General features: G+C 40.9%; 4 protein-coding genes and 1 long non-coding RNA gene across 7 annotated transcripts; 3 read left to right on the top strand and 2 right to left on the bottom strand.

Moving 5' to 3' along the window:
• Window positions 1-2,477: 2,477 nt before the first annotated feature.
• LOC146713368 (alpha-tectorin-like) lies at window positions 2,478-6,968 on the top strand. Its single transcript, XM_085437932.1, has 13 exons — window positions 2,478-2,576; window positions 3,617-3,701; window positions 3,807-3,936; window positions 4,097-4,340; window positions 4,660-4,816; window positions 4,941-5,028; window positions 5,135-5,197; window positions 5,365-5,564; window positions 5,685-5,816; window positions 5,910-6,097; window positions 6,258-6,409; window positions 6,492-6,736; window positions 6,824-6,968. Exons 1-13 carry the CDS (start codon window positions 2,478-2,480, stop codon window positions 6,844-6,846), a joined length of 1,806 nt encoding a protein of 601 aa, XP_085294058.1. The 3' UTR covers window positions 6,847-6,968.
• A 1,992-nt stretch (window positions 6,969-8,960) lies between these two features.
• Window positions 8,961-10,407, bottom strand: LOC146713367 (uncharacterized). Of its 2 annotated transcripts, XR_014919273.1 has the most exons (3): window positions 9,941-10,407; window positions 9,548-9,665; window positions 8,961-9,460 (listed from the first exon to the last, which is right to left on the bottom strand). It is a non-coding gene; the product is annotated as an uncharacterized LOC146713367 (long non-coding RNA). The 2 variants fall into 2 exon arrangements; XR_014919272.1 differs by having other exon boundaries at window positions 8,961-9,665.
• A 3,148-nt stretch (window positions 10,408-13,555) lies between these two features.
• On the top strand, window positions 13,556-31,590 carry LOC146713366 (alpha-tectorin-like). 2 transcript variants are annotated; one of them, XM_085447367.1, is made up of 19 exons: window positions 13,556-13,638; window positions 14,179-14,254; window positions 18,434-18,525; window positions 18,814-19,038; window positions 19,707-19,781; window positions 19,930-20,035; window positions 20,162-20,291; window positions 20,425-20,674; window positions 20,896-21,046; window positions 21,174-21,261; window positions 21,368-21,430; window positions 21,618-21,817; window positions 22,868-22,999; window positions 23,093-23,280; window positions 23,441-23,589; window positions 24,973-25,218; window positions 25,332-25,494; window positions 29,989-30,081; window positions 31,432-31,590. In XM_085447367.1, exons 2-18 carry the CDS (start codon window positions 14,209-14,211, stop codon window positions 30,079-30,081), a joined length of 2,397 nt encoding a protein of 798 aa, XP_085303493.1. In that variant the 5' UTR covers window positions 13,556-13,638; window positions 14,179-14,208; the 3' UTR covers window positions 31,432-31,590. The 2 variants fall into 2 exon arrangements, with proteins under 2 accessions (XP_085303493.1, XP_085303501.1); XM_085447375.1 differs by lacking the exon at window positions 22,868-22,999.
• Window positions 31,591-35,150: 3,560 nt separating this feature from the next.
• Window positions 35,151-44,239, bottom strand: LOC146713365 (PRELI domain-containing protein 1, mitochondrial-like). The gene is made up of 5 exons (XM_085447312.1): window positions 44,122-44,239; window positions 42,799-43,024; window positions 38,103-38,216; window positions 35,950-36,028; window positions 35,151-35,262 (listed from the first exon to the last, which is right to left on the bottom strand). Exons 1-5 carry the CDS (start codon window positions 44,211-44,213, stop codon window positions 35,171-35,173), a joined length of 603 nt encoding a protein of 200 aa, XP_085303438.1. The 5' UTR covers window positions 44,214-44,239; the 3' UTR covers window positions 35,151-35,170.
• A 3,583-nt stretch (window positions 44,240-47,822) lies between these two features.
• LOC146713364 (uncharacterized) lies at window positions 47,823-58,049 on the top strand. Its single transcript, XM_085437920.1, has 5 exons — window positions 47,823-47,952; window positions 48,102-48,353; window positions 48,906-48,995; window positions 49,167-49,420; window positions 57,930-58,049. Exons 1-5 carry the CDS (start codon window positions 47,823-47,825, stop codon window positions 58,047-58,049), a joined length of 846 nt encoding a protein of 281 aa, XP_085294046.1.
• Window positions 58,050-60,948: the final 2,899 nt, after the last annotated feature.

Here is a 60,948-nt window from a genome sequence, read left to right as displayed (position 1 = left end):
CAGGACGTCACCCTTCTCCCAGTCAATGTGCGGGTTATGGAGCACAAGCCAGGGGTGACCGAGAACCAGCGGAGTGAGTGGAGCCGTGAATGCAAAAAAACAAATCCTCTCCGTGTGATTGCCCGAGAGAGACAACGAAAGGAATTCCGAGACATGAGTGATATCGGGCAGGCGGTGACCAGAGAGCGCGTGCACGCGGAGAGGGCGTGACAAGGGCTCCAAAGCGATGTTCAGCTTGGCGGCGAGCGAGGTGTCAATAAAGTTCTGCTCAGCCCCAGAGTCAATGAGTACTGAAAGCGAGTGAAAAACAGATTGTACTTGAAGTTTGGCCGGTAAGAGAAGTCTGGGGAGAGGGTTTTTACTAGACAGATCGCCCACCAGCACCCTCTCAATCACTGGCGAGCGCGCCCTTTTGCCAGCGTCGGGCACGAGGAGACAGAGTGACCCTTACGGCCACAATAGACGCACTCACCGGCGGCCAGACGGCGCTGGCGCTCTGCAGGCATTAGCCGCGAGTGTCCAAGCTGCATGGGCTCCTCCTCATCACCGGCGTCAGAGTCGCGCGGCCCGCGGCCGGCTGGAGAGGCCCCGTGATAATCCAGTGATTCCTGTCCCGTCCGTGTGTGCGCGCTCCGGTGTGCACGTACTCTGTCATCCAGCCGAACGCACAGGGTCATAAGCGCGTCTAGGGAAGAAGGCAGTTCACGAAGCATCAGTTCTTTCTTTATGTCTTCGTTAACATTAGAAAGCAAAGTACTCTTTAAAGCCTCCTCCCCCCACTCTGTCTGTTCAGCTAAGGTGAAGAAGTCAATAGAGAAATCAGCCAAACTCCGCTTGCCTTGTTTGAGCGCGAGCAGGCGCTGGCCGGCTGTGAGCGTGGTGGATTTTCTATCGAAGACGCCTTTGAACTTATCCAAAAAGTCAGAATACGTTATGTCAGGGTTGGCGTGAAGCACAGCTTGAGCCCAAATCAGAGCCCGATCCTGGAGTAGTTGAACTATATATGCAATCTTAGCACCATCGTTAGCAAAAGCTTGCGGTTGCTGACGAAACTGAAGGGCACATTGAGTGAGGAAGCCAGCACATTTATCAATTTCTCCGGAGAAAGCTTTCGGTGTGGGTAGAAATCTGTTAGCTTGGGAAAGTGAAGAAGCAGGAGGTGTGGCACTTACTGCTGAGGCCGAGGCTTCCTGGAGAGGAGCGGCGGCAGGTGGAATTGCCGGCAGGGGTGTTCGTTGGGCCACAGCCTGCGTGAGAGCAGCGAGCTCGCCACGGAGATGAACAAACATCTGTTCGTGTCGCTCCAGCATTGCGGCCAGGGTGGCGAGAGTGGGAGTGGAGGCCGCCGAGTCTGCTGAGTCCATTTCCTGGCGGGATGATTCTGTCACGAGCTGAAAGCAGGGACTCAAGCGCAGAGCAGGTTGATGTCTCAGAACACGATTTATTTACACACCCGTGCAATAATATATACAGTGACGGGAAATTCAGGGTTCCAGGGGATTAGGGGAAGGCTCTCTCTCTCTCACGCTCGCTCACGTCCTCACACACGTTCGTACCGCGGGGAGGTCACAGGTCCGGGAAGATAAGCTGGAACAGGGAAAGGGAGACATCACTCACAAATCACGAAGGCATAAAGGTGTAAGACCACGGGAGCTGGAAAGGTAGACTAACGTCAGTAGCGCAATCATCCCGCGATGAGAGGATCTGTGACCCAGCCTCAAATAGAAGACGGATAATCAGCTGATCGCCAACAGCTGTGAGAGCCAAGGGCGGGAGCCAGCTGTGAGCTCCGCCCAGGCAGAGAGATAGGGGGAGAAAGAGAAAAAAAACACAAGTGTAGCCTTGTGAGGCCGGCTGGGCAGGCACGGGGACCATGACATTCTGATTCTGAAACTCGCTAAATATAGCGACAAAGTTGCTAAGTTGGCAACACTGGCAGCAACACAGATGACACGACTAACGTACTGCCACCTTCTGGCATAATGAGACAGCAAGAAAAAATCTGGAAACTAAACTTCATCTTCACCCTTGACTATCGTATGTCACACACACATCAATGAAAACAAAACACATTTTGCTATAAATTCAGTTAATTTTAGTTAGTTTTGTGAACACTCATTACAGTTTTAGTTAGTTTTCCTTTTTTGTTTTTATTTTTATTTCCGTTAACGAAAATGTTTTTTCACTTCTAGTTTTCGTTATTTCGTTAGTTTTTGTTAACGATAATAACCTTGGTCTGGACTGTCAATGGTGACTTTAATGCTGACTGTTCCGACAATCCATTTTATAACATTTCCTGGTCAGATTAGCCAATCTCTGTACACTGGAATAAACATAATCAACATGGTCAATATTTTTCCTGCGTGTTATTTCACCATCTTATCAATTCCAATGCTCCATCCTTATGTGGTTTGCGACATTATGTTTATCCACTCTGTCTCTAAATGTTTGAAGAATTTTTCAAGTAAGTGAAAGTTATGGTGTTATCACCCCCTTCGGGGCTTACCTTTCCCAGTTTTGATGATATTCCTCCCTATTCTTTGCAAGTACCCCCTGTTGGTGACGAGAAACTGTTGGTGTGGTCAAGTGGGTGCTGTAAAAACAAAAGCTCAGGACAGATCAGTCACCAGTCATGTACTCACACACAAAATTAGCATATATCGAATTTCATATTGATCCTCTGAGTGTAACGGTACATTTTAATTTTAATTTCTCAAAGCTAAACACAATATTTTTCTTTATTTTGCTCTTGTTCTTGTGCAGCACCACCCCTCAGCACATGCCCCTGTCGGTTATATCTGTACTTTTCTGAATTATTGACTATTTCAATGAAAGGACCTAAAAGACGGGGACCAGTGTTTATTATTACATATCTCCATTTTGAGTGTGACAAGTCTATCATTCCCCTGTTATTCACAGACCTCAATAGAGGGTTTTTTGGCTTTTTTTTTTTCCTCTATAAAAGTTAATTGACTCTTTACAGTGGCCTGCTATGGTTAATAATAACACGTTCAGTCATGAGTGAAATCAAACCTTTTCTTCACTTTAGCATTTAACATTCCCAACAATATAATGTGATACATTAATCGAAACACAGCTACAAAAACACAATTTTCTTAATGCAAACATCAGTAACTCAAAATTAGCAACCAAAGGGTTAAGTCTGCATTTCACACTCATGTGAAGCTACAGCCTCCCCCTTTAGTCTCTGTCATCCTTCTGTTCCTGCAAAAACAAAACGAAGCAAGACAAAACATCCACCCTTCTTTTACAGGCTGGGTGAATTGTTTGTGGACATTTACTAATCCTAAAGTCAGTACCGTTTTTGTCTCAGTATCAAGTCAGTTAAAACTTTTAGTCGTCAGTCCATCACAGTCCAGTCACATGCATACATCCACACACATTCATACCAGATATTGTTGATAATCGAGTCATTGTTAATCTTCAAAACTGACTAGGTTACTTTTAAACATATAACACTGTCAAAGTGTTAATTTAACACTCAACAGTGTTGTATTTAACACTCAGAGGTGTGCACCCATATAGACACTCTCCAGTGTTAATTTAACACTGGAGATTTTGCTGTGTAACATGAGTTTTGTGTGGTTCTGCTTAGGACTTGGAAGTTTACATCAGTGGTATCAAAGTGACTACAGTGTACAAGAATACAATACAAGATATCAGTGGATGCAGACACTTAGGTTGGTGAATCTCAGGCTCATTACTTTGACGTTGGGATGTTGCTGTGCCTTTCTGCTTGCTCTTGTTGGTTTTTAAACTAAAGTAAACCGTCCATCACTTCTCAGGTATTGCATATGAACCTGACACTGTGGTGAGCGCTGATCCAGAAACCTGCTCCAAACTCACCTGCTCTGAAACTGCAGTCCTTGAAACCATTGGCTGTGGTCCACTGGAGCGTTGTCAAGGAAACAACACGTGAATATAACCCCATTTATATTTAAAAGAAAGATCTGATGCGTTAAGGGATTTTTTAAATGTAATTTAATTAATTATTTTTATTTTGTGTATTTGGTCTCTTCCTCATCAGCGGCTTATGAGGTTAGTGGTTGATTGTTTTCTTCTTTGCTTCCATCAGCTGTGTAGTGGACACCACCTGTAATGTGACTGGCCCAACTGTCATCAAAGTCCACGGCCAACTCAACTTCATCAAGGATCGGTGTGCTTACTCTCTGGTTTCTATTCCGTCAATCCCAAACCTGTACCTCGTGGCAAATTTCAGAGACGGCCGTCGTGAAGATGTGAGCTTTTTGGAACGCGTGATACTGCGTCTAGATGGGCCAGGTGTTCATATTCACCTGGAACAAGGCGGGAGAGTTTGGGTAAGCTGCCTCAGGCAAGCTAAGGGTACATCTTTAACCATATTGCCATGTACATTGTTGCAGCCATTCCCCGATTCTCAATGGTGCTCATGGCAATTAATTAATGGTCATAACAATTCGGTCGATTGTTGGTCAGTGGTGCAAGTTTAGGTTATGCAAAGAAACTGCTGTGTCTCCTCGCATCGTTCTTCTCAGGGCTGTTAGAAGCAGTTCTTTCAGAGCTGCTGAACTCAGTGGTTGTTGCTGTGAAATCAGCCTGTTTGTGTGTTTGACATGTTTCACTCAGTGTTTCCTCCACTTTGTCTCTGCTGTGATGCAGCTGGACGACTCCATGTTGACCCTTGAAAGTTTGCCTCAGCTGGTTCATGGTGTGCAGCTCTCTAAGGACCAAACTGGAGTCACTGCCAACCTGTTGCTCTCCAACCTCAACATTTCTGTCTTCTTTGACGGCTACACCGCACAGATCCTCTTAGAAGGTACAGAAGTTAAAGTTTAATTCATGTAATGTAAACTGTAAACTGTGCTGTTATTTATTCTTCTGTGTTCGTCCAGTTTGAATATTGATGCTGATCTGACTCATTCTGTCCTGATCCTGTGCAGGACCTGCTGGTTCATCTGTGGAGGGTCTGTGTGGAAACTCCAGCAGCTCTCTGAGTGACCTGAGGCTCTCTGAGTACAGCTCCACCAGGTAAGACCTCATCACAAGCTCAGAGTCCCTCTGACTGCTGCTGCTGATGTTGCAGATATTCTGTTTGTATGAATGAGCCTGAACTTTGTTGTTTGTCGCCCCCTAGCTGTGAGATGCAGTACAGTGAGACTGCTGACAGCACGATCAACTGCAACAGTGTGACTGAACGGTGAGCAGACTGATCCACACAGCAGGAAACATCTGTGTTGTACCTTGATCTCTGTTCTAAATTATATGGTACATCACATGTGACTGCAGCATAGATGGAAGATAAACACATCTGATTACAGATTATTATTTTATTGTCTTCAACTTCTTCTTCTGTCTGTGGTACAGCTGTAATCTCCTGAAGGAGGCGCCCTTCTCCTCCTGTAACACTGACATTGACCCAGAGCCCTACATAACCGCCTGCACCGACACTTTGTGTAAATATCCTGCAGTGGACGGACTCAACTGTCAGTTCCTGAAGGCCTACGCCAGAGCCTGCAGTCTACACAACCACGCTCAGGATGGCTGGACATCAAATACCGGCTGCTGTAAGAACTTAATAAGACCTTAATAAGACATTAATAAGCTCTCCTTTGTTAAAGACCTGAACTGTGGCTTTTTAGAGCTCCCATGTTTTCAGGATAATAGATCAGTGTGTTCCTCTGTAGCCTCTGAGGCCTTCTGTCAGGACAGGACCTGCAGCGATCACGAGTTCTGTGGTGAGAAGACGGTCGGTGGTGACACTCGCTGCTTCTGTCGGGACATTTTTGCCTCCAAGTACCAAGCAAACAACTCTTTGGGTACAACAGCTGTGACGTCACCATGACAACAGGGCTGAATAATGGAGGAAAACTTCTAACTGTCATTTTTCTGACTGATATTGTGACGTTCAGGTGATCCAATGGTCTGCAAGGAGAACTCTGCTTCACTCAGTCTGGTCGGTTGTCTCCTGGAGGACAAAGACATCAATTACTCTGCCTTACACCTCAACGACCCGACCTGCATGGGTCAGGTGGACAAGCTCACCCACATGGTGACCTTCAGCTTCAACAGCAGCAACAGCTGTGGGACGGTGGTCACGGTGGGTTTCATCTCCTGCTGTTTAAGCTTTGATCTCTGTGAATTCTAAAATTTTTGGTCATCTGAAGTTTATACCAGTCAGTCAACATCTTAAAGAGTATCAGATGTTAAAGATGAAACAATGAAGAACTTGCCCAGTATCTGATTATGTGACCCTGCAGACCAACAACAGCTACGTCATCTATAAGAACACCATCAGGAGCCAGAATTACTCTTTTGACGTCATCACTCGCAACGACCAAGTCCAGATCGACTTCTCCTGTGTTCACAGTCAGCCAAGCATCCACACTGCAACCTTCAGAATCAGAGACTGGTTTGTAGTGGCTGCTAGGTATTGTTTGAATATTTGTTAAAATGTGGGCATTGTTAACAGTGCAAATGTGTGCATTCTGCAGCTCCGTTGCACAGAAGATCTCATGTGGAGCTTGGAATTACACTCTGATTATCAAGGCCTACACCGACGCTGGGCGGACACAAGTTGTGCAGCTGAACAGTGATTTGAGACTGAACCAGAGGATCTGGGTAGAGCTGGAGACTAATGGGCTGGATGGAAGCATGGTCACTGTGGTGAGCGACTCCTGCTGGGCAACCAACCAGGCATCACCTACCAGCAGTCCAAGACATGATCTGATCATTAACGGTGAGAGATACTCAGAGTCACTCATAAGTTCACTTTGATCACCTTTATCAGCTCCTCAATAATGTGTATTTTCGTGGTTATGAAAAGCTGTGCGAACCCCGCTGACCTGACAGTGGCAGTGGAGGAAAACGGACTGGGAACCTCCACCTTGTTTTCGTTCAACATCTTCCGGTTCACTGGGGGTTCTGGTGAAGTCTACCTGCACTGCAAACTCCACCTGTGTCCCAAAGAGGAGACCAGCTGCATACCGGTAGGCCTCGCTGTCAAACACTCATAGCAAGCTTTACCTATTCATCCCACCTGTTACAGGAGGGCTTGATTTGTTATGCACAAACCTAACCATCTATTCATTGTTCCAAAGCACACCATTAACATATATGGTCATATATAATCATTTTGGTGCTTTAAGTAAAGCAGGTGCATGTGTTACGTTCTAACTAAACACCTGGTTTATTACTAGATTATATTGTTCTGTACATTTTTATCCTCACTTAACTACACTCACAGCACAACACTGAAAACATGAAGTGAATTCAGTTGTATTTTGTTTGAACATCCAGAATTGTAATGCAGCAGCTCGCAGAGGCAGATCAGTTGGATCCAAATACAAAGGTGAAGCCTCAATCGGCATGTCCTGGACTCATTAGGTAACTTCAGGTGACAAATCTAATGAGTGGTGTAAGAAGTAAGATTGGCTGCAAACAGAATCACGAGAGGGCAAGAGTGGTTTCCATGCTGACTACGACTGAATGACCAGTTGCCGACCAAATGCTGAACATTGTTTTTGAGGACAGTGTTCAGCAGACACACAGAGCAACACTACTTCCATCTTCTTTATTCAATATTATTTATATAGTGCCAATTCACACCAAAAGTTGCTTTGAGGCACTATATATTGTAGAGGCCCTACAATTATCTTTATTGTTGTACTTTCTGCCAAAAAAAAATAAAGAATGTGGCAACAACCAGCCTGAGTTTGATCCTTGTTTTCTGGCTCAAACACCATTCAGGTAGAAATCCAGTAATTATCCAGCTGACGATTTCTCCTTTTACGCCACCTAATGGATTCAAAAGCATACAGTGTATCACGGTCCTGGGTGATTTGACCAAGTGTTTTTAAGATTTTGGACTTTCGTTTTATTTATGTAAATATTCTATTTGACTCTTGGTTTACTTGTTTATGTGGTTTCCTGCATTTTCCTTGTGCCTTGATTTTAGCTACCCTTTCATTGGCTCACCCTTCAATTTAGTTTACCTGTGTCTCGTTATCCCCGGCTTTCTCCACTCCCCCTTCTCCGTGTACATATAGTGCTGTATTGGACTTTGAAGTCTGCTCATCTCATCTCTGTGTTTCTGCAAGCTTTACGTTTCAGTTGTTTATAGCTTCCCCCCTTGAGCACACAGTTTTTGATGAAAACAGAGGTGTGACCATAGCAAACAGGAAACTAATGTTGTAGGAGATGAGGCAAGCACTGAACTATTTTAAATCTTGTTAGGCAGAATTTAGAAGTTGACCACACATGTACACAATACTATGCACCCCAGATTATTTCAGAGCATTAAAAACAAATCAAAAACTAAGTTTTATGCAAAAGACTACAAGAATTTCAGAATTTTTTGGGATGAGTTTTTGGGTTCACTTTCTCACAAGAAGAACGCCGGTGAGATTTGATCCAGGAGTTTAAATCTGTACCATGACCGCTTTCGTGCATTTTTCAGGATGTCAGTGGGGCAGTTTGAGGTTTGGTTAGCAGAGTTGGGAAGACATCTGTGGAGGCAGAGAAGTAATTTTAGGGAACTGACTGACAGGGAACAGGAGCAGCTTCTAGCTGTGTATCTGAGGTAAAATAAAGGCCTTAATACTTGCAGATGATTTTGAGCTTCTAGAAATAAATTGAACACATCATTTTTGAAGTGAGAAATGTATTTGGTGACTCAAAGTCCTCCTAGAAGCAAGTCCTTCCACTCAGTTTCTTAAAAGCCTCCTGACACTTTAAACATTAGAAAAATTTATTTCAGTTGGCTGTTTAATGTTTTTGCCAAGTACTCTTTAAAATACCAGAATAGAGAGGATGGAGGATTTAAGTTTATTAGATTGATCAGTATTGCTGAACTATGAAATATTTTGAGTGCAGTGTGTTTTTTGCATACAGGCATAACAGAATAGCTTTAGTGTTTTGTTTTTTAAACTTGAGAATGAACTTATACAAAATGCAGCAAGATATTCAAAAAACATTTTTAATGATTAAAAAATACACTATATCGGATTCATATCGGTATCGGACATATAAAGTGGTATCGTGCCATCTCTAGTATATACAGAATGTGGCAACTGAAGTATACACAGAGGGAAATTCAGGGAAGTGCAGACAGCCATGTAGAACGAGACCCAGCTGAACTAAATTATCAACAATGGCACAAGGAAAGCACAAGCACGCCAACTCAAAATAAACCAAAAATGTCATAATTATATGTCAAGTTTATTTCTAAAGTACATTTAAAAACTACAGCTGATGATTAAAGTTATGTACATCTAAAAGAAAATTCAAGTAACATAAAACAGAGGACACAATCAAAGTTTAGGTTCAACAGTTTTTCCAAACAGTTAGAGTTGAAGCATTCGCAGAGACAACCCTGTGTTTCATCCCTGACAACCAAATACAGCACCGAGCTCCTGTCAGAGCTTCACACTGCAGCGATAAAGCTGTGCTGCACGGTGGGGACCTAAACATAATCATCAAATTAATGACAATGATAACACGATCACATGCTTAACTTGTTACAGACAAATATACACAATACACCTTTTACCTGACATCCTGTCAGAAAACACTGGAATTCACCCTACACCTAAAAATTTCCATGTATGGTGGATCCTAGATGCACTCCAGCTGTCGATGGTGTACTGCCCACAACTCAACAATGGCCTCTGGGAACAGACATAAATAAAAAGTTGTGTAATGTTCAATCTCACATCCTGTCCAACCTTTTGGAATGAGGTCTGTCACACTAGGTGTTTTGGCAAGATGCACTCCAGAAAACATGCCTGTCACCTTTTCATTGACATTTACATTAATTTTAATGTAAATCAAATTAATTTGATTTGCATTAATTAACATTAATTATGTGTAACCACATAATTTCCTCAGGGATTAATAAAGTATTCTGAATGTGTCATTTAGTTCACTAATTAGTAGCATTTACCTTCACGACAGTGGTGATGTCTTTCAATTTGTAGCACAGCAAGTTTTTTGTGTTTATGATTCTGTGAGAATCGCTCCACATGGTTTACCCAAAGTATGTTGATTTCCTCAAAATCAAATGTGAAATGCGCCCTTATATCTGCTCCTCCCAAGCCTTGACATTCTAGATGTCTCATCTCAAAATACCTAAAAATTGTCTTTGTGTCCTTGCATGATGATACTGTAACTAGTTTTGTGTTTTTGCAAATATTTTGTTGACTCTTCATAAATAAAGGAGGTTTTCACATAGTTCACTCAAGTAAAATTGTTAAAAGTTAAATTGTCTACATTCCCCACTGGTTCCTGGTCCCTAAAAAGGTACCGTCTGAGCAGAAGCAGATGTAGATTAAAGTTGTTGTAATATGATGGCATTAACTGGACTCTAACAGTGTGAATACACAGTCATCCCAAAGATGAGGTGCAGTGAGGGTGACACGAAAACTTTCAGTGCATGCAAAATGACATCATTGCACTGAAAGATCCTCATTTTACACTCGGCTCCACTAAAATCCCATCTCGATGCAGTCTGGCCAGTTTAAAATACGTGTTCTTGCACAAAAGCACAACCAGAATACCATAGTAAAATGTCATGTGATTGAAAAAGTGAGACTGTGATGAAGATGATGTACATATGACAAAAATTAAATTTTTGCAAGAAATGCATTTTGAAAGTACACATAGTGTACTTTCTGTGGTGCAGTTTGTTCGCCCGAGTACATAAGCATACGCTGACAGATGTTCACCATCAGAGAAGCATGTACAAACTTAACGGTTCTTGATTCAGAGCCCAAATGTCAGAGTAAAGGAAGGCTTTCAGAATGTAAAGTGCGTATTGTTGTTAGCTGTAATAAAATCCCAGTGGGAACAAAATGTACACTAAAGTCCTTATTATCCAAACTGTTCCACATCCTGTATCTGTGTCTACACCGAGTCAAAGCAACATGACGTATAATGGGGTTTTTCAGATGAGTGTGTCAAGGACTGATAACAACTACGTAACACTGACACGATTACCTGTAAACATGCTGTGTACTCAAATGCATCTTTTGATATTTCAGAGGGCTGATAAAGGGACTGTGGGAGCTTTTCTATCTGTTACACCCAATAATTCTGACATGAAGCTGATGCTAATGACACTTACTAGAGAATTTTGTCAAACATCAGAAAACCTGCTCACAAAGGATTGGATCAATGGGTCAGTGAGTCCAAAGACTAAGCACAACGATCCTTCTAACATCTTTAAATGTAATGACCAATATTTTACATCCTGATATGTTCCCTCCATTCATCCGCTAAAATTTAAAATTTGGGTTAAAACTTTTCAAACTTCAACATGGCATGTGTAAACATACTAGTTTTCTTAAGTAAGCCTAAATTATTTCTGTTTCAGAATCTTATTGTCAAGAACAACAAAATTGTAATCAAACCCATCCTGAAAAAAATACTTTTTTATTAAGCCACAGCTGTGCAAATGATCTAGTTTAACTTTAAATCCACAAAACTTGTGAAATAAGTTAAAACTGAGGATTATCTTTCAACTTACACAGACACATTGTGCCAAAACCAAAAGAAATCAGTTTAGACTTGAGAAAAAGACTTGCTGAGGCTCAGAAAGCTGGAGCTAAAAATACAACATTAACAAAAATTTTCCAGGTGTCAAGAAGTGGAGTGAGAAGGATCATCGATACATTCAAAGACAGCCAGACAGTACAGAACAAGCCTGGCAGAGACTGGAAGGAATAGATCTCAAAGACTGGACAGAAAACTAGTGAGAGACGTGTCTAAAGACCCCAGAACAACCAACTCCTAGCGAACCTCGTCCCCACAGTGAAACACGGTGAGGATGCTTCATAGTGGAAGGAAACATGAAGAAAGAAAATGTGACAACCCTGAAGGAAAACATCAAGCAGTCAGCAGCAAAACTGTGCTTGGGTCTTCACTTTGTCTTCCAACATAACCGCAAAACAAAACAGACGTGGCTCCTTCAGGAGGCGATGAAAAACCAGCTCACAATGAGCATTACTGACTGGCCTGCACAAAGTCCTGACCTGAAGCCTGCTGAACATCTGTGGAGGGAACTGAAGACCGAGCTCCATAAAAGATGATCATCAAATCTGGAGGTGCTTGAGAATTTTGCAAAAGAAGAATAGGCTGGGGTTACTCGGTTCAGGCTGTTATCCAACAGAGACCACACACAGCTGACTGTTAGCATCAGTGATGCTAATAATTCTGACCCTGCTAGTTTTGTGTTTTTGCAAAGTAAGAAGTAATGTGAGCATTCAAAATAAAACTAGGATGTTTGAACACGCTGTTTTAAACATTCCTGCTCTGTTTAATGAAATGTTCATTGAGCGACTAATGACCCACAGTGAAGTGATCATATTAGCCAGTGAAAGAGTGACATTATTCCATTTTTACCTATAACAGTTGTGGCCGATCTGTGTTTAATTCTGGGTAACTCACTCTTACTGCTTAATCAGTCTCTCTGTAGCTACTCAGAGTTGTGTTGCTGGCATATGTGACGTGCTTCTGACAAAAATTGATTAGTGTATTAATCTTTTGTTTATCTGTCAGCACAAGGAGTGAACTAAAGGAATTTTTGTTTGATACGATATCTCTGGCCTCAAACGTTCCAGCCTTGGGACTCTCCTCCATCTCTGCCATCTCTGTATCTTGGTGGCCTTGACGACTTTCTTGCCCGTGTGCACTTGTGTTTGCAGCCACGTGGTGATTAGAAAGCGGAGATTACGAACGGGACCGGGACAAGATGTTGGTCACTAGAAAAATCTCAGCAATCAAAATTCATAAGGAATTATTTCTAATTTTATTCCATTTAAGAAGACATAAATGTTATATGCTGAAAGGTTTCAAAAAACACCTGAAGCTCTCGGGGGCTTATTTCAGGTGTCTCTCTGTAAGAGGCTGATTCATCAGTGGGAGGTTCCCATCAGGTAGCTCCTCCAGCCCTCCTCTCTACCCCACTGGTTCCTGGTCCCTAAAAAGGTACCGTCTGAGCAGAAGCAGATGTAGATTAAAGTTGTTGTAATATGATGGCATTAACAGGACTCTAACAGTGTGAATACACAGTCATCCCAAAGATGAGGTGCAGTGAGGGTGACACGAAAACTTTCAGCACAAGGAGTGAACTAAAGGAATTTTTGTTTGATACGATATCTCTGGCCTCAAACGTTCCAGCCTTGGGACTCTCCTCCATCTCTGCCGTCTCTGTATCTTGGTGGCCTTGACGACTTTCTTGCCCGTGTGCACTTGTGTTTGCAGCCACGTGGTGATTAGAAAGCTGAGATTACGAACGGGACCGGGACAAGATGTTGGTCACTAGAAAAATCTCAGCAATCAAAATTCATAAGGAATTATTTCTAATTTTATTCCATTTAAGAAGACATAAATGTTATATGCTGAAAGGTTTCAAAAAACACCTGAAGCTCTCGGGGGCTTATTTCAGGTGTCTCTCTGTAAGAGGCTGATTCATCAGTGGGAGGTTCCCATCAGGTAGCTCCTCCAGCCCTCCTCTCTACCTGGGTGTGGACAGCAGGAAGGATCCAAATAAAGAGAGACGGACGGCTCACAGAGACACCATCACCAGACAGCCTCCTTAGCAGCAGCCTCCACCCTCCTCATCCTCCAACAGAGCTCCAGAAGGTAAGACGAGCTGCACGAGTAGAACAATAAAGAGTCACTGACGGGCATCTCTGTGGCTTTAACAGGATAAATAACAGACAGACGAAGGAGTGGGCAAAACTCGCACACTGACTTTTAGAACTTTTAAATGCCGAGTCCTCCTTTTAAAGGATAAATTCAGGGTTTTCGTTGTTTTTTTTGCTCATGATACGCATTCCTCCAGTCTTTTATTCATATTGTTATGTTTCTCTTCTTTGAAGTTTGGTGTTTAATGAGAAAATAAACTTAGATTCAGAGAGGAAATGTGCCAAGTGTTGGTGCAAGGAGACAAATTTCACTGACAGCTGAAGGAGCATGGAGATGTTTAACTCGCACAGTGATGATTGTTCAGTTAGTCTGTTTCTGTGACATCATCAGAGTCATAATTTCAAACATTCTGCATGCTGGGATTTTCCTAACCTTACAGATGATGTACAGTAATAACTCCAAGTGTTACCATTTGATGTTTGTGCTACTTTCTGTCCAATCACAGACGTCCAACTGTGTTTTTTTTTCTTTCAGGTCTTTGTCAGGCGATTGGTTCCCTCCAACATGCTGTGCCCACTGCTCTTCCTGTCTGCATTCATTGTACTGGCAGGTAAGCATGCACCGCAGCTACTTTAAAAGTATCCTTACTAGGGATGGGTACCGGTGCACCGGTTCTGACATAAACGGTAGTAACCAGACCAAAAAGCAGCGCACATTTCGGTGCTTTATTTCGGTGCTTTTTTTTCCTGAGCTGTGATACACTTTAGATTCTAGCCAATCATTTTACGTTTCCGAGGATAGTAGGCGGGTCCAGGTACGTACGTTCTTTTAGAGCAGAGCTACAGATTAAAAATGTCCAAGGTGAAGCGTTCAAAAGTCTGGCTGTACTTCACAGCAAAATATGCAAACTCAGCAGCAACAAGTGCTTTAAGCTGATACTGTGATACTGTGCAAAGGAGGCAACACCTCGAATCTGATGAAACACCTGGCGACGCATAGCGTTTTTTTAAAAGCCGAGAAATGCGCCGTATTTGATGGCAGCAGCAGCCGAGAGGAGAGTCCTGGCCCCTAGCCCTGCCAGTGTAGCAGAAATGATGAGGATGATGATGCAGCAGCAGCCGTTCTTCTCTGCGTGAGTAGCTTAATGTTGTTCGTGTGTAGTTTACGTTGAGTAGGCTAACCACGTTATTACATTAATGCATGTAAGGTGAACTAGCAAACATCATCATAGCTACATGCGGCTGTCTTCTTGTTTGATGGCAGATACTCCCTTCACCCTGGCCAAAAAGGCTAAAATGACCAAAGAAAAAGTGGGAAACCTCACTCATGTCATTGCCTGGCCCTATTTGGTTCATAACAGACAGAAAGAACATTACCTTAAAAAGGTACAAGAGGTTTTTGGACAAAGTTGGTGTTTTTTCCATTGTTTAAGCACTGCTTCCAGCCAAGAGTGATACCATACATGCCCCATAGCTGCAGAAAAGGTTAACATTGTTGTCTTTTTACAAAAAACAGCTGAACATGAGAGGTTTTTGGACCAATTTTGTGTTCTCCATTCTTTAAGCACCGGTTTGAGCACCGTTTGAGCACCGGCACCGTTTCAAAAGTACCGATTTGGCACCGGTATCGGATAAAACCTAAACGATACCCATCCCTAATCCTTACTAGACTTGAGTATTTGGTGATTAGTATTCAGGAACTGATAATCAGAGACTGAGGAACAAAGACCAAATGACCTGAAGTGAGGAGGGACAGTGAAGGCCATTTGAAGTGCTGATAATCTGACAAACATGGACAGATTTTCCTGGGATCCTTGCTTTCATATCTTTATTTTAGAATAAACAATCATACAAACAAACAAGCATTTTTAAAGAGTTCAAGGGATGTAGATCTCTGTCATCCGCCCATCCATCAATCTGATGGTTCATTAATTACATTCAACACGACTCCCTGAACTCTTTCAAACGCCCTGTCTTGTCTTTTAGTTTCTATGATTTTCTCGTGGAAGGTTTGGCGCGTTTGACAATGCTATGGTCTTTTTTGCATTGAAAACACTGAGCTCTACTAACATTTTGCTCACATTTAACATGTTTGTGTCCTTCAGGGTCCAGACACACTAAATATAGTTTTGGTTCTATGTGGAAGAAATTATTTCCTGTTTTCTGTTCACATTCAATTTAACTCACTCATCTTAAACTTTTCACGTAATAACTGAACATTTCAAGTCCTGTTTTTTGTTAATATTGAGTTATTTTCGTGGCATTTTGAACTAATAAGACTCAGACAAATTATAACCCCTAGTCCTGATCCTAAACTTGAGTTACTAAATTGAAATTTAAAGACAATAAACCAAAAGTGTAACTTGCAGATAACTGACAGCATTTTTTTCAGTGGCAGAAACAAGCTTCCATATTTACTGGATGCAGGAAGATAAAACTGTACCATGGGGAAAATATGGATCGCTACATACAAAAATAGCAGTGTGTGTGTGAAGAGAAAGGCACTGTAGAGAAATATATAGTACTAAAAGTTTAAACTTCAAGCACTTCAGTTGTTAAACATTTTTCAGTTTTACTAAGGTCACCAATACAAATATCTGCTCTCTTTTAGAATAATATATTAATGCTTATAAAACAGAAAAGATGTGTTAAGATATCTGCAGCCAGCCAGGAGAAAATCAGCAAATAAAGTTGAGAATCTTTTTTTTTTCTTAACTGATACTCAGAGAAATACAAAAACATTACTTTGAGTTTGATTCCATAAAAAGTGACAAAAACATTAGCGTCCATCGTGCGTGGGAAGAAAACTTCTTTTTACAGCGAAAAAAACCCCCTAAACTTCCAAGCAAGCACCGAGTAGCTACCACATAATGGGAATCTCACAGAGAAACTCGCGGATTCTTCAACTGACCGCGGCACACCTGCACCAGGGCAAGCATCCGCCTACCCTACTCCTGCTTCACAGGTGAAAATAGAGCAAAAGGACCGCTGAGTCTTTGATTTTATTTATTTTCTGCTGTGTTTTACTTGCATCTATTTGAAAGAGTGAGTGTAAACACAAAATAATATTTTATTTTATGTGCTGGAATGTGCAGAAAATAGGTTTAAATGTTAAACTAATTTATTCAAGTCAGAGAATGTTGCATATAATTTAAGTTTTGCTTGATGCAAAAAGTTAAAAGATTAAAACTAATAAAACAAGCTTTAAAAAGAGACTTTTCCATTTGATTACATTTTGTATGATGGATTATGCAGAAAAAGTAGAATTGGGCTGAAAGATCTATCACTTTATCACCTCTTCAGGTTGTAAATCGTGTTTTTAAAAAGTAACTAAGTAACTAAGTAATTAATTACTTTTGAAAATAAGTAATCAGTAAAGTAACGGCATTATTTTTTGGGGAGGTAATCAGTAGTTACTGATTACTTTTTTCAAGTAACTTGACCAACACTGCTCGCCATACAGAGGTCCGAGGGATCTCCCAGAAATGGCCAAGCTCATTTCTGGAGAATAGGTGACTGATCTCTTACCCAGTGCAGGTTAGGTTTGCAGTATTAGTTACCATCATGATATGCCCCAGTCACACTTTCACAGGACAGGAAACCCAGCGTAAATAAGATTGAATCCACACTTTTAAGCTTAAATTTCAAAACTTACATTTAACTACTGATTTTATCTACTGTTCTGTTTTTATCTGTTTTGATTTTATATACTGTTTTGTTTGTTTGTTTGTTTGTTTGTTTGTTTGTTTGTTTGTTTGTTTGTTTGTTTGTTTTATTAGTTTCAGGTTGGCCATTCTTGTATTTTGCTCGTTTGTGTTGTTGTGTTTGCACATCTCTGTTGCTTGTGGGGCTCGCACACAAGAATTTCACTCGCATGTGCTGTGCCAGTGTGCCTGCACATGTGATGTGACAATAAAAAGTGATTTGATTTGATTTGATTTGTTAATTAGTTAGTTAGTTTATTTGCTTGTTTTAATCAATTTTAAATCATGCTTTTTATTTTTTTTTTGTTTCTAATGTCTCTGTAAAGCACTTTGAATCACCTTGTTGTTGAATTGTGCTATACAAATAAACTTGCCTTGCCTTGCCTTGCCTTGAATCCTGCTTCGTAGTGGACCTCCAGTCTTTGCATTTGGAGTTTTTTCCCTGTCCATATCTGTCTGTTACTGGTTTTTCAGCTTCACCCTGATTATCTGTGAGTCCCTGTCATGTATTTCATACATTTTGTTTTACTTTGTTTTAGCCTCACTGGCACTCTGAATGTTATCAACTCAACATATTCAGATCAAAACAGCTCTCATTCTCTTTTCCAAACACTGCATAGCTGATCTATACGATGCAATATCTGAAGTTACAACATAGTAACCTTTCTGTACTTTAGTGTTTAGGCCTGTCGTGAGAGTACATGTTAATGTACTACCGTAACATAGATAAGACTTCATAAGTCCCCATATATCCATCAACCCTATTTCTTTAGCAAAATAATTTGAATAGTTGTTTTACACCAGCTATGAGACTGATCATGACCTATCCGGCTGTCCATCGCTGCATCGAGTATGCTCTGCTATTACAAATGAGAGTGTAAAGTGAGTAAGTAATAAAAAAGTTAAGTCTACTATACCCATCCATATAAGTTCCCCAAGTTTAACTTGTAATCTACCCTCCTTTTCCAAGATTTTGGCAACTTGTACGAATACTTTGTTTCTACAAACGCGTGAATGTGAACCTTTGTTTGTCCTAACAGCTAACAAGCTGCAGCTCACACCTCTCACGTGTGTCTGTGTCTTCAGGTGCTCAGCAACAGTCAGTCACTCAAGCTTCAGTGGTGGACATCAGCTCATGTCCCATCACATATTATGGACAGAAGTACGAGAAGCTCTATGTGAGTAGGATGAAGCCTGATGTTTTAGCAGAGCTTTATGTGTTGTTGCTGTTTAATCTCCACCTGTAGCAGAGATGATGTTTGCAGACTGAGTGAAGAGTTCAGAGATCAGCGTCTTATTAATGTCCTCTGCAGTGATGCTGAGTATGTAACCATCACCTGATGCAGCTTCCTGAAGAAGAGCGAGAGCTCTGACTGAAACCTGAGCACCAACAGTTCAGCTGTACATGACAGAAAAACCCACAAAATATTTTGCTATTTGATTTGTTGTGTCTCTGATTTTTACAGGTGACCTTCACAAGACGAGACATTGTGATGTGTTTTGACAAGTTTTACGACCCTAGGAATGAAGGCGACTGCATCGTGGGGAGCTCACCTGACAAAAGGAGAGCAGCTTTTAATATAGTTCAAGCAGAGTCTGTTCTTGAACGTTGGGTTAAAAATAAAACACAAACAATTCAGAACAGTTTGAGATGCAGTGTGCAAATAACCATGCAGATCAGCAGTTCAAAGGTGAGTCCTGCTCTGCATCACAAAGCCTGAAGGGTGTGCCTAAAATGAATAGTTTCAATCAACACTGAAAACAAACATAAAATGAAAAATGTTTTTTTTATTTTTTAAAGGGACATTGTAGACTAATTAACATGAGTATGTCAGATGCAGCCGTACAGGCTAGTTTTCACCTGAAGGGTGAAGGAAAACCAAAGATGCAAAGGCATCTAAGCGTAGACAGGAGACAGGACCAACGCATGTGAATGGTAAAAGTAATGCATAATCATAACCAAACAAACTAAACATCAAAAGCAACTATTAAAGATTGAAAACAGAAGCACTTTAAGACAATACAGACCATGAAAACAGAGACTTGCATGGATACCACTTCAGTATATGACAACATGTTGGATTATGATCGTGTTTGTTTAAAAATCACTTTTTCTGCTATTTTTGTTGCTAGCAGAAGGATTGGTCTGATGATTGGTTATATAATCACCTGATTTAAAAACATGTGTGATGACTGTAGTTTTTATAGCATATGGAAACACTCCATTATGAAATTCAAAATGTTTTAGCAATGCAGCTCAACAGGCCCAATGTTAATGTTGTGAACCTGAGCTTTTCTAAACACTTTCAGATGAAACTTCTTCACAGTGACTGAATCTTTCCTGTTAACCTGTTTACAGATTAGCTTACACCTATTCAACTTTGGGACAGAAGCAGCTCTGAGTTTGGAAGCACATGGCACTGGTTTAGTGGCGGTGAGTCTGTGTGTATATGAACAATAACACTTTGACGTAATATGTTAAATACTTTATATTTAATGCCAACATTTGTGTCTGTTTTCAGCTTGATGTCAGTTCTTTCTGTTCTGTGATTATAACATTAGCTGTGTTTGTTTCTGTTTAGTTCTATACTCAGGTCAGTGATGTCGTAATCAACAAAGTAGAGGTTAATAACATTGTTTACAAGTCTCAAAATCATACCATAGATATCAGTGGATGCAGACACTCAGGTTAGTGAATCTTAAACTCCTACCGTGACTTTGGGATTATGTAATTCTGAAAGATTTGATTGTTACTGTTTTATTTGCACTTACAGTTGGAAAACTGTTGAACTAAAGTGAAGCCTCTCTTCCCAGATACTGTGTATAAACCTGGTACTGTGGTCAACTCTGACCCACAAATCTGCTCCAGTGTCACCTGTTCTGAGACTGCAACCCTCCAGACCTCTGGTTGTGGTCCATTGGAGCATTGTCAAGGCAACGGCATGTAAATATTTTCTCTTCATATTTTGTTACTAAAAGGTTCTACAGTGAAATAACTTAAGAAATAGAGGGTCCCCTGGGGTAACCTTCTTTGGCAGCAACTCATGGTGATGTTTGTGGTTGGTTGCCTTTGTTAGCTGTGTGTTGGACACCATGTTAGACTCCACCTGCACTGTGACCGGCCCCACTGTCATCGACGTCCACGGCCATATGAACTCCATCCAGGATCGCTGTGCATACTCTCTGTTCTCGACTCCGTCACTCCCAGACTTCCTTGTTCTGGGGAACTTCAGGGACAGACGTCGTAAAGATGTGAGCTTTTTGGACAGTGTGACGCTGCGTGTGGACGGGCATGACATTCACCTGGAACAAGGTGGGAGAGTTCAGGTAAGCGACCTACAGCCACAGTTCATGTGTCAGAGTGGAGTCTGATCCAAAGTCCTCCCTCATCCTCTGCTGTGTCTCCTCTCATCGTTCTTCTCAGGGCTGTTAGAAGCAGTTCTTTCAGAGCTGCTGAACTCAGTGGTTGTTGCTGTGAAATCAGCCTGTTTGTGTGTTTGACATGTTTCACTCAGTGTTTCCACCACTTTGTCTCTGCTGTGATGCAGCTGGACGACTCCACACTGACCCTCAGCAGCTCACCTCAGTTGGTTCATGGTGTGCAGCTCTCTAAGGACCAAACTGGAGTCACTGCCGAACTCACCAACCTCAACATCTCTGTCTTCTTTGATGGCAACACCGCACAGATCCTCTTAGAAGGTACAGAAAATAAAGTTTAACTCATGTAATGTAAACTGTAAACTGTGCTGTTATTTATTGAGCTGCTGTGTTCCTCCAGTTTGAATATTGATGCTGATCTGACTCATTCTGTCCTGATCCTGTGCAGGACCTGCTGGTTCATCTGTGGAGGGTCTGTGTGGAAACTCCAGCAGCTCTCTGAGTGACCTGAGACTCTCTGAGTACAGCTCCACCAGGTAAGACCTCATCACAAGCTCAGAGTCCCTCTGACTGCTGCTGCTGATGTTGCAGATATTCTGTTTGTATGAATGAGCCTGAACTTTGTTGTTTGTCGCCCCCTAGCTGTGAGATGCAGTACAGTGAGACTGCTGACAGCACGATCGACTGCACCAGTGTGACTGAACGGTGAGCAGACTGATCCACAAGGCAGGATCTGTTTACCCTTTGACGTAATAAAAAACATGTGTGTTGATCTGTCTTGTAAATTACATGGTACATCACATGTGACTGTAGCATAGATGGAAGATAAACACAACTGATTACAGATTATTATTTTATTGTCTTCAATTTTGTTTCTCTATCTGTGGTACAGCTGTAATCTCCTGAAGGAGGCGCCCTTCTCCTCCTGTAACACTGACATCGACCCAGAGCCCTACATAACCGCCTGCACCGACACTTTGTGTAAATATCCTGCAGTGGACGGACTCAACTGTCAGTTCCTGAAGGCCTACGCCAGAGCCTGCAGTCAACACAACCACGCTCTGGATGGCTGGACATCAAAGACCGGCTGCTGTAAGATGTTAATAAGACCTTAATAAGACGTCAGATTGTCACTGATTTCTAGAATCGATTCAATTCTGATTCGATTTGAATTGAATCGGGGAAATTTGGCCTCAGACAGTCAGAAATATTATAATTCAGATCATGCATCGGTACATTTCTATATTTTTATATCTATAAAAAGAAAGCTGACACTTGCGAGACTTTATCAAATATTGAAGATACTTATTATCTAGACGGAGGAATAATCACACGTGGGGCATCGGCTTTTATCGGAACATTCACACCAAAAGGTGACTTTGTTTATTGAACTCTCGCGTATACTCCGCAGCATAACAGGAAGCATCCTTTCAAAATAAAATCACAACAGATGACAATGAGGGCATACCTATTAACTAGCTCAACAAAACTGTTCTTGAAGTAGACTGAGAGAGAGAGAGAGAGAGAGAGAGAGAGAGAGCTGTGCATGAAGTGTGATTGTATCGTGGTGGAAGCAAAACAGCAAAAGTAAGAGGGAATTCACGTCGATGTTTATCAAATGTGAAGCGTAGTTTGCTGCTTCTTTTGCTGCTGGTTCAGTGAATTTTGGTTGGAGAGAGAAACCTGCAGCTTCGGAATCTAGCGCAAAAAAGCGTGGACCCGCCGAAACATCAGAATCAGCGAGCTGTCGGCTTTCAGCCCCAGTCCGTGCCGTCGGGTGAGAAAGGCAACATCTCACTGATCCTGATCCTGATCCGCGGGTCCGCGCTTTGTGTTTACGTCTTTGTGCAGAATCCGTGTACCTGCTCTCATTTACTGTTTTAGCTGTTTGGTGGTTGTTGAAATTTTGTGAGGTTTAACCTGAGATTCTGGCTTTTTGGGCAAAATAAATTTAGATTAAAAAATCGATTCAGGATTTTAATGAATCGATATCACGTTATCCAAGCTAGAATCGATTTTAATCGATAAATCACTAATCAAAACCCACCCCTATTAATAAGCTCTCCTTTGTTAAAGAACTGAACTGTGGATTTTTAGAGCTCCCATGTTTTCAGGATAATAGATGAGTGTGTTCCTCTGTAGCCTCTGAGGCCTTCTGTCAGGACAGGACCTGCAGCGATCACGAGTTCTGTGGTGAGAAGACGGTCAGTGGTGACACTCGCTGCTTTTGTCGGGCCATTTTTGCCTCCAAGTACCAAGCAAACAACTCTTTGGGTACGACAGCTGTGACATCACCATGACAACAGGGCTGAATAATGTAGGAAAGCTTCTAACTGTGATTTTTCTGACTGATATTGTGACGTTCAGGTGATGCAACGGTCTGCAAGGAGAACTCTGCTTCACTAACTCTGGTCGGTTGTCTCCTGGAGGACAAAGACATCAATTACTCTGCTTTACAGCTCAACGACCCGACCTGCAGGGGTCGGGTGGACAAGCTCACCCACATGGTGACCTTCAGCTTCAACAGCAGCAACAGATGTGGGACGGTGGTCACGGTGGGTTTCATCTCCTGCTGTTTAAGCTTTGATCTCTGTGAATTCTAAAATTTTTGGTCATCTGAAGTTTATACCAGTCAGTCAACATCTTAAACAGTATCAGATGTTAAAGATGAAACAATGAAGAACTTGCTTAGTATCTGATTATGTGACCCTGCAGACCAACAACAGCTACATCATCTATAAGAACACCATCAGGAGCCAGAATTACTCTGACGTCATCACTCGCAAAGACCAAGTCCAGATCGACTTCTCCTGTGTTTACAGTCAGCCGAACATCAACACTGCAACCTTCAGAATCAGAGACTGGTTTGTAGTGGCTGCTAGGTATTGTTTGAATATTTGTTAAAATGTGGGCATTGCTAACAGTGCAAGTATTTTAAGATGTTGGGATTAGGGCTGCTCGATTATGGCAAAAATGATAATCACGATTATTTTCACTGAAATTGAGATCTCGATTATTTGACGATATTTATTTAACCCTTACGACCTACTATAGAACCAAGTCCGCCAGAGCTTATATTATTTTTTTACATGTTGTAGTGCCATTTGTGGGAGCATTTCAAGTTGCTATACAACTATTATAGCCCATATTTTAATAATATGTATGCATTAAGTCCATAGTAACTACATTAATTGCAAAAAAGTGCAATAAACTACAAAAAAAAATTGAAAATCATTTTTGTTTTTTTTACATATATTTCTACTTGGAGAAATTTAAGAGGTTTATCCCTCAAAACTTTAAATACAAAAAAGTTGCAAAAAATAGTTTACAACAACAGGAAATTTATTTTGAGTGTCTTCATAGTTTTATTTTGGAGATACACCAATTTTTATATACTGCAGGAAAAACGAAAAAACAATCCTAGCATGTGCATCAAAATAAACTATTTCCAGCAGTGCAATTCGAGTTCTAAGCATCCCAGAAACTATTCAGAAAAGTCAAACATGACCAGTATAGGCTTTTAAGCCCTACAAGTAAAAAACTACATTTTCCGCGAAAATGACGTCATTTCCGGTTTCGGGCAGGAAATGGCGGACATGCGATAGTTCCCGCTGACGTCTGTTTCACTGTGGGAAGTGTTACGAACAGCTGATCGGATCGACAAAGCGTGTTTCTGGAATATTATGTTTTTGTTCCTGCAAAGCTTTATGTGGAAGGAAACCGTGACCGAGGACAAGCTGATGGAATAAGATGTAAGTACAACTCCTCTGGTTTCATATGCAAAAAAAACTTATTGCGCTAGCTTACACGGCTCAGGGTTCTTCAGGGATTTAAAAATAGTTACACAAAACGGAGCGTGCTGCTCTGACCGGATTTAAAGGGTAAACAATGACTTTAAAAAATAATATAAAATAGTGTGCAATACCACTGAAGTTTTTTTTAACCTCTCTTTTCAACCAACGGCAGTCACTCTCCTCTCCAAATAACTTCTGCTTAGCTTTCCGAGCTTCCCTCGGGTCCTCTTAATCAGCGGTCTCCACCCTTTTTTGCGCCACGGACCGGTTTATGCCCGACAATATTTTCACGGACCGGCCTTTAAGGGTAAATGAGGGAGGGGCTAATAATCGGCTCAGTCATTTTTAATGATCGTTGAAAGCCCAGATCGTAATCGTGATTAAAATTCGATTAATTGAGCAGCCCTAGTTGGGATTGTTGTTAACAACAGTGTAAATGTGTGCATTCTGCAGGTCCGTTGCACAGTGCATCACATCTGGAGCTTGGAATTACACTCTGACTATCAAGGCCTACACTGATGCCGGCCGCACACAACTTGTGGAGTGGAACAGTGAATTGCAGTTGAACGAGAAAATCTGGATGGTGTTGAAGACCGATGGCTTGGATGGAAGCATGGTCAGTGTGGTGACCGACTCCTGCTGGGCAACTGACAAGGCATCACCCACCAGCAGTCCAAGACATGATCTGATCATTAACGGGTGAGAGAAACTCAGAGGTGGTGGTTGCTCGCTGCTGCTCAGAGATTAATTCAACTCCTTTTGATCACTCTCATGGACTCCTGAACAAAGTTTATTTTCCTGCTTATGAACAGCTGTGCAAACCCTGCTGACCCGACGGTGCAGGTGGAGGAAAACGGACTGGCAACCTCCACTTACTTCTCCTTCAACATGTTCCGGTTCACTGGGGGCTCTAGTGACATCTTCCTTCACTGCCAACTCCACCTGTGTCCCAAACAGGGGAACAACTGCATCCCGGTACGCAAATGTTCATAGAAAGATATACCAAATCTGGCCATCTTTTCTGATTTCATGAGACATTGCTCTGCACATAGACATTTCTCTTCAGTGTGCAAATGTTCAAGCACTGAAGCGCATTATTTACTGTTCCTTATCCATAGTGTCTTTTGCTATTGATGTCCAAATAGCTTCTAGATGTCCACAGAGAATTGGTTTGCATAAAATGAGCTGTCTTTGAATACATTAAATCTCAAATCTGCTCAACAGAACTGAAGTCTGACCTTTCGCTTCGCCATTTCATCAGGTCCAGAACTTCACATTCTTTTTTCTTGGTCAAATAGTGTCTGCACAGCTTTGACTTATGATTGGGGTCAATGTCTTGTTGGTATATGAACTAGAGCTGGGCGATATGAGATTTTTTCATATCACGATTAGAGATGGACCGATCCGATATTACGTATCGGTATCGGTCCGATACTGACCAAAATTACTGGATCGGATATCGGAGAAAAATAAAAAATGTAATCCGATCCATTAAATATCACGAAAGCACCTCACAAAACTTGCAACACGCCGTAACTCACCTCAGAACGTTAGCACGTCGGAGCAGTATGCATCACGTGATAGAGCGGCTGTGGCATGCGGGACCTGTCGGTGGTCTGGATAGCATTTGGAGCTTCGCTAGCAACCCGGCATTTCATCTCCGACAAAGTTATCCCGAGAGAAGTAAAGCAAGTGTGTAAGTCCATCTCTGAATGTTTGTAAAGCATTCCTGCGTTAAGCTTAACAAACGACTGCCTCTTCTTGCTGCTACTTCAATCATGAAACTGCTTAACGATCAGCTGATCGGCTTTTCTGTCGCGAGTCCGTGTCTCTAGTTTGCTTTTGGCCCACTTTGCACCAGAAAGAGGAAACCAGCGGCTGAACAACAGCGGCACGTTTAAGCTTGATCAGCTGTTGTTAGAATGTATTTAATATTACTTTCTACTCCAGGATCTTTTTCTACGTAGCTGACGGCTGGTAACTGTGCAGGGGCGGATCTAGCAAAGTTTAGCCAGGGGGGCCGATAGGGCATTAACAGGGAAAAGGGGGCACAAAGACATACTTTTCTTTCTTATTCTCATTTAAAATGTCTAGCTTTTAATAAATAATTATCTGACACCCAAAGTTTTAATTTGATGCAAAATGAATAAAGTCCATTATTGTATATAGTAACTATTAAGTCTAATATATATACCCTAGTAAGCTATAGTACTTTTTCCTTTGGGAAGGTACCATCTGTGCAGTCTGCAATTCTGTTGAAGAAAGATGTTGAATCTATTTAATATTTCTTGAAAAATAATTGATTTCTGTGCATTTTTTTTCACACTGCATCAAATTAAGGTTGATTACGTCGATTAAGCATCATGAGGTGGAGCGTGGGGGGTGGTTCCCTATTTTTTATTTATTTATTTTTGTTGTTGCTGGGAGTTGGAACCCTATTAGTTAGGTTGCTTAATATTTATGCTAAGTACTCTTTAAAATACCAGAATAGCGAGGATGGTGTAGGTTTAAGTTTATTAGATTGATCAGTATTGCTGAACTATGAAATATTTTTTTTTGCATACAGGTATAACAGAATAGCTTTAGTGTAGTTGTTGTTTTAAACTTGAGTATGAACTTATACAAAATGCAGCAAGATATTTAAAAACAGTTTTGTTGATTAAAAAACACTATATCGGATTCATATCGGTATCGGCAGATATCCAAATTTATGATATCGGTATCGGACATAAAAAAGTGGTATCGTGCCATCTCTAATCACGATATGTTTTTTTCATTTCAGGCGATAACGATATCTATCACGATATAAGCCAAATAACTATTTGTAAGATTTAAATGTGCCGTTGCTCACAAGTAAAATGTGAAATAATCAGCAGCTTGTTTTTATTTAAATATTTATTTCCCATAATAAGTTCAACAGGGTAGATGTACTTAAGGAACATGAGACTTTTTCAGATAAATAAAGGCAAATATTGCAAACTACACAAAAGGCAGCCGCTAAAGCGTTTAAGTTTCAAAATAGAACAAACAAAACAGACTAAATTGTCAATTCCACTTAGAAACAAAATGTTAATTCTAAAAATAAATCTTAGTTTGTTTTACAGAAGAACAGACAAAACTGACTAACTTTTGTCAATATCAAATAAACTGAGAACTAAAAGGAAATTCTCAATCTCTCCTTGTTGTATAGCTGAGCTTTTCAAACAGTTTTAACAGTTACTTTAGTCTGACAAAAGCCGAATGACGAATTAGCGCTTCCAGTCAGAGACTGAGGCTACATCCACACGTACACGGGTATTTTTGAAAACGGAGATTTTCCGTTTTCGTTTTAAAAAATAATCCCGTCCACACATAAAGGGAGAAATGAAGGAAAACGCTGCTATGAACATGCCAAAGCAGCAGGTGGTGCTAGATTCCTAACCGTGCAGAAATGTTGGCCAATCAGAAGTCTAGAAGCCTCGGTGGGAAAAAGTAAACAAAGCTGGGGCATAGAAGCAGACCCGAGTCGTATGTGTGGACGGACAGTAACTGTGTATATGTAAGCATTTAAACACTGCAGAGTAGAATTAACAGTAACAGTATTGTAGAAATTCATTTCACTGAAACAATAACGTGGCGCACAGTGTGACGCATGCACCAGTTTATTGTATTTCCAGACTTGCTTTCGGCACAATTTACAGTGCACGCTACTCTGTTTTTTGTCAGACTTGAAATAGCCGAAATACCTTCACCCTACGGAACTTCTTTGGCTCTTCCGTTCGACAATCTCTCCGGCATTGGAACCATCATCTGTTTTCTCTTCGGTCACGCTCGGTTGATTTTTCTAGTCGGCACACTCATTTCCTCCATTACGCGCTGGCTCCATTACCCGCTGGCTGCTTCCCAAACAAACACACGTGCGGCTTGGCACTTGTGCTGTACGTAACAAGTCACGCGACGTGACGCTGCGGCTGTGATTGGTTCGGCTCTGCGCTACTTAATTTGGATTGGCTGACCTTTATTTTTTTTTTTTTGTATTTATTTTTTTTTAAGAGGACAAGAGCGGCGAGGTCTATCGCGATAGCTTAATTTCTCTATCGAGTAAAAGTTATATCGCGATACATATCGTTATCGTTCTATCGCCCAGCTCTAATATGAACCCACGACTAATCAGCTCCGGTCCAGAAGAGACTCCATAATGCACTAAAATGTTGTGGTAGACTTTCTTGTCCATGACACCATAGATTTTTTTCCTAATTTGCCCGAGCTGTTAGATATGGGTGCAGTGCATCAAGCATTAACCCTTTAAAGGCGGTCGGAGCAGCAACGCTCCGTTTTGCGTAACTATTCTTAAATCCCTGTAGAACCGGAACCATGTAAGCTAGCACAATAATTTTGTTTCGCATATGAAACCGGAGGGGTTGTACTTACATCTTATGCCATCAGCTTGTGCTAGGTCACGGTTTCCTTCCACATATAGCTTTGCAAAAATTGCATAAAAAGTGCTTGCAGGAACAAAAATGTAATATTCCAGAAACACACTTTGCCAATCCGATCAGCTGTTCGTAACACTTCCTACATTGAAATAGACGTCAGCGCGAACAATCGCATGTCCGCCATTACCTGCCCGAAACCGGAAGTGACGTCATTTTCGCGGAAAATGTAGTTTTTTACTTGTAGGCCTTAAAAGCCTATACTGGTGTTTTTAAAAGTCATGTTTGACTTTATGCTTTTCTGAATAGTTTCTGTGATGCTTAGAACTCAAATTGCGCTGCTTTAAATAGTTTATTTTGATGCACATGCTGTTTTCTTTGCAAATTTGCATTATAGGATTGTTTTTCAATTTTTCTGCAGTATATAAAAATTGGTGTATCTCAAAAATAAAACTATGAAGACACTCAAATTAAATTTCCTGTGGTTGTAAACTATTTTTGCAACTTTTTTGTATTTAAAGTTTTGAGGGATAAACCTCTTAAATTTCTCCAAGTAGAAATATATGTAAAAAAACAAAACAAAAACGATGTTCAATTTTTCTGTAGTTTATTGCACTTTTTTGCAATTTATGTGGTTAATATGGATTTAATGCATAAATATTATTAAAATTTGGGCTATAACAGTTGTATTGATGTATAGCAACTTGAAATGCTCCCAAAAATGGCACTACAGCATGTAAAAATATAAAGTAAGCTTTGGCGGCCTTGGTTCTATGATAGGTCTTAAAGGGTTAAAAGGTTCTTCAGCTTTTGAAAATGCTGTTTCTGATGCTGTTCATTGTTATCACCGGAATTCATCATTTTTAAAAGATGAATCGACCCATATATAATAGATGCTGATCGACTTTCAGAGACTACTATCATCAGATTCAATAAAAATGTTATAATTGGAGGGTTTTGACACAAAAGATGAAATGTTTGCTGTCAGTGGCTTCAGTCCTAAATGAATGGATCACTCTTGGTTTTGTAAAGCCTGGACTTTGTCTTTAACTTCCAGACGTGTAACACACCTGCTCGGGTACGCAGATCTGCCAGTTTGACATATGAACCTGAAGCTCCAGCCTTCATCAGCGTGTCCTGGACTTATTAGGTAAGGTACAATCGGCTTTTGTGATTTACCATCATATATGTTATGTGGTGATTGCTGAAGAGAACAGTGAAGTTTAAGTAAGAAATTCAGAAAGAGGAAAAATGCCTGAGGAAACCTCACTGGTGGAGGTGGAAAGAGACATTACAGATATGTTAGCAATTTTTACTGGAGTTAAGTTTTCTGCCCACCTAAACTGATGGGTTTGTATTTCCAACTTTGCCTGATAAGCTGTTGAGTGAATAAAATGTCCTAGTTTATACAGTGGTTCAAAAAGGTGTTTCCCCCCTTCCTGATTTGCTATTTCCTTTGTAGATTTGTCACACTTAAATGTTTCAGATCATCAAAAGAATTTAAATTTAAAATTTTAAGAGGAAAAAACCTACATGGCCCTGTGTGAAAAAGTGATCGCTCCCTTAAACCTTATAACTGGTCGGGCCAAACTTAGCAACAACAGCTGAAACGAAGCGTTTACCATAAATGGCAGTCTGTCTTGTACAGTGCTGTGAATGAATTTCGGCCCGCTCATTTTTGCAGAATTGTTGTAATTTAGCCACATTGGAGGATTTTCAAGCCTAAACCACCTTTTTGAGGTCATGCTACAGCATCTCAATCAGATTCAGGTCAGGAATTTGACTTTGGCCACTCCAAAGTTTTCATTTTGTTTTTCTTAAGCCATTGAGGTGGACTTGCTGTTGTGCTTTGGATGATTGTCCTCCTGCAGAACCCAAGTGAGAATATACGGCCATCTGTTCGTGATCTCAGCTTGAGGTCAAGAATCGTTCTTTTGTGACCTCCTGGATGAGTTGCTGATGCACTCTTGCAGTAATTTTGGTAGGCTGGCCTGTGAAAGTTCATCACTGTTCGAGGTTTTGTCCATATGTGGATAATGGCTCTCACCGTGGTTCACTGAAGTCCCAAAACCTTACAAATGGCCTTCTAACCCTTTCCAGACTGAGAGATGTCACCTACTTTGTTTATCAGCCGTTTCTTTGGATTGTGGTATGTTGTTTTGCTTTTTGAGATCTCTTAGCTTGCTTCAGTTTGTTAGAAAATTTCTATTTAATTACAAATACTTTTTCATACAGGGCCATGTTATCTTTGTCTAATATTTAAATTTTTTGATGATCTGAAACACTTAAGAGTGACAAATACACAAAAAATAGGAAATTAGGAAGGGGGCAAACACTTTTTCACACCACTGTACGTCACCTGACAGTCCAGCATCAGGGCAGAGGTCATCCTCAAACACAGATGATTCCAACAGAAGAACTGGGATATGATTTGTGAAAAGGAGCCAAGGTCTGTGACAGAAAGAACAGCAGTCACAGTTTACTCTGGTTGTCTTCTCAGGTGGTTTCCACGGTGACTTTGATGGACTGACTGACCAACCGAGTGCTGACCTAATGTGACAGTGTTCGCAGAGACAAGAGACATGCTGCTTTTATCCATCTCCTTTATACTTGTACTATTTCTGCTAAAGGATGGAAAAATAAAGCGTGTGGTAACCAGTCTGTGTTTTTCCAGAATTTCATTACTTCTACTTTTTGGCTCTGAAACTGTTCAGCTTGAACTCCAGTCTTTTCAGCTTTAATGAATATTTCCTGCAATACATTCAGAGGCTTTGAAAAGCTGACGGGCTTAGAAAAATGAAAAGATGTGCACTAATATTAGTGTTACAGACACCACCCATTCATTCCACATTTAAACATACAGTTGTGGTCAGATGTTTATACACACTCATCATGAATGTCATGGTAATTTGGTTTTTTTAAATAAGTTATTGGAACTGGCCTTTTTCGATGGTGGAATGATGGTATAGCATACATCTTTAATTACTTTAAAAAATAAGAGCTGGGTGCTCAAGTTTGAATTTATTTGGAATTTTCTCTAATTCACACAGGGTCGAAAACTATGCATAAAGACTTAAATATATACTTACATCCTCACTAGTATTTGGTTAAATGTCTCAGAAGGTTTGACCTCAACCAAACACTTTTGGTATCCATCAACAAGCTTCTGGCATAATTCAGGCTGGATAACTGACCATTCATCATGGCAGAATTGGTAGAGTTTATTTCAATTGGTTAGTTTCCTCGCAAAGACCTGGCTTAGCTAATGTGAGCTAATGTGCTTTGAATGTGCTTCCATTTGAATCGAGTTTTCGTTTGTGTTTGGGATCGTTGTCAAGTTAAAAAATTGCATCCACATTGTGTAATGTACCAGTAGCAATAGTGTAAAAACAGCCCCAGAGCATGACGCTACCACCATGCTTGACGGCCGCTGCAGTGCTACTCCTCCAAACACACCACCTGTCATTTTGGCCAAATAGTTCAACCTTTGTCTAATAATAATAATAATGGATTGTATTTATATAGCGCTTTTCGACACCCTCATAGCGCTTTACAATTCCACTATTCATTCATTCACACACTGGTGGAGGCAAGCTACAGTTGTAGCCACAGCTGCCCTGGGGCAGACTGACAGAAGTGAGACTGCCATATCACGCCATCAGCCCCTCTGGCCAACACCAGTAGGCAGTAGGTAAAGTGTCTTGTCCATCGAACCGGCAACCTTCCGGTTACATAGATGAGCTTCCCAACCCGCCGCCCCGGTCGTCTAGTCTCATCATAAAGATGTTCTGCAGAATGCATTTGGCTTGTCCATATGGGCAGCTACAAATTTCAGTGGAGTTTGAAGGTGTTATTTTTGGAGTAGGAGTTTGTTTCTTGGTCAGCACCCTCTCATTCCGTGGCAATTTAAAACTGACTTTGCTATCGACGTTGATGCTGGTGTTCCAGAAGTTTCCTGTTCATGGCAGGCTTGAGCCTGGGGGATCCCTGAACATCCTGACCAATTTCCTCTCATCTGATAGTGACAGTTTGGCTCTTCTTTCAGTCCTTAGCAATGAGACATCCAAATAACTTGTACTTAGATGAAACTGCTTGAACTGATGATCTTGGAATCTGCAGTTGCTTAGAAATGGCTCCAACAGACCTTCCCAACTCATGTTAATCTACAGTTCTCCTTCTTATATCTTCACTCAGGCTTTCCCATTACAAGCATTGGTCAATCCAGTAAGGGCTGTTTAACAAATTCTTTTTATCCGGGCAAAGAGAAACCCACAAGTTTTTTCTCTTTTATTTTCAGGTGCTTACTTTACCATGTAAGAACCATGTAGAACCTTCAGCGTCAAGATGTGTGAATAGATATTATATAGAACACACAGGGAGTGGGCAGAAGTTTTAACACTGATGTCCCTCTTCTAGCCAACATGCAGGACAGTTTATATGGCCAAAATATCTTTTTGTAGCAGGCTGTAAATATCTTTATTTCTGTTGTAAAGTTTGACATTTTGCGTCTGTGGGAACTGACTCACTTTTGGTCACTTTTAGAACCAGTCTGAAGTGGATATTAGAGAAACTGCAGTGTTCAGTGCTTTAACATTAGCTTTATTTGTTAGCCCCAGAGGTTGATTTTGCATAATGCAGCTTGGCATGCTGCAATATTAACATACACCAGGTTACTGACAACCCTTTTTCAAGCCAAAACGGATAAGACTACATCTAAAACACAATATCCTCTTTAGCATGAGACAAAACAAAACTCAACTCTGACCTTCCCCTTGGTCTCAATGGGTTGGCCAATTATCCAGAACATAAATCTATTGGAATTTTAAGATCAGAGCCATACCACCAGAAAACAAACATCTACTCAAACTGGCATATGGATACTATGAAACATGCATTTCTACAACAGTCTGATTCTAAACTACCTGAATCTGATGTAAACCCGTTCCTATTGATAGAAAATCTCTTAAGACATTTACTGTGGGAGGTCCCAAAGAAATCCAAGATGACAATAATCATTCAGAGAATTCTACAAAATAAGACAAAACACTATTTCCATATAAAAATATAAAAACAAAGATAAGAAAAGTCAACGTAAACTTAAATTATTAACTTAATATCATGTTTACATTACATAACTGACAAATTACAAACTGCAAACTTAAAAAAAAAATTACTAAAACTTTAATAAGATGATTAAATCAGTCCCAAGGAATCCTGGGAATTATTGTAGTTCATTGCTCTGATTGGTGACTTTGAAAAGTAATCAGTATCAGCTAATGTGTCACCAATCAGAACTGAGGATGAGTGGATGCCCCACCGTTTTAGTGCTGCTCTTCAAACGAGCCATAGAGATTGAAAATGTGACGTCATTTAAGGGTAAAACCGCAAAGGATTCTGGGAATTCGTGGCAAGAGGTACTAGCGCACGCAGGCTTTCAATTGAAATCAGTTACACAGCGATAAAAAGAAACACAAAAAATGGAAAGAAGCTGTTGTATTATTAACTGCAATAGCCGGTCACATGACAGCCACGGGAAGCCGACGGGTAAAGCAGATAAAACAGGTTTTTTGGTTTTTTGTATCACTAATTGCCCAGTACGATTACAGCATACAATATTATTGTCACTGCTACATTTCTGTAATCCGTACCAGAAATTATTTCCACTACTAATTAATTACCATTGAGCTTAAAGGTCCTATTAATAAATGGTTAACGAATGTGTATTTATGAAGACAATTTGTGAGACTGGTAAACTTACCTTTGTTTGTACGATGGTCTTTCGTTCTACACGGTGCATTTCAAGGTCCTGTACCCATCCGTCGGTAAACTGTACCTGGGCTTGTTGCAGTGACCTGAAGTTACTAAACTTCATGAATGTATGCACTGGTGGTGGTGAAAGTTGGGCAGCACGCTAACGTCTTTTGTCCACTCTGTGTGCTCGTAAGGGTCTAACCCTTTCACTCCTTTGATTTTTTTCCACGTATCTTTTCTTTGCCTTTTCGTCGAGTCTGTCTTTGTACAGACCAGCATTGTTATCCTTCGTTTTGTACATACCTTTTTTGGGGGGCAAAGAAAAAGCAAGAAGGTATTGGAACCGGAGAATGAACGTTTTGCAGTGCTGCAAATACTTGCATTTGATGCGGTACTTGGATTGTTTTGCCACGAGTTCCCGGCATGCAATGGGCAAAAGTCACGTGGTCTGTCAATCTGGATTGTGGGCTTGTTGTTCCTACTGAGGTTCAGACAAACTGTTTGGGTTTCTGGTTGGGGGTCGGCGTGGCTTGTGGTGGGAGGGGCTTTTGCTTCTCTGATGACTCTCCCTGGTCACTAGCTGTGGATAAATAAAAGTAGAAAATGAGGAACTGTCACACTGATCTGAGCCCTGAAGTGAAAAATAAACTGAATATGAGCATAATGGAGCTGAAAATAGGTTTAAGGTTTAAAACAAGAAAAGAAAATGCACAGTTCTCATACCCGGAGTGTACCGTCGTCTTTTATATGCAATCTAAGGTTTAAGTTCTAATGACCGAAAATCAGGCTGATCTAAACTACATCTACATAAAAAAGTCAAAAGAGAAGACTCATATGACATTTGTTATTCATATTTTAATAAATAAAAAAAAAATGTGAATCCTGTGACCAAATCTAAAAATCAATGAAAAATTTGACATCACTCTAAGCCACCACCAAAGGTGTGCAATACAGTAAATGTTGGTCTCAATCTGATACTAGATTGAGACCAACGTTTAATGAAATGCTCTAAAAGTTAAATTAGACAAAGATGATCAGAGAAAATAAAAACCATAGTTTTTAAATGATGATTTCCCTTTTTAAGAAAGAAAAAAACAGCGGTTTTGTGATAGGCTGACGTTTGTTTTCTTGGTTTTAACTGGATTTCTTTTTACAGTTTCAGGACTTTTGTACAAAAACACATAGCTTGTGGTAATTAAGCTTCAGGTTTTGGTGAAGCCCTCAGAGGTGAAATACAAATGTGTGTGTGCATGTATTTGTGACTTACTCTGTAGCTTGGAGAGAGAGTACTCCAGCCCTCTCATGGCTTTAGCTTGGTTACTTTTAAACCTGGCGAGACCGAATTCCTGGCGGAGAAAGACAAAGAATTAGTCAAAGATAAATACCCGCACCATACGTTAGCTGTATATAGATACTGACGAAGTGTCACATAGTTGGTATTGGTATCTTGGCTTGGCTTGAGAGCCAGGAGGTATTACTTCACAATGTTCTGAGTGTTTGCAGACAAGTCAGCATCTTCCATGCAAACTATGGGCGACAATGGACAATCTGATAAGAGACCAAACCAATCGCAGACAGAATTTTGGTGCAGCACCCTCTTTGCAACGAATTTCCCCAGCAACAACTCGCTAACTAGTCAGGGGTTTTATTTATGACCTGCATTGCCAAGGAGTAACCGAGATATTAGCTAAGCCAACATGAAGCTATGTAACAAGCATAACAACCCAACTGCAAAAATAATGGAATAAAATTATAATCGCAAACATGCAGAACATTAAGGCAAACTAAGCAGCCGTTATCAAGTTCGTGTTGACCACACCTCCAGCCATTACTGGGGATCTTTTATAGAGATTGAAAATGTGATGTCATTCTGGGGTAAAACCACAAAGGATTCTGGGAATTCGTGGCAAGAGGTACTAGCGCACGCATGCTTTCACATGAAAACAGTCACACAGGGATAAAAAGAAACACAAAAAATGGCGAGAAGCTGTTGTATTATTAACTGCAATAGCTGGTCGCATGACAGCCACGGGAAGCCGACGGGTAAAGAGATTGTTTATGGGATTACGTCATGGAAGAGAAATTGTTCAAGCCATGTTTCCGAAGTAACAAGAGCTGACGTATGGCCTGGATTGGAGCAATTTGAAGACCAAATATAACGTTTCAGAACACTCCAGCTCACATGTTAGTCTGCTCCAAGCATTTCCACAACAGTAAGTCTTCTGTTGTAGTTATTACGTAATTTATCATAACATAATTGGTGATGTAGGTTACAAGTAAGTCTTATATTGATTTGAATAGAATTCATTGCGCTATGCTGCTTTGTTCACTGTGGCTTTGCGGGCTAATGTTTGTTATGTTTTGTAGGAAAACCAATGCAAAATGCTGGAATGTGATCCAGACTGAGCACCCTCTATCAACCTGGATCATACTGAGTTTAAAGCTGCTACCACAGCCAGATTTGATCGGTTAAGAGAGAGCGAGATCAAAACAGCCACGAAAATCCCGCATATATGTGCCCAAGTGTTGTTTTCAAGCAATCAAGTGATGAATAACTGTTTTCTACTATGCTGGTTTCCAATGTTGTTGTTGTTGTTTTTTTGTTGTTGATTTGTTTTTTATTGAAGCAGCTAATAAAGCATAATGGAATACAATTTTGCCTCTTTCTTGTAAGATTCTATAATAGAATGAAACAATAATGCCAGTTATAAAGAAAGACAATAAATTGAATGAATTATGAAACACTTATTTTTTTTCTATTAGATCTGAAAATGTTGTGTAATACTACAACCTGAAACTACAAACAGATTTCGTTGGCCTGTACAGAAGAAAAAGGGAAAAAAAATGTAACAACAGCTGTGAAATGGAATAGTCCAAATCACCAAAAGTAAACTGGACCTGGGCTTGTTGCAGGGATCTGAAGTTAATAAACGTGAAGTGCATACACTCACACTTAGGACCATACAATAATAAATATGTCCGTGATGAAAGTTGGGCAGCACGCTAACGTCCTTACTCCACTCTGTATGCTCGTATGGGTCTGACCCTTTCAATCCTTTGATTTTTTCCTTGTCCTTTTTTTTTGCCTTTTCGTCAAGTCTGTCTTTGTACGGACCTGCCGTGTTGTCCGTCGTTTTGTACATAACTGTTTTTGGGGTAAATAAAATGCAATTAGGGATTAAAACCACAGAATTAATGATTACCGGTGCTGGAAATACTAGCGCTTGATGCAGTGTTTTGATTTTGTTGCCACGGGTACCCACAAAGCAATGCACGAAGGTCACGTGGTCTGTCAATCTCTATCAGAAATACACTAAGAGAAGCTGGTGTGTTCTTTATACTTTAAGTGATAGTAGGTTGAGTTTGGGTTTTGGTGGCCAATTTTCCCTAGGACTGAAACATTTGTATGTTTGTGTATACCTGTATGGGTCGACCCAGTCCATATACAGCTGTGGAGATCCAGGCCTCCCTCCTCAATTTGGTCCAAGATGGCTGACCATGGTTCTCTTCAAACAGACACCGCTCCACAACAGTCTTAGAGGCAGAGACGGTAGAAAATGTACAAAAAAGCCCGTTTTTACTCCAAACACAAACTGTTCAAGCACAGGAAAAAGTATTATATTCAACCCGGAGGGCGGTGCACTGTTGGACGGACCAATCGGAGTCTACGCTGCGGGACTGTTTTGATCACGCGGACTGGGAAATGTTTCACGTGGCTGCTAGGGACATTGATGAGTACACAGACTCAGTCTGTGGATTTATCAGGAAATGCGTGGAAGATGTCGTCCCATCCAGAACAGTTAAATCCATCCCAAATCAAAAACCCTGGATTAACGGAGATGTTCGCGCGGCACGGAGCACCGCCTTTTCCTCCGCGAACACATCGGACTACAAACACGCACATTACCAACTCCGGAAGACGATCAAAGCAGCCAAACGTGAGTACAGGGACAGGGTGGAGCAACAGTTTGACAACCCTCGGAGTATGTGGCAGGGACTAAACACGATCGCAGACTTTAGAGGGAAACCCAGCACACCGCAGACCACGGCCTCTCTGTGTGAGGATCTAAACGTATTCTACGCTAGATTCGACACAGCGAACACCATGAGACCGGACAGGGTGCGCACCGCGGATGACGTCAGTGCGCACACTGTGTCTGAGGAGGATGTGCGGAAGTGCTTCAGGAAGGTGAACGCACGCAAAGCTACAGGTCCGGACGAGATTCCCGGCCGCGTCCTCAAGTCATGCGCGGCTCAGCTGGCTGGAGTGTTCACGCACATCTTCAACCTTTCCCTCTCTCTGTCTGTAGTCCCAGCCTGCTTCAAAATGGCCACCATCGTCCCTGTACCCAAATCCTCCACCATCTCCTCATTGAACGACTGGCGACCTGTAGCCCTGACCCCCATCGTAAGCAAATGCTTCGAGAAGCTGGTCAGGGACTTCATCTGCTCTGCACTACCCGACTCACTGGACCCTCTACAGTTCGCATACTGCCACAACAGGTCCACTGATGATGCCATAGCCCTGACACTACATACTGCCCTGTCACACCTGGAGAAGAGAGACACGTATGTGAGAATGCTGTTTGTAGATTACAGCTCAGCATTCAATACCATCGTTCCCTCGAAGCTGGACAGGAAACTGCAGGATCTAGGACTGAGCAGCTCCCTCTGCAGCTGGATCCTTAGCTTCCTGTCTGACAGACGCCAAGTGGTCAGACTGGGCAGCATCACCTCATCCCCCATCACACTGAACACTGGTGCTCCACAGGGGTGTGTACTGAGCCCTCTCCTGTACTCACTCTACACCTACGACTGCACAGCCACTAACAACTCCAACATCATTGTGAAGTTTGCGGACGACACTACAGTGGTGGTTCTTATCACCAATGGTGATGAGATGGCTTACAGGGAGGAGGTCAGCGCCCTGACCACTGGTGTCAAGACAACCATCTCACCCTCAACGTCGCAAAGACAAAGGAGTTGATAGTGGACTTCCGGAGGTGCAGAGAAGTACACACCCCCATCACCATCAACGGCGCTGCTGTGGAGAGAGTGAGCAGCTTCCGGTTCCTTGGTGTACATCTGGCTGAGGATCTTACGTGGTCAGTACACACAAACAAAACAGTGAAGAAGGCGCAGCAGCGCCTCTTCTTTCTCAGGAGACTGAAAAGATTCGGCATGAGCCCCCGCATCCTCAGGACCTTCTATCACTGTGCCATTGAGAGCATCCTCACTGGATGCATCACCACCTGGTATGGCAACAGCACCGCCTACAACTGCAAAGCTCTCCAGCGAGTAGTGCGGTGCTCTGAACGGATAATTGGAGGTGAGCTTCCCTCCCTCCAAGACATCTACAGGAAGCGCTGCCTGAGGAAAGCGGGGAGGATCATCAAGGACTCCAGTCACCCCAGCCATAAACTGTTCAGACTACTTCCATCAGGAAGGAGGTTCTGCAGCATCCGGTCCCGTACCAGCAGACTGAGAGACAGCTTCTTCCATCAGGCCATCAGACTGCTGAACACTTCATAGACACCTCACCTCCACTACTGGAACTTCAACATTATGCACTACATACTGTACAGCAATGCCACTGTTTTGCACATGTCTCAACTCTGTATATTTTTATATATTTTATTTATTGTTTACTCTATTTAATTTGTAAAATATGTGTACACACACACACACGTAGAAAAATATTTAGTATACACATCCAGAAATGCATATACTATTATATATTGTACATATATTTATTAGTTTCAGATCAGCCATTCTTGTATTTTGCCTGTTTACATTATTGTATTTTGCACAACTCTGTTGCTTATGAAGCTCGCACACAAGAATTTCACTCACATGTGCTGTACCAATGTACCTGCACATGTGATGTGACAATAAAAGTGATTTGATTTGAACTTAGTTAAATACTGAAAATGTTAAAACCAACCAGACTGTAAGAGGCCTTGTAGTTTTCCAGTCAAAAAGCATTTATACCTGTGTCCAGTGCAGTTCTTTAAATCCGCAAATTCATCCATTTTCTTGTCCTTTCTGAGATGAGCAAAAGTGGAGAGAATGGCCTCATTTAGGCAACTATCTCCAGCCTTTCCAGCAAGGCATTCCCAGTCCAGTCCTGTTTCTGTCACAGGTCTCCTCACAGCTGGACATGCCCAAAACCCCTGACCTAGTCCATCAAAGTCTAGATGTGCAGGAGATCTCCTATTCAGGTGCTCAAACCATGTCAGCTGGTTCCTCTATTACAGTGGTTCCCAAACTTTTTTTGCTGCCTTTGTTTTACAACACGCACACACACGCACAAACACATCCTCCAACCACACACGCCCATATTTTGCTCCATTGTGGTTTCTTTCACACCTCAAACATTTAGTAAACAATTAACCTTCCTGCCTTCTTGGGACCTTTTTGTGCCACTGCTATGTGTTAAATGGCTGCCATTTCCACTGTGTTCAGTGGAATATAACCAAACTTGCCACAGGATAGTTTTTACCTGTCAATGTTAATATTCCAGTGTGAATTCCTTAAATCAGCCTAAAATGGCTGAGCAGCAGAAATCCCCACACCCATCACCCTGGGGACCATTTTCTGCCCATTGACTTCCATTATAAACGCTATTTTTCAACCCCAAATTATCATCATATGATTTTATTTTTTCTTCTTTTCTTGGATGTCAATGAAGACTCAGGGCCTTGAAGTTTTAATTTTTAAATTGCAAAAAAAATGCAAAAAAAATAATGGCAGGTCAAAATGTATGTTGGTGCCAATCTTTGGTCCATCTAAAGGCCTACTTATAATGACAATCACATATTACTTCAACTGGTTTTTTGTGGAAATATTTAGTTTCGTTTTTTGGTTTTTGGGGCTTATAACACAGGGCGCTCATGTAATAACACTGGGATTTGAAGGGTTAAAACAACGAAAATATAATTAAAACTTTACATGAATATTTCAGGGAGAAGTAGTTTTACAAGGTTGGCTAATTTAAAGTGGAATAAAATATGGATATATGGTCTTTTTATGGCGTGGCTGAGAATGGTCCCTAGGGTGATGGGTGTGAGTTTTTTAAAGGATGGCAGGAGGGTTAAGCAAATACAAGTAACTTGCAATAAATTACAGGCAGTAAGAAAGTAAACTATTACACTACGTTCACACCTACACGGGTATTTTTGAAAACGCAGCTGTTTCGTTGACACATAAACAGCATTTCGAATCACCGAAAACGGAGATTTTTTTAAAAACTCATTTTTTTCCGTTTACGTGTGGACGAGGAATACAGAGTTCGTCACGCAACGTCAAAGGTATGTGCCTTTTTTCACGTCACGCTGTGCGCACGTTATTGTTTACATGAGATGAATTGCAGAATGGCAGATAGAGACAAAATACTGTTAATCTTACTGTCTACAGGTTTTACACACTAACATATACAAACGCAGTTACTGTCCCTCCATTTAGAAAGGCAGAGGCGTCACGGTGTGATTATTTTACTGTATGTGTAATAATATTCAACATTGCTATCAATGCATTTTTCAAAAAATGCCTCTCTGTGCAAAATGGGTTTAAAAACATAAACAACTGTGGGATACTGTTTGTCCGTGATAGGGAGAGCACAGTGCTGCTCCCAACGCAGGGAAAACCAATCCTGCAGGGGAGACTTGTGCACTTGGCACTTGTGCAGGTGAAACCAAAGGGCAGATATGCTTCGCCAGATTTTCTAGTCTTTGGCTTAGAATGAAGTTGGTTTGGAAACATATTCAGCGATGCTTCATCTCCTGCTTTGCATTTCTGTGGGCGCCCTGTGCTAGCAGTGTCCAAGAGTTTTGTTTTCTCTCTCCCTCCCTTTTCATACCGCGCCCCCCCTGCAATGGCTCCACACTTTGGGAAGGTCTGCTCTATTACATCTATGACCATGATCTCATGCTTTCATGCTATTCACAGCTCGTGGCCATTTTCTGATTGGTTATCTCAAACTGCAAACTGCCCCATTCAAAGTGGGAGAAATCGCTTGATGACAATAAGACCATCAATCTGAACTCTATCCTATCTGTCATGGGGTGGGGGTGGGGGGGTTAATTAACCACAGTGATCTAATCAGAGCGCATCTCACCATCAGCGTGTTGTGGTTCAGGTTCCAGGTCTTGGTGATGAGCGTGTGGGCCTGAGGGTCCACGATAGAATCTTCCAGGACGTAGACCGCCCGAGCCATGTGCATGGGGAAGACCCGCTCCGCCCAGCCCGGCAGGCGGTTGGTCTTCGTCAGCAGTTGCCTGGACAGCAGGTGGTTGCTGGAGGTGACCTCGCGGTATAGGACATCTTCCGTGAGTACATGGGTGCTGGTACACCAAAACAGATCTATTTTTTTTGAGAACACTCACACATTCTGTTTTTTTAAAATGTCTTTTATTGTTTAAAAAACTGAAGTTCTCCAAACAACACCCAGGGTTGATGCAGTCAAGATAAAAGCACGACAGTTTGGTCCACTTTGTCCATTGTCTGGAGAAAATGGACTAATGTGTTTTTTTTTCTTTTATTGTACTAGATAATAAGGTGACATTTTTCACTGTTTTATAAGGGAAAAATATCAGATTCATTGATGAGAAATGACTTTGCATATTCACTGAAACAATCATTCATGGACTCATTCCGCTTCCTGGGTACCACCATTACCCAGGACCTGAAGTGGGAGCCCACCATCACCTCCGTCATCAAGAAAGCCCAGCAGAGGATGTACTTCCTGAGGCAGCTGAAGAAATTCAACCTGCCAACACGGACGATGATGCAATTCTACACCGCAATCATCGAGTCCATCCTCACCTCCTCCATCACCGTGTGGTACGCTGGAGCCACTATCAGGGACAAACAGAGACTGCAGCGTGTTGTGCGCTCTGCTGAGAAGGTGATTGGCTGCAGACTCCCATCTTTGCAGGACCTGTACACCTCCAGGACACTGCGGCGTGCAGCTCGGATCTCAGCTGACCCTTCTCACCCTGGACACAGTCTGTTTGACCTGCTCCCCTCAGGCAGGAGGCTCCGGTCCATTCGCACCAGAACCTCTCGCCATAAGAACAGTTTCTTCCCCTCTGCTGTTGGACACATGAACAATAAACGTACGACTGTTCCCACCACTAACACATGACCCTACGCTGTGTTCACTGCATCATTCCATGTTTGGCACTGATCACCACCTGCACTCTTTCTACGTAGCACTTTTAATTCTTATTCTCATGTATATAGCTCATGTATATCTCATGCATATATCTTTCTACGTAGCACTTTTAATTCTTATTCTTACTTTTACTTTTTCATGTCTATTTAAGCGCAATTTATGACAGTATGTTTGCACTGAAGCACCGCAGCAATTTCCTAATGTTGTAAACCTGCTCAACATTTGGCAATAAAACCCTTTCTGATTCTGATTCTGATTAATTACCTGTATGGGTTTGGGTAGCGCTGCCAGAAGGCAGCCAGCACCTGATGCCACGGGCTCTTAATGTCCACCTCGCTGTGGAAATACCTCCCCATGTCGGCATGTACTAACAGAGCTCATTCAGCAGCTGCAGGAACAACATAAGAGACAAGTTATATATTTTTTAAATATATTTTGTATTTAGTGTCATGAGTTCCTCTTCATGTTTAAGTTTGTAGAATAAAATTCCTGTCCCGTTGGTATGAACACTCACTGAATTTGATCACGGCAAGCAAGAGAGGATAGGACAGTCGTGCCAAAGTCCCCATTAACAGGACATAGACAGCTGATTGTGCCTGCATTAGTGCCTGAAAATCCGGGTAGCTTTAAATTCTAACAGTGTGTTTAAATGACTTTAGTTTTCATACCACAAAAAGTTTTCAGACGCTAGTTTTCAGACACCAAATGAAAACCGTTGGGGTGAGCACGTTTCTAAATATGCAATTGTTAACAGTAGAATCTAAAGTTGCCACTTTAGTGAAGAAATGACTTTGCGTTGGCCGGGAACTGAACCCGGCTCAATTGCTTGGAAAGCAGCTATGCTAACCACTATACCACCAACGCTCACATCAGCAGAGGGGAAAGTAGAGCGACTTATCCTGTGATTAACACAATACTAGTACTTCTATGCAATGCTTTTCGTCATAGCATTTGTTTACTGTAAAAACTGTTAGCTGCGACCGTTATTAGGTGTTGCTACAGCTCCGAGGCCAGCATTGCTAATCCCTTTGTTTTATAACCGCACTTCACCAGCGGGCTCAAGCTAGTTAGCTGTTTAACGCAGTCGCCGCTTCGTCATCGTCTTCTTTTTTTTTTATCTAAATGCTGAAGTCAGCGTCCGAGGTTGCTAGTACAAACACCCTCTACCGTAAACGTCGCAGTCTGTTGTAGCTGCTGAGGAAGCTAACAGCTTCGGCTAGCCAAGTAACGGACGTACATAAAGCGCGTGTTTCTCAAAGCCCGGCGGACTGTAAGGGAGCCGGCATGGATAAAACACAGAAGCGAGGCAGTTCGGGGGTTTCTTTGTAGCAGCTGCTTATTTGAGACAGAAACAAAGAAGAAAAAAAGTGGACCCAGGCGGTCATACGTGCACTTACCGCCTTTTTCCACCAGATGGCAGACTAGACAAGCAGAAATCAGGTCGCGCTGCTTGGTAAACGGTTCACGACTAAATCCACATGATCTGCAGACCGCATGAAGTTTGGAGGTCTGTGGCAACTCTGCAAAAATTTGGTGCCCTCTGTGCACTCACTCTGTCAATTTACATGATTTACATATTTTAGTCTAGGCAACCCAAAATGTGACGTTCACATATGTGGACGCCAGGTTCTAGGAGGTTAAAGAAGTCCAGATGCTTTTCCTTCCAAGCTCCTTAGATCACAATACAGTTTCTCTCAATCTTTTAAAGTGTAAATCTGTCTGTACTTGCTGGTACCACTTCTGTCTGTTGCACTTATTTACTCTAGGATGGGTGTCAGCTAACAGAAAAGGAGTAAATACTTTTTTCCATTGTTACAAAATAAAATAATAAATAAATAACTATACTGTACAGGCAAAAATATACTACAGACACTTTTCAGTTGTGAATTGAAGCAGGCCTGGTCAGATTTAGAGCAAATCTAAGTTTCAGGTGATATATCCACTTAGACTATGGTTTAAAGATCTAATGTTTAAGAGAATAAAGTTGTTATGATGAGATTGAGCAGTGATTGATCCCCTGGACTTGCTTGATACCCTGCACTTTCCACGGAATTCCTATCACATAAGCTGGCCCTGAAGACCTGCACTTCATGTTGTTGATGAAAAAAAGACAGTTGAAAAATGCAAGAAATGTTTAAGAAATTCTAAGATTTTTTTTTTCTTGGGCAGCACGGTGGCACGGTGGTTAGCACTGTTGCCGCACAGCAAGAAGGTCCTGTGTTCAATTCCAACATCAGGCCGGGGTCTTTCTGTGTGGAGTTTGCATGTTCTCCCCGTGTTTGCGTGGGTTCTCTCTGGGTTCCGGCTTCCTCCCACCGTCCAAAGACATGCAGCTTGTGGGGATAGGTTAATTGGATAATCCAAATTACCACTAGGTGTGAATGTGTGAGTGAATGGTTGTCTGTCCCTGTGTGTTGGCCCTGCGACAGACTGGCGACCTGTCCAGGGTGTACCCCGCCTTGCGCCCTATGACAGCTGGGATAGGCTCCAGCGCCCCCCGTGACCCTGAAAAGGATAAGCGGATGGATGGATATTTTTTTTCTTTCGCAATCACTGTTTAAACATAACTACCAAAAGAGCTGTACAGGAAAGGAGTGTCTCCTGTCTGGTAAAATACCATGAATTCAGTCCAGGTTAAATGACTCAATAATATGGGCTGCACCCCATAAAGTAAAGCAAACTTATCTTGTAAAATTAGGGTGACCATATTTTGATTTCCATTTGATTTCCAAAAAAGAGAAGATTTGGCTTAGTCAAGAAAAACTTTAATAATACAATTGCTTAAAGAAAACTTTAACATATTTAAACGATAGGCTTTTACAAGTCAACAACTGCAAAAAAGAGGACGGTTGGTCACCCTAGTAAAATGGTGAAATATTATCCGTTCATCCATTCTCTTCTGCTTATCCAATGGGGAAATATTGTTTTTCTGAAAAATTCTCAATAAATTACTTAGTACAGTGGTCCCTCGTTTATCGGGATAGTTATGTTCTAAAATTAACCCGCAATAGGTGAAATCTGCGAAGTAGCCAACTTTATTTTTATACAATTATTATAGATGTTTTAAGGCTATAGAACCCCTCACAACACACTTTATACACTTTTCTCAGACAGGCATGAACATTTTCACACTTTTCTCTCTTGTTTAAACACTCTCAAAGTTCAAACCTTTGTAGAAAAATAAGTCCAGTATTATAGAATGAAACCAAAGAAACCCGCAGGTGACTTTGACGGTGCAAAATGTTTCATCGCCATTGTTGTGTTTGTTGGCGAGAAAACTTACAAACACACACTACAGCACTTCAAAGCCACACTGGTAGCGATCAAAGATTTATTTAAACTTGACAAGCTGGACACATTCTGTAATGTACTGGAGACACGGCACGAGATTGATTGACAATGGTCACCCTGTACACCTCTGACTTCTGCTACAACTCTGAATTATGCCACATTCAGAAGTTTGCAGATGACACAGCCATCATGGGGTGTATCTGGGATGATCAGGAAGAGGAGTAGAGAAGTCTGGTGAGGAACCTTGTCGCGTGGAGTCACACAAACCACCTGCAACTCAACACCTCAAAGACTAACGGTGTGTTCACACCGAACGCGATGGACGCGAATAGAGCGTCAGGTTTACATGTAAAGTCAATGGAAAGGCGCGATGACGCGCGATTGCGGGTCCCGCGAAAATTCGGAAGCAGATTTGCGTCGCGAAAACGCCAAAACGCGTGAAACGCGCGTCAGTGTAGCGCGTCTGGCGCGTTTGACGCGCGAATAAAACCACGCGCGTCAGTTTTTGTGTTGCATTTTGTGCATACGCGCGTTTCGCGTCTACCGCTCGAGTTGGAAAAAGCTGAACTCGAGCGTCAAATTGCGCCGCGACAACCAATCAGGAGCCTGGTGACGTGGCTCTGACCTAGGTCAAAGGGGCAGATCCAGCCAAAGCCCTTCATTCTTCATTCAGTATGGAGGAAAAGCTAATCAGCGCTGTGGCTAACCACCCTGAGCTGTATGATGCCAGCTACTATTTTTACCGAGACAGGAATAAAAAGGACCTAGCTTGGAGACACATAAGTGAGGAGATCGGGCAACCTGGTAAGTTCATTCCTTCTTCTTTTTAATTTTCAGACTGACCCGATGAAGCCGCGCAAAAGCTAGCAAGCTAGCAAGCCTGCCTACTGTCCCGCGATTTTCCCACTGTTGTACAAATACCTTTCCGCTAACCAGATAATGCGTTTATTCAGAGGACATCTGCAGGAGAAAGTGGAAGAGCCTCAGGGACACCTATAATAAGGAGAAGAGGGCAGAGAAGGAGAAGAGGAGTGGGTCGGCAGCAGGATCGGGGAGGAGATGGAAGTTCTTCGCGGTCATGGGGTTTCTGGACCCCTTCCTCACCCCGCGGGAGACTAGCGGTAATATGGTGCGGACCGTGGAGAACTTCTCCCCCGAGGACCAGGGACAGCCCGAAGAGGCAGCAGGGGAGTGTCAGTCAGAAGGTATGTTTACAATGAATTAATGTAGGCAGTTAATTAATGCGTGTTGTCATACAGGAATATATTTTGTTTATTAATAAACAGTATACAGTAGTCCCGCTGTTCATCCGTCACTGCCTCGCCTTTTCGCTGATTTTGTTTTTATTGCACCGTACAGCATTGCATTCTGCAGCCCAAATGACAAATCTCCTCCGTGTCGTGTCTCCTGCGCTTGCCAAACTTATCATGTTTGGTTTTGATATCCATCATGTCCAATAGAAAAAAACAGCACAAAAACACTCTTAACTATGACCCTCATTCGGAAATATAAAACCTGCACCGGGGAGGGAAAAAGGCGCACAAAAGTGGCGCCGCAGACGGAGAAAAAGCGCGGCATAATACGTTTTAAAATCGACAAAGGTTTGCACTTTGAGAATCAACTTGTGAGAACTGTGACTACTGTTCATGTGCTGCAATAAATGAGAGACCACTGTATATAATAATAAGTATATAATAATATAATATTCTCTATGACTATTGTCTTCAACCTGTTAACATTTAATATTGTCTTGATAGAGTCAAGTAATCATGCAGCAGAGTCCTCCCATGTTGCTTCTCCTGACTCCCCAGTCCCTGGTCCCTCCACTCCTGCTGCTGCACCCACAGGTATGAACATCAAGCACTGATAGCTTTTTACTTGCTTGAATCCCCTTGTGATCACCTTTACTAAATATCTACAACCAATCTGTTCATATCCTGGTTTTCTTCAATTTTGAAAATGAAAATCTAGTAGCAGCCTTCTCATTTCTTTGTGGTGTTTTGTTCTGTGTTTTACAGGCCCACAGAGGAGGACAGCTCGAAGGCGGGCGAGGGAAGGGTCCCAGGACGGTCCATCGGCGGTGGAGCTGGCTATCCTGGAGACCCTAAAGAGGCCACGTCCGTCTGCAACTGAACATTTCCTCCTCAGCCTTGTTCCTGCTCTGGAGAGCATGCCGCCTCAGACACGAGAATTCGTGAAATTCCAAATTTATAAATCAGTTTATGAAAACAGCACAGCTGTGCTAAATTTGGAAACATTGGACCCTAATTGTGTGGATGCTTTAAGCATCCACACTATTGAGTTCCTCTTGGGACTTCCGCACACTTTTTGGCACTTAACTACTTCCACAATTTTCAGCCAATTTTCACCGTTCAAATTTTAAAATATTCTGCTATTTCTGCTAATTCCTGCTATGTCTTTTGGTATTTTTCACTATTATACTTTTTAAAATATTAAGCTTAATTAGTCCCATTGAAATGAATGGGAAACTTCTGCAATTCTGCTAAAATTTGCTTGTTTCTGAAACTTAACTACTTCCTCATATTTTCACGTAGAACAACCATTCAAACTTTAAAATGTTCTCAAATTATGGGGCTATTCAGGTATGATTCAGCTTTTTCAAATCTTTTACCGTTTTACCTTTATGCCTCTTAAAGTTTTCAGTTGCAAAATTGTGATTTTTCACAAAATACATGCGTTGTTATGGTTGCTATGCACTTGGCTTCCAGTGTGCCACTGAAGGTTTTGCAGTCTTCTCTTCATGTCCGAACTACTTCTTGCTACTTGCTCAATCTTCACTCAACTTCCACAAATTATACATCAAAACGTAGGTATTTTTGCTGGGTTTCCGAAAATGTCACTATCATTGTTGTGGTATTCATAGAACTTTCGCAAATCTCCTCAGACCAACACAATGTCGGAAAACTCTCCATATAAAGTGAATGGAGAGTTTGTTCAAAATCACCGCTGCATTTCTGTAATGAGAGGCATATTCGAATCGTCATATCTCCTTAACGAAGCAAAGTTAAGACATGAGGCTTGTCCCGGTATATCTTCAGACACTCGTGACGCTCACAATTCAAGAATTTCTTTCTCACGTATTACCGTTCTGAAATGAGTTGGACTTGTTTGAGGGTAGGAAATTCGTCCGTCGCTCAGATTTCTTCAGATTTCAAACTCTGGAAATGAACCACTTTTTTCTCTCGGCATAACTTTTTGTTGGATTTCCATAGAGACCTGAAAATTTCCATGACTGTTCACCAAAGCCTGCTGTCTCTTACGGTGAAAGAATGATATCGATACTCCAAATAGATTTCAAGTTACAAAGCGTTGTTTGAGGGCAAGTCAAGCCAGTTTTTGCTTCGCTCTACTCAGTTATGGTGCATTAGAAGTCAAATATCTTTAATAATTCACATTTTAATGATAAATTGTCAACACTGGAAGATTCCCCCATCTCTTCTGAACAAAACGGTATAAGAATGACCGCTCTAGCCCCTACGGTTAGGAAATTATGGTCATTTGTTTGAGGGGAGTCGTCACTATGAGAAATAGGCTGCAATAATCCTGTGCCTCTCTGTGCTGCGTGTGTAAATAGATGCACCTGTTTTGGCGGGAAAAAGTACACAGGCTCTCTGATTGGTGGATTCAAATTCAGCAGCTCCCAGGCTGACCTAGAAACTTACTTCTCTCTCCCTGTGCATTTTTTTGCTGATTTTTTCATTTAACAAGTATATTTGAGGGACCCTCAGCATGTTCAGCATTTTTTCAGCTGTCCATTTTGCTTTTCCAATTTTTCTGTTTAACTTATTACTATTGTGCTAAATCATACTATTTCTGCTATTTTATAAGATTTGTGCAAAATATAGTATTTCTGCCAAATATAGTATTTCTGATTATTTATAGTTTTTCTACTAAATCATAGTACAGTATTTCTGCTTTTTATAGGATTTGTGCTAAAACATAGTATTTCTACTAAATGTAGTATTTATGCTTAATCATACTATTTCTGCTTTTCATAGAATTTGTGCCTAATATAGTATTTCTGCTAAATTACAGTATTTATGCTTTTTATACTATTTGTGCTAAAACATAGTATTTCTACTAAATGTAGTATTTATGCTTAATCATACTATTTCTGCTTTTTATAGGATTTGTGCCTAATATAGTATTTCTGCTTTTTATAGGATTTTTGCTCAAACATAGTATTTCTACTAAATGTAGTGTTTATGCTTAATCATACTATTTCTGCTTTTTATAGGATTTGTGCTTAATATAGTATTTCTGCTAAATTATAGTATTTCTGCTTTTTATAGTATTTGTGCTAAAACATAGTATTTCTACTAAATGTAGTGTTTATGCTTAATCATACTATTTCTGCTTTTTATAGGATTTGTGCTTAATATAGTATTTCTGCTAAATTATAGTATTTCTGCTTTTTATAGTATTTGTGCTAAAACATAGTATTTCTACTAAATGTAGTATTTATGCTTAATCATAGTATTTCTATATATTTCTGCCAGGTCCCCAGGCAGCCAATCCTCTGTGAGGACTGAGACATTCAAATTTTCAAATCAGGGCCTGCACGGCTTCCCAGCCAATCATATATGTGTCCTGAGGCATTCAAATTTGCATATTGGGGCCTTCATGGCTTCTAAGCCAGCCAATCATATCTGAGGGCTGAGGAATTCAAATCCACAAATCAGGGCCTGCACGGCTTCCCAGCCAGCCAATCATATATGTGGTCTGAGGCATTCAAATTTGCATATTGGGGAATTCGTGGCTTCTAAGTCAACAAGTCATCCATGTCATATATCTCTAAAAATTCATATTTTAATGATAAATTGTCAACACTTGAAGATTCCCCCATCTCTTCTGAACAAAACGGTGTAAGAATGACCGCTCTAGCCCCTACGGTTAGGAAATTATGGTCATTTGTTTGAGGGGAGTCGTCATTATGAGAAATAGACTGCAATCCGGTTGTTCAGTGATGACGCGACGAATCCTACTTCCGGGTCTAAAGTAGTCTGCGTTTAATATGGCATTTGTGTTGTTAACATGTTTAATGTTATGTATTTTCTTCTATTTGATCTCAAAAAGCTCCTAAAACAGTCAGCGATCACTGTTGACCTCCCTCGGCTTTTATTACCGCTAATCATTTATTTAAGCTCAGTTTTTAAAACCTTAGGATGTAACTACAGCCCAGCCCATGCAGCAGTATATGAATGACTAACCTCGTATTGTGGATGGATTATCTCAGTTGTTCTCCTGGCTGAAGTTTGGTCCGTTTACAGCATCCTGCCATGCAATTACATTTGTTCCTGACCACCGAGAACACTCACGGTAACTTTTATCAAGTGGAAAAAAAGTTAGCTTGTTTATATTATGCTAACATAGCTGTGTCGCTAGCGGTCACGTAGCACATCATTATATACCAGCTAGCCAAACTTCAGTAACCCTACAAACGTCACTGCTGTTTAGCTTTCTGTCTTCATTTATGTTGGAAGTGATAACAGAGCTGTACGTTTTAATTTGTTTCCAAAACCCCGCAGTCAGGACATGCTATATTGTATTTAGATAGAAGCTAGCGAGCTAACTCCCTGCTAACTTCTAACTCCGTTAAATGTCATAAATTCCGTTTTCATGGATGCCTGGATGTTAAACTCAATTGTTACACCTGGTAGAGCAGAGCGCTGATCATTTTATTAAAGATGAAAGACTTTAGACAGTTTTTCAACTCACAGTAATGCCATAGTGATCGTTTGATATATGGACCTGCAGCGGAGTTTAGACCCAGACACGGCTAGTGACGTCAGACTGAACAACCGGATAATCCTGTGTCTCTCTGTGCTGCGTGTGTAAATAGATGCACCTGTTTTGGCGGGAAAAAGTGCACAGGCTCTCTGATTGGTGGATTCAAATTCAGCAGCTCCATGGCTGACTGAGCTAGAAACTTACTTCTCTCTCCCTGTGTGAGTGAGTGTGTGTGTGTGTGTGTGTGTGTGTGTGTGTGTGTGTGTGTGTGACAGAGAGAGAGAGAGAGAGAGAGAGAGAGAAGGCCTTTTAATGGGATGATCTCATTCTAAGATTCAAATTCAATATATTTAGACTGGTTGACTGAATTGGATCTTGTGTGTGTGTCTCTCTGTGCATGTGTGTTTCCTTATGTGTACATATTTCTGATTGTGTGGCTGTTATATATTTTTTTTGCTGATTTTTTTCATTTAACAAGTATATTTGAGGGACCCTCAGCATGTTCAGCATTTTTTCAGCTGTCCATTTTGCTTTTCCAATTTTTCTGTTTAACTTATTACTATTGTGCTAAATCATACTATTTCTGCTATTTTATAAGATTTGTGCTTAATATACTATTTCTGCTTTTAATAGGATTTGTGCTTAATATAGTATTTCTGCTTTTTATAGGATTTGTGCTTAATATACTATTTCTGCTTTTTATAGGATTTGTGCTTAATATAGTATTTCTGCTAAATGTAGTATTTATGCTTAATCATACTATTTCTATATATTTCTGCCAGGCAGCCAATCCTCTGTGCGGACTCAGACACATATCACATATCAGGGCCTGCACGGCTTCCCAGCCAGCCAATCATGTCTGAGGTCTTCCGTTTCCTCTCTCGTCATATCTCAGCGACGGTTGTACAAAGAGCAATGAAAATCGCAGTCAAAGTACACCAAAGTCCGCTGATTCACCCAGTACAAGAATTATGCCTCTAGTCCACCTAGTTTTTGAGTTACACAACGTTTTGTAACTCCAAAAAACGGCATATTTCGCCTCTCACCGGGATCTAATTCTGACTGCTCATCACCCTGTTTTTCAAAACGGCTCCTCTCTTTCCCAGTGGCGCAGTTGGTAATGACACGGGTCTGCAAGCCAAAGATCGTGGGTTCGATTCCACCTTGGTCAACATGTTTTTTTCCCTACAAATTAATACACTGTCACAGACCAGTAATTCATATTCATCATTTATTACAATTCTGCAAACTTTTATGATTTTACCAGCTTTTCTAATATGGACCTCACATTCTTAACACTCCATGGCACAAATACTCTTCCCTTTAGGCTCTGTGTATGTGTGTGTGTGTATCAATATTTCTCCCATTTTAAAGTATTACTCCTCCATAATTGTATTTCTGTTAAATCAAAGTACTTTTACTACATCTTAGTACTTCTGCTCAATCATAGTATTTCTGCTAAATCATTGTTATTATGCTATATTGTAGTATTTCTGCTCAATCATACTATTTCTACTATATTATATTTTTCTTTCTAAATATACCATTTCTGCTATATAATTGTATTTCTGCTATGTTATAATATTTGTGCTAAACCAGAGTATTTGTGCTTTATCATAGTATTTCTGCCAAATTATAATATTTGTGCTAAAACATAGTCTTAATTTAAAATTACAATATTCATAGTTCATCACAGTGTCTCTGGTAAATCACAGTATTTCTGCTATGTTGTACTATTTTTCTAAATCATAGTGTTTCTGTAATGCTTAAGTATTTTTGTCTAAATATATTCTTTCTGTTATCTTATACTATTTATCCTAAATTCTTGTATTTTTGAGAAGTTATGTTTCTGGTAAGTTACAATATTTCTGCTAAGTTCTGCTATGCTATTGCTTCTGCAAAGTTTTTACAATTTCTGCAACTTTTCAGCTTTTTCAGCTACTTTTTGCATACAGCTTCAGCTTTAAAGCATCCACACTGCATTTTCGCAGGAAATGCAAATTTTTCTAGTGATCAGTAGTTTTCTGATGAGGCAGCAGCTCTCCAGAGCAGAAACAATGTTCTTATGTTTATCCTCCTTCTCCCTGAGGCTCTTCCACTCCAAGCTGGGTCCTTTTTATTCCTGTCTGTCTGTAAATAGTTAGATTTCATATATTTATGTTATTTATGTCCTTTTGTTACTGAATTTATATATTTTATCAAATAAACATTTATAATGACAAATGTCTTTGTTCTACTACACAGCAAATATTGGCACCCGACTTGACAAAAGTAGAATTTATTTCATATTACACTAATAACAAAACATACTAATACAGTGGGATGCATAAGTTTGGGCAACATTGTGAAAAGTAATTATTTTCCTGTACAAATCGTTGGTTGTCACAATAAAAATTGTCAGTTAAATACATCATATAGGAGACACACAGTGATATTTGAGAAGTGAAATGCAGTTCACTGGATTTACAGAAAGTGTGCAATAACTGTTTAAACCAAATCAAGCAGGTGCATAAATTGGCAACACAAAAAAAGAGAAATAATATAAATATGTAGTGTATATCAATGTGTGTGTCTCCTATATGATATATGTAAGTGACATTTTTTACTGTAACAGCAATTCATACAGGAAAATAATGACTATTAATAAGGTTGCCCAAACTTTTGCACCACACTGTATACAGGAACATAGTGAAAACAAGTTGCAGAGTAAAAAGAGGTTAGTTTATTTTGGCGTAGAGCTCCATTTATTAAGAAAAATTTAAAAAGACAGGAACACTCTTTAGAGGTTTGTGGGTGGCTCTTAAAAGAGCCGTTGTGGGGAAGTCACTCAGACTTCAAACAGGCTACTCCTTTGGTTGCCAAGACACGGCTCCCTCTGCCGAGAAGTGAGCCATGAACTTCTCCCTCACCAGGACAGCCTCTGAACGCGATGGTCCTGAAGGAGTCCCCAGTGGCAAGGAACCTGGACAAAATTGTTTAAAATGAGTATTATGTGTACTGCAGTTACAAAATACATTATTGAAATTCCAAAATTCCAAATTACAAAACATAAATCTTACATAAAACATTTTGTAATTATAAGGATAATTACATGATATATTTTAGATATAATCCAAAACAGTCTGCGGTGATTATATACAAATATTCAACTATCCCAGAATTAAACCAGGTCTAAATAAAAAAAAGGAGTGAGTATCACTACAAAGATTAACCCACATTGGTCCTAATACCAGTTTGATATCAGCAAACACCGAGAGCATACCTATGACACCACAGCCATGCTATCATTCAAACACTGATAACAGCATAAATCGAATTAAATCGGGACTTGATGAGACCGTCTGAGTATCACTAGGAATATTATCGGTAAACACCGACAGCATTCACTGTTAGCATAGCACATCCATGATAGCAGTGTATAAATGGATGGTTTAGCATATTAGCACAGGTATCAATAAAGGACTACCGTATTAAATACTTTTACTAACCTCAGGCAGACGGACAGGCGCTCTGCAGGTGGGATTGAGCGCCTGTAGTTGGTGTCTAGGCGGGCGATGCTGGGACCGACGAGGGAAAGCAGGTTCTCAAACTGGCCGACGGTGATAGCGCTGGAATCGGCCGTCATCCAGGCGCAGCTCCTGGAGCAAATGGTGAAACTCACCAAACTGCTCACGCCTCTGGAGGACCTGATGGACCCAGGTACAGCGAGGACGTCTTTTACGCTGCTGCTCTGCTCTCCACAGTAAATAGAGAAGGGAGACTCTCTCTTCAAGCGCTAGCTCGAAAGCTGCCATCTTGCAAAGATACCGGTCTGGCACAACTTCCTCCCACATTCCTCCCACATTTCCGGTTCACGCGCGTCAAAATGGATTTTTCTTGGACACGCGTTGAGACGCGAATGTACACGTGTCAATTTAGGGGCGTTTTATTCGCGTCCATCGCGTTCGGTGTGAACACACCGTAAGGAACTGGTTGTGGACTTCGGGAGGTCCAGAGAAGGTCCCCTGCCGGTTCAGATAGAGGGGGAGGAGGTGGAGGTGGTCAACAAGTACAAGTACCTCGGGCTGTGGGTGGATAACAAACTGGACTGGTCATGCAACACAGAGCACCTGTATAAAAACACCCAAAGCCGACTGTACTTCCTCAGGAGGCTGAGGTCTTTTAACATCTGCAGGAAGCTCCTGAGGATGTTTTACCAGTCAGTGGTTGCTGGAGTACTTTTCTATGCTGTGGTGTGCTGGGGGAGCAGCACAGCAAAGAAGGACTCATCCAGGCTGGAGAAACTGATCAGGAAGGCTAGCTCTGTGGTCGGCATGAAGCTGGACACTCTGGTGACAGTGGCAGAGAAAAGGACACTAAAGAAATTGCTGGACATTATGAACAATGCTGGGCATCCTCTGCACACGGCCATAAACAACCAGAGGAGTCTGTTCAGTGACAGGTTGCTTCTCCCAAAGACAAGAACCAACAGACTTAAAAACTCCTTTGTCCCACACGCCATCAGACTGTTTAACGCCTCTCTGGAGGGGAGAGGGAGGGGAAACAGGAGGACAAAGGAGGGGGGAACAACTAAGCTGTAGCGCCTCTTCACTTCACTGTGAAATACCTTTGTGCAATACTCTTGTTAATAGTCAACGGTGCAATAGACCTCAATACTTTAAATGTGCAATTCACTTGTATTTTTATTTTTATTCCTATTTATTCTATTTATCCCCTTCGTATATTTTATTTATATATCTCTGTATTTATATGTGTGTGTGTGTGTGTGTGTATATATATATATAATATTCTGCTCACGCTCTGTAACTTCTTTTTTTTTTTTTTTTCTTATCTTATCTCTCTCTTATCTGGTCTACAGCCAATCAGGATGCAGAACACAATGTGCTGAAAAAAAAAAAAGAAGAAGAAAAAGAAAAAACTACGGAGCCCTGCAAGGGACATGGGAGAACAAAAATGAAGATGAACTTTTGCGAGATTTCGCAAAAGTAACTCGGGATCTCGCAAACGTTTTGCGAGATCTCGCAAAATAGGCTGCATCCTTCAGAGGCTGCCAGCTTGAAGCTGACGACCCAGGCGACGAAGGCTGGCCCAATTCAAAGGCTGCTCCAAATGTGTCCTTTGTGGGCCAGCCTTTTCAGGCGAGAATCTAGCTGTGTACACTTCAAATATCTGCTTGTTTTATCAAGACATCATATATTTGCAAAGGTGCTCCAACGTTTTTGGAGATGTCTGTTACCCACCAGTTTGAAGTTTTGCGAGATCTCGCAAAAGTTCATCTTCATTTCTTTTCTCCCATGTCCCCTGCGGGGCTCAGTAAAAAACAAAGCATGCAAAATTTCATGCGAAACAGCAAGGCAGCGAAAGGTGAAACGTGTTATAGTGAGGGACCACTGTATTGAAAAATTAATTACAGTATAATTTGTTTCTCCTTTCCTGTAAAATACCTACAATTTAGGCCCTATTTAAAATTATTTATGCAGTACTTGAATGTAGTTAAATAAGAGTTATCCTCTTATTCGAGTGTACCTATTTTGCCTGGTGATTTTGTGTCATTATACACATTAGACAAAGAAATTTAGAACCAAATTTTACATTTCATACTGGTGTTTACTATATTATACTATGTGTCTGTATCAAGTATCAGTGTCTCCTTTGTCTCCTTCTTCTTGGCTTGGTAACATGTAACAACTGAACATGTTGGCATTTTACAATTATCCCCTCTTTCTGTCAGCATTATAGATTCAGCTGTGTTGTAAAGTTAATAGGCTAAATAGGATAAGTGATGTGTCCTAAAGTATCCTTCAGATCAATGACTAGATGCTGAAAAAAAAAAAGAGCTCACCTCTTGGGTCGCAGTTGCCTTTGTCTTCATCCACAAGTACACGGTTAATTTTTAAAACAGCTCCCCCAAGTTTCTTTAAATAAAATACCCCCATCCACATAAAACTAAAAAGAAAAACCCATCTCAAGCGTTGTCAAGACCCAAACAAACATATAACCCTAATCTGACTGAAAATCAGAATCAGAATCAGAATACTTTATTGATCCCTAGGGGAAATTATTTTTTGTTACAGTGCTCCATTATAAACTAACATTAACAAGACATACACTACACTAACTAAGAATAGCACAATATATACACACACACACACACACACACACACACACACACATATATATATATATATATATATATATATATATATATATGTACATAAAAGTCACTTATCAATAAATAGCTGAAAAAGAAACATGTGTACACAGCAAATCCAGCATGTCCAAATTAACACTGTCGGATTTGATTTCAACACTATTAAAGTGTCTATATGGGTCCACACCAGAGAGTGTTAATTTAACTCTTTTTGGAGAGTTGGTACATTAACTCTGATTTAGTGTTAAACACCAAATCTGTCTGGAGTTGATAATTTAACACTTAGTGTTAAGAGTTTATATATTAACTCTCAAAGAGTATTTTAGTTTAACTACTTAAGAGTTATCTTCTAATTCATTCTAAAAAGCGGGAATTTTACTGTTCTGAACTTCTAGAAATTTCTTTTGGAAATAAACATTTACTAAAAAGATGCAATGGTTTTTGAAAAACATTTATTCTGAACTGTGCACCACAATTTCAAAACATTTTCTGAAAGATGTAACAGTATACATGTTCTCACTTTCATTAGAATTTTGTTTATCAAAAGGTCTGACATGGTAAATGCAAATAACAGCATTCTCATCTCTTATTTCTTCAATACAATATGCATGTCCTTCATTCATCCCTTTGTGGAACTTCAACGCACTTCTGCTCTCCCCCATATTCCATCTTCACAAGCATATCCTGTGTGGAGATTGAATAAAAATTAGTTGACACTAATTAATGGCACAAATAATCCAGTAAACAATTGCAGCACAGTAAAAAAAAAAAAAAAAAAGGAATCCTCTTTGAGCCATTACTTGTGTAAAGTATTTTCCCAAAAGACAAAGACACAGGCAACAGGTAATACTGAACTAAATGTAAAACCTCAACCTTTTTAATTTTTACCTAAACCGTGTGCACAAAACTCTGGAGGGATCTAAATGCTAACGTAGAATCCAGTCAGGACGTCTGCTACTGCTGTTTGCTCGTTTTTTGTTTTTTTTTATGGGCGATCGTTTTCAGGCTTCAAGTAGCACCATTATACCAACATTTCACATTCTAGACATTGTTTTAGGTGTATTTGACCAAAAGTTTGACTGAAAATTCACATGCAAGCTTTTTTCAAGGCTGTGGTATTTGCCGCAAACAATACCTTTCAGCTAGCTAAAACAGAATATTATGCTATCACCGAGCAACATGGCTAATGCCTTTCACACAGCTTCGTCTCAACTCCAAAGCAGAGGCGGAGCCAGACATTTGAAACACCCGGGGCTTAGCCCTAAAGGGTAGTATGCATGTGGGATTTTTTTTTTTTTTTTTTTTGAGGGGGGGGTGTAGAAATGACTGAAAGATTAATAGGCTCTGTTTTGAGTTTTGTTCAAAAAAGAATGACTTCATATAGGGAAAAATATATATCACATGTGCAGGACACCTTAAACTAGTTTTTTAATTAAGCAGCAAGGCAGAACAAAATCGGGGCTGTATCAAGACACAGGGACTAAACCCCAATTCAACCAGACCCAGAACTGATCCGGAATTAAAACAGGACTACAAGAGTTCAAAATCAGGACTACTGAGGACTTAACCAAGACAGAACCAGAATCAGAACTAGATGATAGTAGCACTAAAAATCATCATAGACCTGCACTACACTTATTTTTTTAATTCTACCAAAGTCCACTATTTAGATTGAGAAAAGTTTATATAATTATTTAGCCTTGTTGTGCAAACAAGCCTGCATAACTTAATAAATATAGAATTTGAAAAATAGCAAACCTAAAAAGAAACACTAGGTACGAGATACATGAGTACCTATGATACAGTGATACTTTTGGTAAACAACCATTTGAGTAACATGTGTGTCTCACCTGCTCTTGTTCATCTCTGTTCTGTCCTCATTCTCCATCTCCCTCTCT

The sequence above is a fragment of the Copadichromis virginalis genome, linkage group LG3 (genome assembly GCF_057382275.1).
Source record: "Copadichromis virginalis isolate Kocher_CV1m ecotype Utaka linkage group LG3, C_Virginalis_male_GT1.1, whole genome shotgun sequence".
NCBI classification, from domain to species: Eukaryota; Metazoa; Chordata; class Actinopteri; order Cichliformes; family Cichlidae; genus Copadichromis; species Copadichromis virginalis.
Note: the sequence above shows the minus strand (reverse complement) of the source record. Positions and strands in the feature narration are given on the sequence as shown.

Coding starts and splice junctions, on each gene's coding strand:
- LOC146713364 (XM_085437920.1), top strand. CDS start 47,823: ATGGAGGAAAAGCTAATCAGCGCTGTGGCTAACCACCCTGAGCTGTAT. Junction 47,953..48,101: donor TGAGGAGATCGGGCAACCTG/GTAAGTTCATTC, acceptor GCGTTTATTCAG/AGGACATCTGCAGGAGAAAG. Junction 49,421..57,929: donor AAACATTGGACCCTAATTGT/GTGGATGCTTTA, acceptor CTCGCAAAATAG/GCTGCATCCTTCAGAGGCTG.
- LOC146713368 (XM_085437932.1), top strand. CDS start 2,478: ATGGTGTTATCACCCCCTTCGGGGCTTACCTTTCCCAGTTTTGATGAT. Junction 3,937..4,096: donor CGTTGTCAAGGAAACAACAC/GTGAATATAACC, acceptor TGCTTCCATCAG/CTGTGTAGTGGACACCACCT. Junction 6,737..6,823: donor ACATGATCTGATCATTAACG/GTGAGAGATACT, acceptor GGTTATGAAAAG/CTGTGCGAACCCCGCTGACC.
- LOC146713366 (XM_085447367.1), top strand. CDS start 14,209: ATGCTGTGCCCACTGCTCTTCCTGTCTGCATTCATTGTACTGGCAG. Junction 21,431..21,617: donor TGCACCAGTGTGACTGAACG/GTGAGCAGACTG, acceptor TCTGTGGTACAG/CTGTAATCTCCTGAAGGAGG. Junction 25,495..29,988: donor AGGGGAACAACTGCATCCCG/GTACGCAAATGT, acceptor TTTAACTTCCAG/ACGTGTAACACACCTGCTCG.
- LOC146713365 (XM_085447312.1), bottom strand. CDS start 44,213: ATGGGGAGGTATTTCCACAGCGAGGTGGACATTAAGAGCCCGTGGCAT. Junction 38,217..42,798: donor TGAACCACAACACGCTGATG/GTGAGATGCGCT, acceptor TCTGCCTCTAAG/ACTGTTGTGGAGCGGTGTCT. Junction 36,029..38,102: donor GACTGGGTCGACCCATACAG/GTATACACAAAC, acceptor TTTCTCCGCCAG/GAATTCGGTCTCGCCAGGTT.